A 72,089-nucleotide genomic window follows, 5' to 3' on the forward strand; every position below is an offset into this window, starting at 1 on the left:
TCTATAGGCATCACGTCCGAAACAAGTAGACCGATACTTTCTACATCTACTACTATTACTCCACACGTCGAACGCTATCCAGCATGCATCTAGTGTATTAAGTCCATAAGAACAGAGTAACGCCTTAAGCATGATGACATGATGTAGAGGGATAATCTCAAACCAATGATAAAAACCCCATCTTTTTACCCTTGATGGAAACTGCTTGATGTGTGCCTTGCTGCCCCTACTGTCACTGGGAAAGGTCACCACATGGCAGAACCCAAAACCAAGCACTTCTCCCATTGCAAGAATCATAGATCTAGTTGGCCAAACAAAACCCAAGACTCGGAGAGACTTACAAGGATATCAAATCATGCATCTAAGAAATCAGCAAAGACTCAAATATATAACATAGATAATCTGATCACAAGTCCACAATTCATCGGATCTCGACAAACACGCCGCCAAAGAAGATTACATCGGATAGATCTCCATGAAGATCATGGAGAACTTTGTATTGAAGATCCAACACACAAAAGAAGCCATCTAGCTACTAACTACGGACCCGTAGGTCTGAAGTGAACTACTCACGAGTCATTGGAGGGGCGATGATGACGATGAAGAAGCCCTCCACCTCCAAAGTCCCCTCCGACAGGGTGCCGGTAAGGGTCTCCAGATGAGATCTCGCGGAAACGGAAGCTTGCGGCGGCGGAAAAGTATTTTCGAGGCTCCCCTGATTTTTTGCGGAATATTTGGGAATATATAGGCGCAAGATCTAGGTCAAGGGGCGGCCAGGGTGGCCACAAGCTTGCCCACCGCCACCTCCCCCCTCGTGTCGTGGTGGGAGCTTGTGGGCTCCCTGGGGCCCACCTGGCTTGGCCCAAAGGCTCCCTGGTCTTCTTTCGTTCGGGAAAAAATCATTTCGGGGTTTTTATTCCGTTTGGACTCCGTTCCAAAATCAGATCTGAAAAGAGTCAAAAACACGGAAAAAACAGGAACTGGCACTTGGCACTGAATTAATAAGTTAGTCCCAAAAAGATATAAAAAGGTACATAAAACATACAAAGAAGGCAAGATAACAGCGTGAAACCATCAAAAATTATAGATACGTTTGAGACGTATCAGATCGCATCTTGGGCGTTACACCTTCCCACCACCCTCTCCTTTTTTTCTTTGGTTTTCTTTTCCTAGCGCCATAACCCACTTGGGCTGCCCTCACCAGACCACTAAGGGCTGGTGCGCCACCCTTGGGCTATTAGGCTCACTCCTGGGTGGGTGGGCCCCTCCCGATGAAAACCCGGAACCCATTCGCCACTTCCGGTACACTGTCGGTGATGCCCGAAATCTTCCCGGTGACCAAATGAAACAATCCTATATATCAATCTTCGTGTCCGGACCATTATGGAAACCCTCGTGACGTCCGTGATCTCATCCGAGACTCCGAACAACCTTCGGTCACCAACACCTATAACTCAACTATACCGAAACGTCACCGAACCTGAAGTGTGCAGACCCTGCGGGTTCGAGAACTATGCACACATGACCTGAGACACTCCCCGGTCAATATCCAATAACGGGACCTGGATGTCCATATTGGATCGTACATATTCTACGAAGATCTTATCGGTTGAACCTCTGTGTCAAGGATTCATATAATCCTATATAACATTCCCTTTGTCCTTCGGTACGTTACTTGCCCGAGATTTGATCGTCGGTATCCCTATACCTATTTCAATCTCGTTACCGGCAAGTCTCTTTACTAATTCTGTAATACAAGATCCCGTGACTAACACTTGAGTCACATTGCTTGCAAGGCTTATTTGTGATGTTGTATTATCGAGTGGGCCCCGAGATACCTCTCTGTCACACGGAGTGACAAATCCCAGTCTTGATCCATGCCAACTCAACGGACACCTTTAGAGATAACTGTAGAGCACCTTTATAGTCACCCAGTAACATTGTGACATTTGATACACACAAGGTATTCCTCCGGTGTCAGTGAGTTGCATGATCTCATGGTCATAGGAATGAATACTTGACACGTAGAAAACAATAGCAACAAAATTACACGATCACATGCTACGTTCGTAGTTTGGGTCTTGTCCATCACATCATTCTCCCAATGATGTGATCTCGTTATCAAGTGACAACACTTGCCTATGGCCAGGAAACCTTGACCATCTTTGATCAACGAGCTAGTCAACTAGAGGCTCACTAGGGACAGTGTGTTGTCTATGTATCCACACATGTATTTGTGTTTCCAATCAATACAATTCTAGCATGGATAATAAACGATTATTATGAACAAGGAAATATAATAATAACCAATCTGTTATTGCTTGTAGGGCATATTTCCAACAGTCTCCCACTTGCACTAGAGTTAATAATCTAGTTCACATCACTATGTGATTGTAATGAATCTATACCCCATACAGTTCTGGGGTTCGATCATGTCTTGCTTGTGAGAGCGGTTTTAGTCAACGGTTTTGAGCCTTTCAGATCCGTGTGTGCTTTACAAACTTTTATGTCATCCTATAGATGCTGCTACTAGGTGCCATTTGGAAATATTCCAAATGATTGCTCTACTATACGAACCCGGTTTACTACTCATAGTTATTCGGATTAGCGTCAAAGCTTGCATCGACGTAACCCTTTACGACGAACTCTTTAATCACCTCCATAATCGAGAAAATTCCTTAGTCCACTACTTACTAAGGATAACTTTGACTGTTGTTCAGTGATTCAATCCTGGATCACTCTTTGTACCCCTTGACAGACTCATGGCAAGGCACACATCAGGTGCGGTACACAACATGGCATACTTTAGAGCCTACGGCTAAGGCATAGGGGACGACCTTCGTCCTTTCTCTTTCTTCTGCCGTGGTCGGGCTTTGAGTCTTACTCAAATTCACACCTTACAACACAACCAAGAACTCCTTCTTTGCTGATCTATTTTGAACTCCAAAAACTTGTCAAGGCATGCATTTCATTGAAAGTTCTATTAAGCGTTTTGATCTATATCTATTGATTTTGATGCTTAATGTTCAAGTAGCTCTATCCAGGGTTTCCTTTGAAAAAACTCCTTTCAAACAACCCTTTATGCTTTACAGAATCTCTACATTACTTCCGATCAACAATATGTCAACCACATATACTTATCAGAAATTCGATAGTGCTCCCACTCACTTCTTTGGAAATACAAGTTTCTCATAAACCTTGTATAAACCTAAAAGCTTTGATCATCTCATCAAAGCGTATATTCCAACTCCAAGATGCTTGCACCAGACCATAGAAGGATCGCTGGAGCTTGCATACTTGTTAGCATCCTTAGGATCGACAAAACCTTTTGGCTGTATCACATACAACCTTTACTCAAGGAAATCGTCGAGGAAACAATGTTTTGACATTCTATGTGCAATATTTCATAAACAATGCAGCAACTGCTAACATAATTTCAACAGACTATGGTGTTCTAGGTGGCATGAATTGCGAAACAATTTCCACTTGTCTTAATTGTGTACCAAAACTCGCAACTCAGATATTCATCTCTATGATCATATCGTAGACAGTTTATCCTCTTGTCATGACGATCTTCACTCTGAAATAGATTTGCACTTTTCAATACTTCAGACTTGTGATTCATCAAGTAAATACTCTTGTATCTACTCAAATCGTCAGTGAAATAAGAACATAACGATATCCACTGCATGCCTCAGCACTCATTGGACTGCACACATCAAAAATGTATTACTTCCAACAAGTTACTTTCTTGTTCCATCTCACTGGAAAACGAGGCCTTCAGTCATCTTGCCCATGTGGTATGATTTGCATGTCTCAAGTGATTTATAATCAAGTGAGTCCAAACGATCCATCTGTATGGAGTTTCTTCATGCGTTAATACCAATAGGTATGGTTTGCATGTTTCAAACGTTTCAAAAATGAGTGAGTACAAAGATCCATCACTATGGAGCTTCTTCATGCATTTTTATACCGACATGACTCAAGCGGTAGTGCCACAAGTGAGTCGTACTATCATTACTACTTTGTATCTTTTGGCATCAATATTATGAACATGTGTAACACTACGATCGAGATTCAATAAACCATTGAAGGTAATTATTCAAGCAAATAGAATAACCATTATTCTCTTTAAATGAATAATCGTATTGCAATAAACACGGTCCAATCATGTTCATGCTCAACGCAAACACCAAATAACAATTATTTAGGTTTAACACCAATCCCGATGGTAGAGGGAGCGTGCGATGTTTGATCACATCAACATTAGAATTACTTCCAACACACACCGTCACCTCACCCTTGCTAGTATCCTTTTAATCTGTAGCCATAACTTTGAGTTACTAACACTTAGCAACTGAATCGGTATCTAATACCCTGGTGCTACTAGTAATACTAGTAAGGTACACATCAATATCATGTATATCCAATATAATTTTAGTCGACTTTGCCAACCTTCTCATCTACCAAGTATCTAGGGTAGTTCTGCCTCAGTGACCGTTCCCCTCATAACAGAAGCACTTAGTCTCGGGTTTGGGTTCAACCTTGGGTTTCTTCATTTGAGCAGCAACTGGTTTGCCGTTTCATGAGGTATCCCTTCTATCCCTTGCCCTTCTTGAAACTGGTGGTTTTACTAACCATCAACAATTGATGCTCCTACTTGATTTCTACTTTCGTAGTGTCAAACATTGCGAATTGCTCAAGGATCATCATATCTATCCTTGATATGTTATAGTTCATCACGAAGCTCTAGCAGCTTGGTGGCAGTGACTTTGGAGAACCATCACTATCTCATCTGGAAGATCAACTCCTACTTGATTCAAGCGACTGTTGCACTTAGACAATCTGAGCACATGCTCAATGATTGAGCTTTTCTCCTTTTAATTTGTAGACAAAGAATCTTGTCGGAGGTCTCATACCTTTCAACAAGGGCACGAGCATGAAATCCCAATTTCATCTCTTAGAACATCTCATATGTTCCGTGATGTGACACCCTCGGTTTAATCGTACGCTAATCATACACGCAAATGCGTACGATCAAACCCAAGGACTCACGGGAAGATACCACAACACAACTCTAGACGCAAATAAAATAACATCAGCTTCATATTACAAGCCAGGGGCCTCGAGGGCTAGAATACAGAAGCTCGATAAACACACGAGTCAGCGGAAGCAACAATATCTGAGTACAGACATAAAACATGGGGGTGCCTTAGAGAAGGCTAGCACAAAAGAAAACACGATCAAACGAGGCGAGGCCTCCTGCCTGGGAACCTCCTAACTACTCCTGATCATCAGCGGCCTCCACGAAGAAGACACCATCGGGACGGCAGGCGTCGGCAGGAAACTCCACTCCTGGGCTCCATCATCTGGTCGCAGCAAACAGATCAAGGGGACAAGGGGGGAGCAAAGCAGCGGTGAGTACTCATCCAAAGTACTCGCAAGACTTACATCAGAACTATGCTAGATATGCACCAGTATCAAAGAAGGAGGGTTATATGTGGACTGACTGCAGCAATGCGAGAATACACAGAGAAGGCCTAGTCCTATCGAAGACTAGCATCTTCAGGGTCTTGCAGCAATAGACGAGAATAGAACAGGGGTAACACATTAATAATCATATTGTTGTAGCAATATTAAAGTGAGGTCACGCCTAAAGATCCTCCCTCGACTCCCTGCGAGGAAGCAATCCCGAGGCAAACTAATTCCAGTTAAGTAACAATTGTAGTTTTATAAGATCGGGGCACAACTCCAAGTCGTCCTGTAACCGTGGACACGGCTATCCGAATAGTTAATTTTCATCCCTGCAGGGGTGCACCACATATCCCGTCACGCTCGATAACACTCTGGACGGACATACTTTTCTGGGTCCTGCCAGGCCTCGGAATATCGACACGTCGCAGCCCCACCTAAGACTAATCAGAGAGGTCAGCCCGCCGGTCTAAATCCTAAGCGCAAAGGGTTCATGGGCCCAGTTCCCCTCCGTGCTCCTGCACGATGCGAGGGCAGCCGACGTCAGTCCTAGCATCCGTTAATCACAAGCGCAATGCATCTCGGGACCACTCGGGCGCGCGCCACTACGATTGCTGACATCTGAAAAGCTTCGGCTGATACCGCGACGCCGAGTACCCATAATTCTTCCCGCGTAGCCGGTTAGTGCGAAAAGGTCTCCGACCAACCCAGATCAAATACCCAAATCCATTAACATTTTAATTAGGCCAACAACACAGTCTCACGGGAATCCACCCGTCTTACAACTAATCACCAAAGATCCCAGTAACATGGTCGAGTAACTGTGTGGTTATAACATCGGGGGGAATCCGAGGTATCACCCTCGTTGGATTCCGGACGATGTATCCGTCAAGGTGGGCTTAGAGGAATCACCCTCGGGGGTCCCACACTTGAGGCGTTGTACGACAGAGGCATCGTCGGGAATGGTGAAAGAGGAATCACCCTCGATAACCACGACCGACTAGCTATACTACAGAGATATCATCAGGAGTACTTAGCGAGGTGTCACCCTTGGTACCCAATAGTATCTCTGTAGCTCGTACAACGAAGGGGGTGTATGTGCTGTGTCGGGTCTGGCTCGTCGATCAGAGATCGAGATTTGAAAACAAGCGGGGCAACTGGACTACTGGGTCAGAGGGGATGACTGCTCCACCTATACTAAGCAGATTTAAAACACAGGACTAAAAGTAGTAGTTCATCAAAAATAGGCTATGCATCACATAGAGGAGCTAACAACAACAGTAGCAAAATACTAATGCAAGCAGTAGGAAGAAAGACATAGGCGATATAGGAATGATCAAGGGGGGTTTGCTTGCCTTGCTGCTCTGCGGCAAAGGACTGATCGGTAGGGTTGTGGATGTACCCGGCAGCAGCGTCAGTCTCGGGGTCTACCGGTAAGAAGAGGGGGAAGAAACAATAAATAATAGCAATGGTGCAACACAAAGCATGACATGGCAAGAAGTAGGCTAGACATGAGCTAACGCAGCAACATCCGTCATAGACGAGTCGGAAGAATATCTGACGATATTTTCCGGGTCTCGGGCTACTACCGGTCATACTGGAAACGATGGAAAAGTTCCATGATTGCTATGCTAGGGACGCGTGACAGACGAACGGGCCGTGTATCCGGGTTTGTCTCGTTCTGCTGATCAACTTTCATGTTGAAAATATTTTGATCTGACTTATGGATTATTTAATAATAATTAGGAATTAAAAACAGATTTAAATAATTTAATAAAAAGCTATTATGATATCAGCATGATGTCATGCTGACATCAACATTTGACTGGTCAACTGACCAGCGGGTCCCGAACGTCATAGGCACAAGTTTTAATATAGATTAAATATTGATTAATCAGATTAATTTAATGGGGGGCCCACGTGACATACTCTAATTATTCTAATTATCCAATTAATTAATTTAACTAATATATCTGTTTATTTATTTAATAAAAACATTCTTTTATATTTATATTTATGTTTTCACTTAACTTGAAGAGAGGGTGTGGGGCCTCCCTGTCATAGACAGCGGGGGGCGTTGGCCCCACCGATAAGTGGCTTTAAGCCAAATACTCGGTTTTATTCACAGATACATAATCATGCAAATATCGTATTCCTCCACATACCTATATACGCAAATACATACATAAATACGGGCATCAAATACATACATACATACGGAATACATCACTTGTTTTTATTTCTTTCTCACATCTCACATCTCTCTCTCAACTCTCTCTATTAACAAAGAGAAGTCTCTCTGCTAACACAACATGGAAGAACCGCATGTTCAAACCTTCCCATCGGTCACTACCGTCGACGGATCGGAGTCCCGTTTGCCGGAACGGAACCGGGACGGTGAGGGGAACGCGATGGTGGGAGGAGCCTGAGGAGGGGCTCACCAACGTTGATGAGACAGCCCGGTGAAGCCGGAGTTCGCGGTAAGGCGGAGGTGACGGAGAGGAGGAAGATGATGCGGTGCCGGTGGTGGCGCGGTGGTGGTGATGTCGGTCGCCGGAGAGGACAGTCGCTGGCAAGGAGAGTCGCCGAGAGGGGCCCCGGTGAGGAGGGGCCCCCGGGGATGAAGGGCCGCGGGAGGGGCTCCCGGGGCCGCGGTGGGGCGGTGCACGGGAGGGAGGCCGACGGGGCTTGCAAGGGAGGGCCGGTCGGCGTGGCTCCTGGCGAATCTGGAGTGGGACGTAGGGGCTCTCTCTCTCTCGTCTCTCGCGGGGAAGGGGCTCGGTCCCGGTGGGAGACTGAGGGAGGGGCTGCCGTGGGGGAGTTGCCCTGGGGGAGGGAGTGGCCGAGGAGGGTTGGGGCCGATGGGGGGATCTCGGGGTCGCGGGTGAGGGAGAGGGACGATGCGTGGGTGTTGCCGCCGAGAGAGAGAGAGGAGGGGTTCAGTGCAGGGGGGAAAGGAAGTGTCGGTGGGGGTGGATTGGGCTGGGACGAGGGAGGGTTCGTGGGGGGAGGGTTCCCTCGGTCGAGAGAGCAGGTGGGGGGGTCAGGCGAGCAGGATTAGGTGGGGAGGGGCCCCGCCTCTCGTGAGGGTTAGTGTGGGGATCGGGGGAAGGGAGCCCCTGGCGGCGGCGGCTGGGGGAAACGGGAGAGCGGGGGGGAGAGCCAGGGGAGCGCGCTCGCTAGGGTTTGCCCTGCGCGGGAGCTGTGGCCTGGCCGGCTGGGCCTCTAGGCCCAGTTGGGCCAGGGGGTTGGGGTTCCTTTTCCTTTTTTTTGTTTTGATTTTCTTCTTTTCTTTATTATTACTTCTAATTCCTTTTAGTACCTAATCTTATTTACTATCTTCTATAATTTATTATATATACTTTTACTTCTTTCTTTTATTTATTTATTTTACATTTACTATATTTCCCTTTACTTATGTTGTCTAAAGCTGCACTTCTAAATATATTGGGCTTACCAATATTTCCAAAAGTGCCTGATTCATTTTTATACTTCGCTAGGTAAACTTTATAACTCCCCTGATGTTATCATTTGAACAACCGAATCTTTTCACGTTTGACTTAATCTAAAAGTTTCGAATTTCCATTCGGTTTCAACCAACATGACAACATTGATATAATTAACGATGACGTGGCATCATTAACGCGGGATCACTGTCGCTTAATTACAATCATCACTGTAGCAAAAGTCGAGGATGTCACACGGGACGTTTAAAAATGTTTTCAATGCCTCAATTTTAAGTCGTTAAGTATTACACACTGAACTATCACGTAGTCCTCAAAAACGTGTATGTCAGATGTTCGCAACATCCACACACGACGCTCGAGGTGCAGCACACCGAGCGGTGCATTAAGGACATAAGCCTTATGTGCAGCAATGAGGACAATCCTCAATTTACGGATTGAGTCCGCAAAATTGCTACTATCATCCTTCAACTAAATTTTCTCTAGGAACATATAAAAACAGTAGAGCTACATCACAAGCTACAACATAATTTGCAAAGACCTTTTGACTATGTTCATGATAATTAGTTCAATTAATCATATTACTTAAGATCTCCCACTCAAATAGACATCCCTCTTGTCGTTCGAGTGGCGCATGATCCAAATCCGATCATCACGTGAGTTGAGTATAGTTTCAGTGGTGAACATCTCCATGTTGATCATATCAACTATATGATTCATGCTCGACATTTTGGTCTCCTGTGTTCCCAGGCCATGTTTGTACATGCTAGGCTCGTCAAGTTTAACCTGAGTGTTCCGTGTGTGCAACTGTTTTGCACCCGTTGTATGTGAATGTTGAGTCTATCACACCCGATCATCACATGGTGTCTCGAAACGACGAACTGTCGCAATGGTGCACGGTCGGGGAGAACACAATTTTATCTTGAAATTTTAGTGAGGGATCACCTTATAATGCTACCGTCGTTCTAAGCAAGACAAGGTGCATAAAAGGATTAACATCACATGCAATTCATAAGTGACATGATATGGCCATGATCTTGTGCTTCTTGATCTCCATCACCAAAGCACTAGCATGATCTTCATCATCACTCGCACCACACCATGATCTCCATCATCGTGCCTCCATCAAGGTTGTCGTGCTATCTATGCTATTACTACTAAAGCTACAACCTAGCAATATAGTAAACGCATCTGCAACCACAAACGTTAGTTTAAAGACAACCCTGTGGGTCCTGCCGGTTGTCGTAGCATCGACGTGCAAGTTGATATTAACTATTACAACATGATCATATCATACATCCAATATATCACATCATGTCTTTGGCCATATCACATCACAAGAATAGCCTGCAAAAACAAGTTAGACGTCCTCTAATATGTTGTTGCATGTTTTATGTGGCTGCTATGGGTATCTAGTATGATCGCATCTTACTTACGCAAAAGCCACAATGGATATGTGCAAATTGCTATTTAACCTCTCTCCAAGGACCGGCTTGGTCAAATCCAATTCAACTAAAGTTGAAAAACCGACACCCGCGAGTCATCTTTATGCAACGAGTTGCATGTTGGTCGATGAAATCGTTCTCTCGTAAGCGTACGAGTAATGTTGGTCCGGGCCGCTTCAATCCAACAATACAGTCGAATCGAGAAAATACTAAGGAGGGCAGAAAATCAAACATCAACGCCCACAAAAACTTTTGTGTTCTACTCGAGATTACATCTATGCATGAACCTAGCTCAAGATGCCACTCTTGGGGAACGTTGCATGGGAAGCAAAAAAATTCCTACGTACACGAAGACCTATCATGGTGATGTTCATCTACGAGTGGGAGATTGGATCCACATATCCTTGTATATCGCTAAGCGGAAGCGTTAATAAACGCGGTTGATGTAGTGGTACGTCTTCATGATCCGTCCCACGAACCGTCCCACGATCCGTCCCACGAACCATCTCGCGATCCGTTTCGATCAAGTGCCGAACAGACGGCACCTCCGCGTTTCGCACACATACAACTCAATGACAATCTCCGCCTTCTTGATCGAGCAAGAGATACGGGGAAGTAGATGAGTTCTCCGGCAGCGTGATGGCGCGTCGGTGATGGTGATGATCTATTCCTGCACGGCTCCGCCCAAGCTTCGCGGAAATCCGATCTAGAGGAAGAACTACGAGGTATAGGTTTGAGTTGCATGTGGCAAAGTTTTGTCTCAAAAACCCTAAAACCTCTAGTATATATAGGAGGAGGGGAGGGGCTAGCCTTGAGGCTCAAGGGAGCCTCAAGGGTGCCGGCCAAGAGAGGAGGAGGTGGACTCCAACCCCAATTCGGTTTGGGGAAGGAGGAGTCCCCTCCTTCCTTCCCACCTCCCTCTCCTTTTTTTTATTTTCTTTGGTTTTCTTTTCCTAGCGCCATCACCCACTTGGGATGCCCTCACCAGCCCATTAAGAGCTGGTGCGCCACCCTTGGGCTATTAGGCTCACTCCCGGGTGGGTGGGCCCCTCCCGATGAAAACCCGGAACCCATTCGCCACTTCCGGTACACTGTCGGTAATGCCCGAAATCTTCCCGGTGACCAAATGAAACAATCCTATATATCAATCTTCGTTTCCGGACCATTATGGAAACCCTCGTGACGTCCGTGATCTCATCCGGGACTCCGAACAACCTTCGGTCACCAACACCTATAACTCAACTATACCGAAACGTCACCGAACCTTAAGTGTGCAGACCCTACGGGTTCGAGAACTATGCAGACATGACGTGAGACACTCCCCGGTCAATATCTAATAGCGGGACCTGGATGTCCATATTGTATCCTACATATTCTACGAAGATCTTATCGGTTGAACCTTTGTGCCAAGGATTCATATAATCCCGTATATCATTCCCTTTGTCCGTCGGTATGTTACTTGCCCGAGATTTGATCGTCGGTATCCCTATACCTATTTCAATCTCGTTACCGGCAAGTCTCTTTACTCGTTCCTTAATACAAGATCCCGTGACTAACACTTGAATCACATTGCTTGCAAGGCTTATTTGTGATGTTGTATTACCGAGTGGGCCCCGAGATACCTCTTCGTCACACGGAGTGACAAATCTCAGTCTTGATCCATGCTAACTCAATAGACACCTTCGGAGATACCTGTAGATCACCTTTATAGTCACCCAGTAATGTTGTGTCGTTTGATACACACAAGGTATTCCTCCGGTGTTAGTGAGTTACATGATCCCATGGTCATAGGAATGAATACTTGACACGTAGAAAACAATAGCAACAAAATGACACGATCACATGCTACGTTCATAGTTTGGGTCTTGTCCATCACATCATTCTCCCAATGATGTGTTCCCGTTATCAAGTGACAACACTTGCCTATGGCCTGGAAACCTTGACCATCTTTGATCAACGAGCTAGTCAACTAGAGGCTCACTAGGCACAGTGAGTTGTCTATGTATCCACACATGTATTTGAGTTTCCAATCAATAAAATTCTAGCATGGATAATAAACAATTATTATGAACAAGGAAAGGTAATAATAACCAATTAATTATTGCCTCTAGGGCATATTTCCAACATTTGGTGCTTTGGTTCACTCAAATGATGATGCTTGAATGTTACCAAAAAGTTCTAGATGATGATGCGTTGGAGTAGTCGTATTTATAACTATGTAGAAGAATGAGTCATGAAAAGTAATAAATTTCCCAAAACTTAAATACAGGATCTTGTTAATTGGCTCATGCGAATGCACGAGTTTGTTGACAATTTTTCCAATAACATACAAGGAGGAAATCCTTCCAATGTTCCATCACCCCTCACCCCTCATGAGCCATGTCAACCTTGGCGTGTCATGACAACCATGATATTAAGGAGAAACAATGGAACTATTACTTTTGCAGTATATAGGTTATTGTTCCACTGCAATGACGCCCTTGAAGTGGAAATGCTTGCGTGCATGGCTCTTGCCATCTAACACACGGATCTTCCTGTCATTGTTCAGCGATGGTACCCTAGACTAGGGGGTCCCGGTCTAGCCTTCCTAGTGTGTGGGCAAGACTGACTACTCATTAAGGAAGAAGGAATCTGGAGGCCTCTAACCTGTGGCGTGAGCATATCGGGTTCAATCAAAGGACATGGCGTGTACTCCATGTATGTCTATTAGATTCGGCATGTAATTCCTAGATGAAAATCGATCATGTGTAACCCTAGATACCCCTAGTTCCTATATAAGCCAGAGGGTTTAGTCCCTCGGGGGGGGGGGGAGTTCATTCGTTCATCATCACCCCTAGGATTTATTCCACAACTTACGATCTCGAGGTAGTTCAACTCTCCACTTTGATACACTCATAATATAAGCAATGAAAAGACATATGGTTTTACTTCCTTCAAGAGGACCTAAACCTGGGTACAAGCATCATGTCCCCTCTCTCTTATTACCCATCGATCCAATCTCACAATTCAGGGCCCCTACCTAGGTCTACCGGTTTTGACACCGACATTCAGTTTCACTCGTCGCAGGCCCTACCTATTTTTGGTGGCGACTCTCTGGATCGTTCTGCATATGGTCACTTGGCTTTGGAGATTAAAGCCTTACATGTTGATCGGGAGTTTATTCCACAAAGGTTCCACAGAGACAAGAATTGAGTAGCAGATTGTTTGGATACAGCCGTACATAATGTACCACACTCGTGTGGATACATACACGGACCCATGTATTGAGGAAATCTTGCATCACGATTTTAATCATATCATTATGGAATAAACTCATGTTTAGCCCGCAAAAAACATGAAATTATGTTAATTAGATCACAGTAGATTAAGAAGTTTTACCATGCCGAGTTAAAATTCTTTAATCACTTGTGTAGTTCTTGTAATATGCTTGTCTATAACTATCCAGTATGACTTGCTTTTTTACCATGCATATAAATAAGTAGCATGAGAAGTGTCAAACATATTATGTGGTCGCATTCCAGAATTTGTTTCTCTCGTTGCATTGCACAAGAGATGCCATATAAGAAAAAATGAAGAAATAATCCATATCACCTCTCTTATCATTACACTTCCAATATTTTTTCATGCATTTGTAGAAAAAAATTGTATATCTTATTGGAGGATATCGTGTTCCTATCCCTTATGCATATATGCAAGCTTACGGAAGAAACAACAATGCGGAGGCAGGAAGCTGAATCTTACAAAGTCTCATAGAAAGCAAAGTTAATGGAACATCCCTTCTTTTCACGTTTTCAAGCTCACGGGCATATGTTGCATTGTCTTGCTTTCTTCCAAATCATCAATTGCATGTGTACCTCAGAAAATTGTATCCACTTCTTGGTACTAGTTCTTTTGACTCAATTCTGAAGAATTACTGCTCGGAAAATTACAATAGAAAAAGAACTCATTTCTTTCCAAGGAATCATCTGAGAATTGCCAGAATGAGTAGTGCATTTCAGAATTGTGGGAACCTAGAAATTCTTCTAACCAGCCCCTTAGAACAAAACCTTCCGTTTTGAACTTCTACCCCTATTGGACAACCAAATTACGTCTAAATTGCCACTCTTCCCGGACTGCTACACAGGCAAAACGAGCTTCCTCCACTCGTATTCCCCCTGCCCACGCTCGTGCTCGTCCCACCCCCAGTGCTCGAGAAAGGGTTGCAGCCGTCAGCCGTTAGATCCGTCGATGGGAGGCTCCTGCACTGCCGCCCCAGACCGACCGCCCCTTCTCCTCCTCTCCTTCACATCGGGCCGCCACTTCTCGATGGCGGCGGCCACCCTATTCCGCCGCCCCAGACCCCGGTCTCGGCCTCGTCAGAACCGCCGACGGGAGGCTCATGCGTCGTCGCCCCAGACCGACCGCCCCTTCTCCTCCTCTCCTTCCCATTGGGTCACCACTTCCAGGGTTTGCAGCTCATTTTTTGTTCTCATATTAGTCATAAACTATTAGAAATAATCCAGTGTTTGCAGTTGATCAATCATTTCAATCTAGGGGTGTTTGATACATTTCAACAAACAACTAATCATAAAAAAGAACTGGACACACAATTCTGTGGCGAGACGATTCTGTGGGCAGTTTCTCAGAATTATGATTTTGAAGGATTATGAGGTGAAAAGAACTGGCCTTTATTCTTGATAGAGGTGAAGTTGTCCCTGTCTTTTGATGAGATGGTGGTTATCATTTTTGGTAGAGTAGACTTTAACGACCCGACTACGAACCTGTGAGGACATCACGCCTTAGCGATCGCTTAACGAACTCCGAGAGGTTATTGACCACGCCAGAGCACAATCAACCTGACCACGAGGATATGTTTCCCGCATGCAAACTAAAAACAAGCAAGAAACTAAGATTGCAATCTGGATATTGCGAATATAAGGGGAAAGCTTTATTGACGAAAGTGGGGTTCTTTGATGCCTTTGTGTGGTCATGGAACACAAACGAAGAAGGCGAAGTTGCAGCTATGGAGAACTTGTAATCTATACAAAATCCAAGTCTAAAAAACACCCTAAGGGCTGTATATATGGGGGAACAAAAGGAGGAATTTTGTGACCCCTTGGAGGAGGGGTCCGAAACATACCCTAATTCAGTTTCCCCACACACACGGACTCTAAAAATAGCCTATAATATGGTATTTCAAAATAACATGGGCGTCGCCCAAAAATAAGGTGTTGCGGCACCTATAATAGCCTATGGATGAAATTTATTAAGTGGCGTATTGAATATTTCATCCAAGCCTTCATGCTCCCCTTACGGTGGCTTCAAAGTGCAAAAATTACGAGTGGAAGCTCCATTGTTCTTTGCTGCACGCGCACCTTCTTCTCCATGCTTGATCCTGCTCCAACGGATATCCTTCTTGTCCATGCTAGATCTTTCGTTCATAAGTACAACAAAAGTATCTAACTTAGGCAGCATCATATGTTCATGAACATTTGAAGGATTTCCAAGAAACGAAAGTACCTGGTAATTCAATTGGCGTGCACGAGCTCTAGTAACTGGTCCAGTATGCATAGCAGTTGGGGCTGTGGGTGTAACAATGGTATTGATGTCCTCATCATCCTCCCCTTCTTGAACTGAAGTCGTCCTCGACAGAAGCTCATCTTCCTCACCCAAATATGGCTTCAAAGCTGCAATGTTAAAAGTGGGACTAACCACAAAATCTCTAGGCAGCTCAAGTCTATATGCATTATCGTTAATTTTCTCTAATACCTTGAAAGGACCATCAACACGTGTCATTAGCTTTGACTTGCACAAATCAGGAAACCTATCCTTACGCAAATGCAACCAAACAAGATCTCCACGTGCAAAGACAACATGTTTTCTACCCTTATCTCCAACAAGTTTATATTTAGCATTCATACGCTCAATGTTTTCCTTAGTTAACTCATGCATCTTTAATATCAAATCAGCACGTTCTTTAGCATCAAAATTAACCTTCTCCGTAGATGGAAGAGGTAACAAATCAATAGGTGCACGAGGTAAGAAACCACACACAACTTCAAAAGGGCACATATTAGTTGTAGAATGCAGCAAATGATTATAAGCAAATTCAATATGAGGCAAGCCTTCTTCCCACATTTTCAGGTTTTCTTCAAAACAACCGTAAGCATAGTACACAATGATCTATTGACTACTACAGTTTGTCCATCAGTTTGGGGGTGACATGTAGTACTAAAAACCAGTTCTATCCCCAACTTAGCCCATAAACGTCTCCAAAAGTGGCTAAGAAATTTAGCATCACGATCTGGAACAATCGTATTTGGCACAACATGCAAGCGAATAATATCACGAAAGAACAAATCAGCCACATTAGGAGCATCATCACTTTTATGACATGGTATAAAGTGTGCCATTTTTGAAAATCTGCCCACGACAACACATATGCTATCTCTCCCCTTCTTTTTTCGAGATAAACCTAAAATAAAGTCCATAGATATATCCTCCCAAGGAACACTAGGTACAGACAAAGGCATACATAAACCATGAGGATTGAGTTGTGACTTAGCTTTCTGACATGTCGTGCAGCGAGCAGCAAAACGCTCAACATCCCATCGCATCTTTGGCCAAAATAAATGTGTAGCAAGTACGTCATCCGTATTATTTATGCCAAAGTGTCCCATAAATCCTCCTCCATGCGCCTCATGTAACAACAAAAGACGAACAGAGCTAGCTGGAATGCATAACTTGTTAGCACAGAACATAACTCCATAATTAATGATGAACTTGTTCCATGTTCTCCCTTCTTTACAATTGTCCAACACACCTTTAAAATCAGCATCATGCACATATTGATCTTTGATGGTCTCCAAACCAAATATTTTAAAGTCAAGTTGTGAAAGCATAGTATAACGACGAGACAATGCATTAGCAATAACATTTTTCTTTACCCTTCTTGTGTTTATTGTCGTATGGGAAAGTCTCAAAGAATTCAACCCATTTAGCATGTCTACTATTCAGTTTTGCTTGACTTTTAATATGTTTCAATGATTCATGATTAGAATGCATGACAAATTCTTTGGGCCATAAATAATGTTGCCATGTTTCCAAAGTCCGAACAAGAGCATATAATTCCTTATCATAAGTAGTATAATTCAGACTAGGCCCACCCATTTTTTTTAGAAAAGTATGCAACAGGTTTACCATCTTGTAATAACACACCTCCTAATTCAATTCCACTAGCATCACATTCAAGCTCAAAAGTATTATTAAAATCAGGAAGTTGGAGTAAAGGAGCATGTGTTAACTTATGTTTCAAAACCGTGAAGGCTTCTTCTTGTGCATTACCCCAAGCATAAGGCACATCCTTCTTTGTAAGTTCATTGAGAGGCGCAACAATGGTGCTGAAATCTCTCACAAAATGCCTATAAAGCTCGACGAGTCTAAGAAAACTCCTCCCATGTGTGACCATTTTGGGTTGCGGCCAACTCTCAATAGCTTCAATCTTGGCTTTATCAACTTCAATTCCCTCTCGAGTAACAACATAGCCAAGAAAAGATACTCGGTCGGTGCAAAAGGTCCACTTCCCAAGGTTACCAAACAAACGTGCATCACGTAAAGCAAGAAAAACAACATGCAAATGATCTACTATAAATCAGTATATCATCAAAGTAGACTACCACAAATCGTCCAATGAAAGCACGTAAAACCTCATTCATTAATCTCATGAAAGTGCTAGGTGCATTAGTTAACCCAAAAGGCATAACTAACCACTCATATAATCCAAACTTAGTTTTAAATGTTGTTTTCTATTCATCTCCCAACTTCATGTGAATTTGATGGTATCCACTACGCAAATCAACTTTGGAGAAAATTGTAGAGCCACTTAATTCATCAAGCATATCATCTAGCCTGGGAATAGGATGACAATAACGAATGGTAATATTATTAATGCATCTACAATCAACACACATATGTGATGTACCATCCTTTTTTGCACTATAATAATAGGAACAACACAAGGACTAAGAGATTCGCATATATAACCTTTGTCGAGCAGCTCATGTACTTGACGCATAATCTCCTTCGTCTCCTATGGATTGTTGCGGTATGGTGCACGGTTGGGTAGCGATGCACCGGGAATTAAGTCAATCTGATGCTCAATCCCTCTAATAGGTGGTAATCCCGGTGGCACGTCTTGTGGAAAGACGTCAGTAAACTCCTGTAAAAGGTTAATGACAGTAGGAGTCACTAATAGTCAGTAATAGTGACTAACTCAGCTTCATGCCTATGATTTCTCTCTCTAGTTTGCCTATCCACATTGAGGTCGGGAATGTAAAAGAAACCCTCACCCTTAGCTCGAAAAGCATACATCATAGGCATGAATTCCCAAGGAATTAATTATGCGCACATCATAGATAGGTGCCCTTTTTTCTTGCATCTATCACATAAAGCTTGCGGGCATCTAGAAGTAGCATGCCCAGAGGTGTTGCGGATTTGGCACGGAGCAGGGGGTGATGTTACCAGTTTTAGCGGGTAGCTCCCCTTGCTTGGTTGGGGTAGGGTTCCTCCCCGCCGTGCGAGGGGCGTCATCGATGTCAGTTTCCTCCCGCCTCTCCTGGCGAGGAGGGGCATCATGCACGTCCGCAGCAGCTCCATCAACATGGTGGGTAGAGGATCCACCATCGCCCCCTCCGTCCCAGTGTTCCTAGCGTGTAGGAGCACATTGCTTCCTCCGTGACTGCCTCCTCCCACTTTTCGAAGCCCGAATTGTCAGATCCAGAGGCCCTCGTCGACGAGGAAGCCATAGTATCTGCCTTGCGCTTCCACACGTTGGAGTCGAATCTTCGCCCACTACGGCGGTCAAAGCGACCGGCACCGCGGGCATGACGCCCCGCACCGAATCCACCCCCTCGCATCTAGAAGTTCCTCGCATGTTTGGGTGGAAGAGGAGGAGGTGGAGATGTGGTCACTTGAGCATACGAACGCGGATCGCCATGGATTTTTCCCTTCCACCACTCAAAGCTCTGGCTAACCCTAGATTTGGCGCCGCTCAGGGCATTCCAAAAGTGTGAGAGGCTCTCCGCAAGATCGAAAATGGGGGAGGGGGACGGTTGCACGATTTATACCAGTGACGCCCGCCGAAACCCTAGCCTCGCCCTCTCCATGGCGGTCCGATCTCCTCGACTCCACGTGTCAAACATCAGTTTTGATGTCCCCTGGTACACGCCCGAGCAACCCCGACTCATCTGTCAGTGGCGGAAACCGACGCTGCGGGCCAGCTCCATGGGCACGTCCCTGTGTACCGCGGCATGTACCGCCACGGGACCGTCGTCGTTGGACTTGTCTTCGTCGGCGGGGGGGGGGGGTCTCCGGTGATCGGAATCCTGTCATGAACCCTGGCAAAATGACAGGGGAACAAAACAATATCACCGATGTCGATCCTCTCTCCCGCCCGTAAGAATCGGGCATCCACCATGACCCCTCTCTCGTCGAGGAGTATGATCCTGAGCGCATCTCGCCGGAGCCACAGGATGTTATCGTTGAACCGGACCTGATGAACGGCGATGAGGTCCGCCGCGTACGAGATGCGCCAGCGTGCGTCGCACGACATCCTGTCCTTAAGTATGTTTCTGTTGTCCATGCCTTTGCTCAGCTGTAATTCGAATGTATAATACTTCAGACGCCACTAGATGTGTCGTAAACAAACCCAATCTATGGTCAACGAGGGGAGTATGAACAGCTAAGATGTTTTTCACTATGATTTTGCTAAAACATATCTACATGTGAGATAAGTATTGCACATTTAAGTTTTATATCATTCATCTTACGTGGAGATTCATGTGATTTTTTTATGATTGATTTAGTCATTTAAATATACAATAACGATGTCACATCTAGATGTGCCATATACATCGAAAAAGCCTTATGGAGGACGAGCACCTCATAGGATTTTATCACAGTCGTTCGCATGAAAGTAGAGATTCACATTGTGCCGGTATTCCCGGTGGCTGCCCCCCCCCCCCCCCCCACACACACATTGAACACACATGTCTTGTACTCAGGCTCGGAGATGTTGCTTTCAGTAAGGAATCTAGCTGACAAAAGCTACTTCTCATAACTTGGATTTTTTTCACGATTTTGATCCATGGGGTGAAAGTATTGCACGGAATGAACTCTGATTGAAACCGTTTCACGATCTGACTTTTTTGAAACGCAGAGTCTGTGGCGTTGCAGATGCACATAGAAACGCCAGTCTAATGTGGCGTTGCAGACCCACTCAAACGTCAGTCTAATGTGGCGTTGCAGACCCACTCAAACGCTAGTCTAATGTGGCGTTGCAGGCCACGCGTGAAACGCCATGGTGCATGGCATTTCAGCACTACACATGTTGCTGGCAGCATGTCGTGGGCTGGCTGGATGTCGTCGCTGCGTTCCATAGTGGGTCTGCAACGCCAGCACTGTTGGCGTTTCACAATGGGCCTGCAACGCCACATTAGACTGGTGTTGCAAGAAAGAAAAACGTCACGGTAGACAGGCGTGTCACTGTTGGGCAGCAACGCCAGCACTCTTGGCGTTTCACAGTGGGTCCGCAACGCCACTTTAGATTGGCGTTGCAAAAAGAAAAAACGTCACGGTAGACAGGCATGTCACTGTACGGCAGCAACGTCATGGTAGACAGGCGTTGCATAGTGGGGCAGCAACGCCACGGCTTGTGGCGTTTCTAAAAGGGTCACATCATGAAATGCTTTCAAATCTGGTTCATTTTGTGTTCATGTTTAGAAAAAAGGTTAAAACAGTGAAAAAATACTCATAACTTATCTAGTGTACCTTACATGTGCTGCTGACTAGTACTAAGTGTTGGTTTTTTATTACTACTCCCTCCCTTTCTAAATATAAGTCTTTTTTAAAGATTTCACTAAATAACTACATACGGAATAAAATGAATAAATGTATATTATAAACTATGTCTATATACATCCGTATGTAGTGTTTTAATGAAATATTTTCAAAGACTAAAATTTAGGAAGAGAGGGAATAGTACTGCATGGTGCGATACATGATGATTAGATTAGTTTAGCCACTGAACGTTTGCGTGTGATGATTTTTTTTGTTCTACCCGAGTTATCTGGATAAACACTCACAGATAAAACTTGATTTCCATGATAATTAGTGGATTTATTTGTTGTTGTTAACCTATTATATACTAGTAGCACAATACATGTCAAAAATAATGAAAAGATAAATACATACAAAAAATAGTGTCATTTTTTGACTGGATATTAAAGTCTCATTCTATATACTACAAGCACAATACCATTGTATAGCTCACGATCTATACACTTGTTGGCGAAATAAGAAATCAACCGTTTTCTCCAAAAAAGAAACTAAAGACGATAAAAAATAATCTGTGCATGATTATATTTTATCTTTGACAATATTTCCACTGGATATGGTACCATGCCATTTCTTTCTTTTTGTGTGGGATGGAACCATGCCATTTCTAATCGTATACTTATTCAAAAAAGTAATTGTACTTTTATTCAATTTTCTCTATTACTTTTGTATTTTAAATTTAGAGAAAAATTGAAAATACATTGGTATGAACGAGTATTTCTTTTACATAATCTTTGTAGAAGGAGTACCATTGTAATTTGCAGAAGTAATAGAGATATTAATGAGGTTGATCGTGCATTTATGGACCTAGCAAGTTTCATCTAAACGATGAACCATGCATGGTAATTAATGCTTTTAGTCCACGAACCTTGCACCATGATTTGAGCAAGTACAATAAGATGCAATCAGCAGGCTGTAAGGATTAAAATACTATATTTTTGCTAAGTTGGATGAGAGAGAAGAGAAGAGAGAAGGGAAGCGGGTTCTGTCAGTTATTGCAAGTGGGCTCCGTAAACATCAAAGGGTTACCTGACCATGGACCATGAAGTAGTACTCTTGTGTGAGTGTAAGTATATGCCTACCATACCTAATGCCTACACCTATCAGGCATGTGGGGGGACAAGTCGCTCACAAAAACTCATCATCAGGAGGGTCATTTGAACATTTAAGATAAAGAGGGTGTTTGGATACGTTTTAGTCCCATGACTAAAAGTAGTGAAACTAAAACTTACGAGCCTCATCCATGCTTGGATCCAAATAATAAAGAGACTAAAATCAAGTTAATGAGCATTTATTATCCTGCAAACCCTCCAATCCAGAACTCGTCTGAGGAGTTAAACGAGGAGAGAGATGACTAATGCACATTTTAGTAGGGGTATCCCTAACTAAAAATTTTTAGCCTCAAGACTAGTTTTAGCCTCTCTTTAGTGAGGGGTGCTTGGAACTTTAGCCTATTAAAGAGACTAGTTTTAGTCCTTTGGATTCAAACACCCTCAAAGTCCGCCGCCATACGCTTAAACTTCACACTCCCTATACACACCATTTTCACTCTCTACAGTTATAATATTGGTGAACTTTTTTTTCTTGTTTGAATCTCCTAATGTTCATCCGAATCAGAAGACACACGATTTTCTGGCCAAATTACAACTAGTACCACCATTCTAGGCAACTCATACACCCATTCATTCCTCATGGAACTGCGTTCTACAGTACTTCTATTGTCCAGAACCATGGTAAACTCTACTGAAGTTGAGAGGCAGTTGGCCTCCACGTCTCCACGGAGGCTGCTGCCCCCTCGATCCTCTGCTCGAATGACTCACTGATCTCCGACGCCGGCGTCCCCTCCGGCGAAGAGCCAGCGTTCATCTCCGAGCTGATGTCCACGCTCAGCGGGCTCGCCGCTCCCATGCCGTGTTCCTCCCCACCATCCCTCGGCGTCAGGCCCGCGTCGCCGCCGGTCCATCTCGGCGTCCTGCCCGCGTAGTCGCTGCCGTTCCTCACGGAGTCGTCGTTCCAAGTCTTGAAGGTGGGGGACTTGGGGTCCCTCTTGTCATAGTGCCGCAGCCACGCGCGCAGCCTCCGCACCGACGCGCTCTCGGAGCGGGCCTCGGCCTCGGCCTCGGCTTTGGCCTTGGCCTCCGCCTCCCGGAGCTCATCGCGCTCCCGGTAGGCGAAGATGGCGACGTAGAGCAGCAGCATGAGGCTGGAGACGACACCGGTGATGAGGAACAGCCCGCCGAAGCTCCGGAAGCTGAGGTTCGACGAGCCGCCGCCGATGTCGCCCAGCGCGTTCCGGCACGTGCCGGGCTCGCCGAACCACGCCTTCTCGATCCGCGCCATCTGGTCGCCCTCCGCCAGCCTCAGGATCTCCCGCGACACGTCCGCCACCATCGGCGACCCTCTCGGGAACACGAACCCGAAGCCGTCCGTCTTGTACACGGGCCCCACCTGCATGTACCCGTCGCAGTACTGCGAGAGGAACAGCTTCAGGTAGGGGATCTCGTCGAACACCGCCTCGACGCCGCCGTTCGCCGAGCCCTTGGACAGCGCCTCGGCGTACTGCTCCGCCGAACTGTATTTCTTCATCTTCCTCTCGTCGAAGCCCATCTTCGTGAGGAAGGGCTCGATGAAGCTCCCCTCCTGGTACCCGATGTATTGGCCGCGCCTCTGGAGCTCCTTCACGTCGGTCACCGTCGGCTGGAGCTGCTGCACCGTCAGCATCGACGTCAGGCTCGCCGTGTAGCTCGACGTCAGGATCAGCACCACGAACACCCATATGATCACCACGAACCTCGACAGGTTGCTCTCCAGCTTCTCCTCTGAAAATTAAAACATCAAGATCGATTAGGTGATCTATATCCTCCATGAAATTTGCATAATTGAGATGATGAGATGGCAGTAAGGGATTTACTGTGTGCGAAGACGAGGGTGGAGAAGGAGAAGTAGAAGATGAGGCCGAACTGCTGCGACGGCGTGCCCCGGAACTCCGGGTTGACACGGTGCTCGATGACCCACACGACGAAGCCGGTGAAGCAGAAGAAGGCGAGGCTGGCGAGCCAGAGGCTGGTGGTGAGCGGCTGCAGGAAGATCCACATGCTGGCGCTCCTGTCCGGCCGCGTCGCCACCACCATCGCCCACCCAGACTCCGTGAACGGCATGGTGAAGTCAGCCTCGTCCATCCTGCTCGCGGTGATCGTCACGTCCCCCACCGCAATATCGTCCTCCCCGCCGCTCACCTGATCCACCAGCTTCTCGTAGGAATCCGGGCTTCTGTGGAATGGCACATACTGGTAGCTCACCGGATAGGGCAGGTTCTTCATCACCGCGTCGAACACGTCGATGCAGTACCCAGTGAACTTCGGCTTCGTCGAGTTCTTCTCCCAGACGACGTCCACGAACTGCTTGAACCCGTTCTTCACCGGCACGGCGACTTTCAGCACCCGCCCGTTCTGCGACGCGGTCCAGCCTTTCGGCTTGGACAGTGTCTCGCCCGGCCAGATGATGTGTTTCAGCTGCCGCTCAACCTTGTCGCCGCCGACGTGCAGGTCCCGCGAGATGCCGGACTCCGGCGTCCAAAACCCCACTGTCCTGGCGCCGTTTCCGATGATGTTCACGACCTCATACGCCGCCACCTGCAGCTGCCCTTCCACAAGCTTGAACCTACCAGCCATCCCGTCGAACGTTGTGTTGAGCAACGCTCTGAGAAGCGCTGCTCCGGTGGCCGACACGCCGAGCCGGTCCAGGTCTGTAAGTGCCCTGCTACGCTGCGGTGTCCGAAATGCCGGGCCGGGGACACTGGCGGCCTCGGCTGCCGTGGCGATCGCCCACGCCGTGTCGTATGACCAGAGCCTCGTCACGGTCGGGTCATTGATCACGTCGTCGTCGGAGTCCGGGTTGTCTCGCCGGAACCTCGCCCTGAACCGCGCCGAGAAGTTCTTGACCTGACTCGTGAACTCGACGTGAGGCCGAAGGCTGACGACGCCCTGCATGGCGTCGAGGTCCTCAGGGCTGAGCCTGTCCGCCAAGCCGCCGAGGCCATCTGTGGTGACCCACGCGTAGCCTTTAGACATCATGCCGGCCTTGTCCGCTCGCCGGAAGAGCCGCACGGCGAGGCGGTAATTGGCGTGCACGAGGAACACGCGCGTCGGCATCGCCTTGAGGCGGTACAGCAGCGCGTCGAGGGCGTCGTCGTGCGCGCCGCTCGGCACGGCCACACGTTCCACGATCACCGCGCTGTCGACGCTCTGGAGCGCGTCGGCGAGCGCCGGGAGGATGCCGGTGCCGTAAGGCGAGTCCTCATGCAGGACGACGGCCGCGCGCCACCCGAAGCTTGCTAGGACAGCGGCAACGGGGGTGGCCTGCAAGGAGTCGTTTGCGGCGGTGCGCACGAAGTAGGGCGTCTGCGCCGGGGAGACGGACGGGGAGGTGGCGGAGTAGGACAGCACGGGGACGTGGGCGCGGCTGCCGAGGTGGGCCACGAACTCTGCCTCCGCTGATGTCTTGGGCCCGATGATGACCTGCACCTGCGCGTTCTTGATCAGGTCCAACGCTGCAACAAAACAACAGCAGCCGCGAAGAGGAGTTTTAGTCCCATGTACTCTTTAAAAAAAATTCTGAGCCACTAGAAACTTTGAAGGAGCCCAAACTAGGAGAGAAAAATGATACTACTGTAGTTTGTTAAACAAAAGGCCAGAAAAATGAGTCAATTTTGAACAGGAAAGTGCATTTCTTTTTAGTTTCTCTCAACAAAATAAAAATTCTTCTTAAAAAAAAAGTAAAATTTGGGTCAGTCAAATTTCACGTGAAAGAACAGCCAAAGGGAATGAAGGAGCTCGACGGAGAAGCATTCTAGGTCTATCTTGGAGCAACTTTACGAGACCCCACATCCCGCCTCGATCCGGAAAATAACCGTTAAAATGCCGCGGGTAGAATACCTGTCCGATCAGACCCCGCATCCCGCCCTGACCCACAAATATTTTTGCGGGGCGCGGCAAAATCTCGGCCCCGACCCGCGTATTCGCGGGTTTTCCCTTCGTCGTTGCGGTGCCCTGCATGTAAGCGGAAGCGGTTGATGGGAGGGACATTTTTTACGGGTCCGTTATGCAGGGTCTGCATCCGCGGTCGTGCGCCGGTCCGTAAAGACGTTTTTCTGCAAACTGCAAACACGTTTTACAGGCCGGACGGATGCGGGGTCTGCTAGAGTTGTTTTTATAATTATAGGCTACGGCGATCTCCAATTTAGAGTGACATCGACCTCATTATCTATCTTATGGGGTGGCGTGGTGTAGGTTTGCTGAAAAAAACGGGTCATCATCTGCAATCTCAATGGTCGTGGATGGCCGGGGATGTTGGACGACGGTCGAAGGGAGGGAGGGGCGGCGGGGCTGGCGTGGGAGCGCCGCCGCCTGCACAGGTGGTGGCTGGCGATTCGGTCGGTGGTACATGGGGCGGATGGAAGAAGAATAATGTGGGTAGCAGTAGGTTGAAGAAGGAATCCTGGTCGCTTGTTTTGCATCAGACGGCTGAAACGAATCTATTAACCCAAATTAGATTTTCAATCGACTTACCCCCAGACCCTAGACATTTTTTTAGGAACAAAAGTAAAGAACATTTTGAGGGAACAAGAGTAAACAATCGGTAAGTGTGAATTAATGAACACCTGATTCTGATCCCACGAAAGATCTATAGAAGCTGGGCACTCACTTTCATCGAACAAATTAACAAGCCATCTACAGTGGTTCGTGTACAGTGTACTTACCAATGCAACTATGCAAGCAATGCAAGGATGACTAGAACTGTACCACAGAACATCTACGGTGGTTCGTGAATTAATGAGCACCCGATTTTCCTGTCGTGGAAGATCCATTAGAAGCTGTGGGGTCACTTTCGTGGTCCAAATTAACAAGCGGCAATCAATCTCTCGGGAGACTTTGACAATGAACTTGAAAGCGAGTCGTCTCTCACGCCAGAGCTACACGCCGCAGATGCTAGCTTGCTTGGACTGCATACATGACCGGCGATGAATCCATGATGAAGAAGAATGCATGCATGACTGGGCATGACAAGTACTATAGCGTATAGTGCGAAATTTTGGACTGGCCGTTCAACGTTGCTGACCCGGCATGGATCCCATGCATGTACTAGGGGAGTGGTTGCGATGCGTTGCAGAACGGATATAGTACGATTTGAGAGGCATCTATCTCTGTCCTTGTCGACTGTCGTGCCCAACCAATCAAGCTTACTACTACTCCCTCTGTTCCATAATATAAGTCTTTTTAGATATTTCACTAAAGGACTACATACGGATGCATACAGACATACTTTAGGGTGTAGATTCACTCATTTTGTTTCGTATGTAGTCTCCTAATGAAATCGCTTAAAAGACTTATATTTAGGAACGGAGGAGTACATATGAAGTGTCTTGTCTTGACCGACTCGCGCAATAGCATGTGCATGCATACGCGGTGAAGAAGAAGAAGAAGAAGAAGCAGACCGGCGCAGACTAATCAGGCCGCACCAGTCCAAGTGTCCAATGATCGACCCCAAGCAGCCAGGATTAGTTAATCTTGTCGCACAGGCTGACAGGCACGCACGCACGCACGTACCAAACCCTGACAGAAGTAGTGGCAAATATCTACACTTTGGAGTCCACCGGTCACGGTTAAAAATGGATTAGTAGTTGAGATTCCAACGCAGTTCGATCGAGATGTGGCTTAGTATACTGTAGTTGTTAATTTGGCCCCGTGCGTCGTCGTCCTTGTGTTGACGATCGAGGAGCTAGCTAGCTGTCCCGGACAAAATGGCGATCGGGCCGGCCACGATCACGATGGATGTCTATGCAAGACGACAATTCTAAAGGCGGGCTGGCGGTCCGGCTGGCCGCCGTGAGAGGCGCCGCATGTGGCGGCGCCACAGAACAGCTAGTGGCTCGTGTACCACAGACGGCGGGAGCTGCACAGCTAGTGGCCCAGTGGGATCGACTAAGACAAAAGATGGTGCTCATCTCGAGATGAACGTGGATTAGGAGCTCAATTACACAAGGCAGCCATGGTGGCGTACGGAGAGAGAGAGAGAGAGAGGGGTTAACTAATTACCACCGGAAGCGGCGACGTCCGGCCAGGCGCGCAGCAGCCGCCGGTGAGCGAGGGACTAAGTAGTCCAGGCTAGAGAGCTAATGTAATGTCGAGACGGCAAGCTTGCATAGAATCATGAAGCGAAAGACCGTAATTAGAGAAGCAACTAGGGAGGGAGGGAGCTTAATTACCGGCGGAAGCGGCGCCGACGACGTCCCCTTTGGAGTCCCGGAAATGGAGCTCCACCCGCGCGGCCGACCCCGGGTGCGCCGCGTAGTAGTCCTCCACCGCCATCTCAATGCCGGTCCGCCGCCTCAGAGACACCGCCGACGACGCCCTGGTCGCCCAGTCCAGGATCACCCCGACGCGGACCGGCACCGGCGGCGCCGCCACGGCCTGCGCCGTCGCCGCCCGCAGCGGCCCCGCCGTGTCCTGCCCGACCAGCGCGGCCGCTACGAGCAGCGGCAGAGCGTAGAAGAAGAACGAGGAGGAAGACGAGAGCGCGCGCACCACCATGGCTGGTCTCGCAGCTCGGGAAGAAGCTATGCGTGAACGACAATCAGTAGCCTCTAGCGGCGCCGGCCGCGGGCGCTTTTATAGGCGACGTGGATGTGGATGGACGGGCCTCGCGCGCGGTGCCGGCGACGGAAGTGGAACACCTCGCGCGGTCGATTTGCGTTTTGCGGTGGCGGTGGCGTACCGCGACGTTGCTCTTGAAAACCACTCGACTCGACTCGACTCTTGACTTTGACTTAATCTGCCCCCGCGCGCGCGCGCGATGAGCGGGAGGTGGGCCACGTACGCGTACGTTCGACAGCTACGTGGCAGCGCAGGAACTGGTCAAGTGCGTACGTACGTCCCTCTGTCTCAAAGCAAATGTCACTGTCTTAGTATAATATTTGTACTAATTTAATATTAAATTTACGACACTTATTTTAAAACGAAGATTGTACGTATCTATGGATGTCGACGAGGATGGACCCATGGTGAAAAACAGAGTGAAAAGCTCAGAGCTCTCGTCTTCTTTTAATCCCTCTCATTTGATCTAGGGCTTAATTGTCTGCTGGTCGATTGACTCTGCCCCTCCCGTGCATGATTTTCTTTACCAGGTTCAAAGAGGAATCGTGTTCTTCGCTGTTGAAAATATGTACCATATATAGAGATTTTTAACAAAAAATGGGATGACCGCGGTGTACATCTACGTAGTGTGTACAGGGGACGTAGGGAAAGCACCGACCATTGCCACGACTTTGTTGGGGTGCATTCCTGCCCCGTTCAAGACGTTTGTCCAATTGCACGGGGTCAACTTTTAAGAGCAGCTGCTGTATATAGGGAATCTTCTGCTACAGAATAATTTTTGTATATGTATCATGGTTTGTCAAGCCCTGGATTTTGGAACGGTAGCAGCTTGTTCTGTTATTTGGCCCGTCTTGTTGGATAGGAGTACTTAACAGTATACAATATACCATGAAATCACCTACCTCTAAGACTTCATCCAGAAAAACCTACGCTCTAGGAGTATAGACTATCTTAAATCTGAGAATCTTAGGTCACTGCCTAGCTTGCTTCACGTCACTTGTTGAGCGGTACGCTTTCTATACTCGATCGAAGAACGACGACATGCGAAATTTCCCAGAGTATTCCAGCGTCAGTCCGTCCATCTACACCCAAGAATGTCACCCGCAGAAGAAATAATATATAAAAGAAAACACATATGAATGTCAAACTTCGTCCCGTAATTTCCAATTCGAATCCTGACCTACTACTCGCTAGCTTCTTCAGAAAGTCTACGGGCTGCATGAAAGAGATGCGCAAGGTTCAAAGTGGAGATTTCTTCAAAGTGTGCCTGCCTAGATATCATGGTTGTGTAGACCTTTTAGAGAAAAAAGTGCAGAACTTTTCCTAACGCCTCAGCTCAAGCGTCATGGACGGCGACGCTACAAGTAGAAAATGTACCGGGCGATGGTGCCACGTACATTATATTCGATGGGTACGTAGAGCAAAGATATATAATTTTCTATGCAAAAAAGTCAACTTGGAGAAGATATGTGGTGTACTGGTGTAAGGGCATTTTCAAGATGGACCTGCAAATCGGCCACATACGTGTGGACCGCGCTGAGCAGACTACGGGAGTCATACAATGCGGACATGTATCGGTCATGGGTGGTCCAAAAACGATTTCTTCCGCAAAACGAAGACAAAAATGAAAAGGTTTGCGGGAATTCGAATACAAAAACGTCGCTATCCCACACCCATGGCCCATCCAAAACCCTTCCCGACCCTACGACTCCATCATCTTCATTTTGTCTCCTTTCGTCTTCCTCTCTTGCCTTCGTCGTCAGGCCACCATCCCGGCCAACACGCCACACCCCTGCCGAAATTCCTCGTCTCTGTCACCTCCGGCGCTCCAACAGGATCCCCGCCGCTTCTCCTCCGTCTACATTCAAACCATGTCCTTCGACCGTCCCGTTAGGTACCATCCTCTATTGTTATTCACATCATACCCGGCAACTGTTTGATAAATCGTTGGAGTTCTGCAGGCCCGTTTTGCAGTTCTTCGTGGACCTGTGAACAATGGGATTCGAAGACTTTGTGGGACGTGGTGACATGTTGTGTGATCATGCATGATATGATCAGCAAGGATGAAGGTGACGATGTTGCCGCAACTCTGGAATTTGAGAACATGGATGATCATATCCAACTTTTAAAACAGAATCCGGACACATTTAAAGAGTTTGTTCAAATACATCAATAAATTCGGCATCGATCAACTCATGAGGGGCGAAAGGAAGATCCGATTGAGCATCAATGGCCCGTGAAAGGGGACAACAATGTTGGGATGTAATATTTGAACTATTTTAACATATGAACCGTTTGCACGCGGCTATTTAATCGTATGAACTTAAAAAAAATTAAGAAAGGCTGGATGTATGCGACTATAATTGAAGACATCGTCCCGCAGCTGTGTCCGTGGACCAATCTCCGCTGTCCGTGAACGAACGTAAAAAAAAAAATACGGGTTACCGTTGAAGAAGTCCCTATGCTGTGACATATCGCTCAATGTGCTCAACATTTTGAAATTTATTACTGTAGATGAAAGTGAAATACAGTAGTAGATAATCCAATCAACTGGTAGATCCTCCGTGGAAGTGAATCAGCCCAAGTTGGCCGGTGAGCCGTCACTGCTGCAGTCTACTAGGCAACAGGCCAACGCGGCGAAAATTAGGGAAGACGAAAGAAGCCAAGGGGCAAAATAGCCCCGTACGTGCTTATTCGGAGCTGTGCCGAAGCAGGAGCATGCAAGCGACGTCGATTTCGTAGCTCGACGTTCTCGATTTTTAATTAGAAAAGAAATGTCGATTCAGTGGTAGACGGCATAGATTCTCCTGCTCACAGGACTCCGTGCGGAGATTTCCGTGGAGTTTCCTGCTGATCAGCATGCGTGCCGCCGGTTAACATCACGGACGATCTTTATGGATTTGGCAGCGCGTAAAGAAATTATCTGCCTTTCAAGTCGGAATCCAGTACGGTACTGTCTGTCTGTCTGTCTGTCTGTCTGTAGGTTTCACTGTCTCTGTGTCTGTCTGCGTGGCAAATCCACATGATGGACGCTGAATGTGTCGCGATGGACGCTGAAGTTGCGTGGCAAATCCACATGGATGGACGTCTTGTGAATAAGCTTCGGCGTGGATGGTTCTGAACGAACGATGAATGACGCGTGCATCGTAGACACTGTTCGAGGAGAACTTGTAATTCAGATTGGGGTCTAGTTTGAACGTCGGAAAATGACTTGACTGAAGAAGATCACGATCGTGTGCGCATGTGCGTTGGTGACCGACCGGCTTGCTGGGATTTGGGCGCTCCAAGCGGGCTGGTTTTGTTGACCGATGCTGCACACACGGTACGAGTACGTTCGTTCAATGCAGAGAGAAGACTGGAAGAACATTCCAGATTTGTCGACTGAAAATTACAGTTTTTGGTACTCTAAATCTCTCGCGCACAACGATTTGGTCTCACAATTCGAGAAATACTACAATATGATCTTTATGCACGCGAATACAAAACACTATGGTATAAGGTATCATTACGGTCCCCTCGACGGTAGAGTGCCCACGTGTTGCCCCATGGCGCTGCGTTTTTTTGAAAAACCCACTCATTTTTTTTCCAGAAACAACACACGCTCCTCTTTGGCATCACACACAAGGGTCACATCGTGGGCCCACTTGTCGATCACACACACACCAAGTAATCAAATCGCCAAGCATATTTAATCTACGCCTACTCCACCACTCCTCTCTCGTCTTTCTTCGTCTCGTCGCCTCCCTCCTTGTCGAGAAGCCCTCATCTCTCTCTCTCTCTCTTTCTCTCTTAAATCCCTAAACAACCAACCAACCGCCGCCTACCGTCGTCGTCAATAGCGAAGACCAATGAGTGGGAGAGGATGTTTGACGATTGGGCCGACACCGACCGCTCATGTTCTACATCGCCCACGAGATCGGTGTCAGGTTCAAGAGTGTGCCATTACTCGTGAATCACGCGCGGGGCTTGGTCAATCAGTTGAGCGAGGATGAGAGGGGCTCGTGTGTTTCAGGATGGCAAGGGTGTGCCCGTGAATGCCATTATAAGCTTATGCATGCTCGAGGCGCGGTCCGACGATGTTGCATAGCGCGCTCGTTGAGCCATGTACTGTCCATGCAGTCGAGCAGCCTGCACTCGCTCCTGCCGAATCCAGAGGCAAAGTGTGTCGAGCACGTTTAAGTTGTTGTGCCACATCGCACCGACTCTAACTACCTCGCCATCGCCTGCAAGAAGTCGCCATTGGGTATGCATGTGGTTGTCCTTGACGATGACGAGCCGCGGGATGTTTCGTCTCATGCGCCGGTCACCACTCAGACACTCGAGATCGCACGTGTCGATCTTCCGGTGAAGACTTAGAAGGAGCAAGGGGAGGAGACGGAGACATGAGAGCACGAGGAGGATGTTGGGGAACGTCGCATGGGAAACAAAAAAATTCCTACGCGCACGAAGACCTATCATGGTGATGTCCATCTACGAGAGGAGATGTGTGATCTACGTACCCTTGTAGACCGTACAGCAGAAGCGTTAGTGAACGCGGTTGATGTAGTGGAACGTCCTCACGTCCCTCGATCCGTCCCGCGAACCGTCCCGCGATCAGTCCCACGATCTAGTGCCGAACGGACGGCACCTCCGCGTTCAGCACACGTACAGCTCGACGATGATCTCGGCCTTCTTGATCCAGCAAGAGAGACGGAGAGGTAGAAGAGTTCTCCGGCAGCGTGACGGCGCTCCGGAGGTTGGTGGTGATCTTATCTCAGCAGGGCTCCGCCCGAACTCCGCAGAAACGCGATCTAGAGGAAAAACCGTGGAGGTATGTGGTCGGGCTGCCGTGGAAAAATCGTCTCAAATCAGCCCTAAAACCTCCGTATATATAGGGGGAAGAGGGGGAGCCTTGCCTTGGGGTCCAAGGACCCTCAAGGGCTTCGGCCGAGCCAAGGGGGGCAACCCTCCCCTTCCAAACCGAGTCCAACTAGGTTTGGAAGAAGGAGTCCTTCCCCCTTTTCCCACCTCCTCTTTTTTTTCTCTTTGATTTTCTCCCTATGGCGCATAGGGCCTTCTTGGGCTGTCCCACCAGCCCACTAAGGGCTGGTGCGCCACCCCCAAGGCCTATGGGCTTCCCCGGGGTGGGTTGCCCCCCCCGGTGAACTCCCGAAACCCATTCGTCATTCCCGGTACATTCCCGGTAACTCCGAAAACCTTCCGGTAATCAAATGAGGTCATCCTATATATCAATCTTCGTTTCCGGACCATTCCGGAAACCCTCGTGACGTCCGTGATCTCATCCGGGACTCCGAACAACATTCGGTAACCAACCATATAACTCAAATACGCATAAAACAACGTCGAACCTTAAGTGTGCAGACCCTGCGGGTTCGAGAACTATGTAGACATGACCCGAGAGACTCCTCGGTCAATATCCAATAGCGGGACCTGGATGCCCATATTGGATCCTACATATTCTACGAAGATCTTATCGTTTGAACCTCAGTGTCAAGGATTCATTTAATCCCGTATGTCATTCCCTTTGTCCTTCGGTATGTTACTTGCCCGAGATTCGATCGTCAGTATCCGCATACCTATTTCAATCTTGTTTACCGGCAAGTCTCTTTACTCGTTACGTAATACAAGATCCCGCAACTTACACTAAGTCACATTGCTTGCAAGGCTTGTGTGTGATGTTGTATTACCGAGTGGGCCCCGAGATACCTCTCCGTCACACGGAGTGACAAATCCCAGTCTCGACCATACTAACTCAACGAACACCTTCGGAGATACCTATAGAGCATCTTTATAGTCACCCAGTTACGTTGCGACGTTTGATACACACAAAGTATTCCTTCGGTGTCAGTGAGTTATATGATCTCATGGTCATAGGAACAAATACTTGACACGCAGAAAACAGTAGCAACAAAATGACACGATCAACATGCTACGTCTATTAGTTTGGGTCTAGTCCATCACGTGATTCTTCTAATGACGTGATCCAGTTATCAAGCAACAACACCTTGTTCATAATCAGAAGACACTAACTATCTTTGATCAACCGGCTAGCCAACTAGAGGCTTGCTAGGGACAGTGTTTTGTCTATGTATCCACACATGTATATAAGTCTTCATTCAATACAGTTATAGCATGGATAATAAACGATTATCTTGATACAGGAATTATAATAATAACTATATTTATTATTGCCTCTAGGGCATAATTCCAACAGTCTCCCACTTGCACTAGAGTCAATAATCTAGCCCTCACATCATCATGTGAATTACATTGTAATAAATCTAACACCCATACAGTTCTGGTGTTGATCATGCTTTGCCCGTGGAAGAGGTTTAGTCAGCGGGTCTGCTACATTCAGATCCGTGTGCACTTTGCATATATTTACGTCCTCCCCTTCGACGTAGTCGCGGATGAGGTGTAAGCGTCGTTTGATGTGTCTGGACTTCTTGTGAAACCGTGGTTCCTTTGCTAAGGCAATGGCACCCGTGTTGTCACAGAACAAGGTTATTGGATTCAGTGCGCTTGGCACCACTCCAAGATCCGTCATGAACTGCTTCATCCAGACACCCTCCTTAGCCGCCTCCGAGGCAGCCATGTACTCCGCTTCACATGTAGAATCTGCTACGACGCTTTGCTTGGAACTGCACCAGCTTACCGCACCCCCTTTAAGAATAAATACGTATCCGGTCTGCGACTTAGAGTCGTCCGGATCTGTGTCAAAGCTTGCATCGACGTAACCCTTTACGGCGAGCTCTTCGTTACCTCCATACACGAGAAACATCTCCTTAGTCCTTTTTAGGTACTTCAGGATATTCTTGACCGCCGTCCAGTGATCCACTCCTGGATTACTCTGGAACCTGCCTGCCATACTTATGGCCAGGCTAACGTCCGGTCTAGTGCACATCATTGCATACATGATAGAACCTATGGCTGAAGCATAGGGGACGGTGCTCATATGCTCTCTATCCTCATCAGTTGCTGGGCACTGAGTCTTACTCAATCTCGTACCTTGTAAAACTGGCAAGAACCCTTTCTTGGACTGTTCGATTTTGAACCTCTTCAAAACTTAATCAAGGTATGTGCTTTGTGAAAGTCCTATCAGGCGTTTCGATCTATCCCTGTAGATCTTAATGCCTAGAATATAAGCAGCTTCTCCTAGGTCCTTCATAGAGAAACTTTTATTCAAGTAATCCTTTATGCTCTCCAAAAACTCTACGTTGTTTCCAATCAGCAATATGTCATCCACATATAATATTAGAAACGCCACAGAGCTCCCACTCACTTTCTTGTAAATACAAGATTCTCCAACCACTTGTATAAACCCAAATGCTTTGATCACCTCATCAAAGCGTTTGTTCCAACTTCGAGATGCTTGCACCAGTCCATAAATGGATCGCTGGAGCTTGCACACCTAGTTAGCATTCTTAGGATCGACAAAACCTTCGGGTTGCATCATATACAACTCTTCCTTAAGGAAACCGTTAAGGAACGCCGTTTTGACATCCATCTGCCAGATTTCATAATCGATAAATGCAGCTATTGCTAACATGATTCTGACGGACTTAAGCATCGCTACAGGTGAGAATGTCTCATCATAGTCAACTCCTTGAACTTGTGAAAAACCCTTTGCCACAAGTCGAGCTTTATAAACGGTCACATTGCCGTCAGCGTCCGTCTTCCTCTTAAAGATCCATTTGTTCTGAATAGCCTTGCGGCCCTCAGGTAGTACTTCCAAAGTCCACACTTTGTTCTCATACATGGATCCTATCTCGGACTTCATGGCTTCTAGCCATTTGTTGGAATCTGGGCCCACCATTGCTTCTTCATAATTTGCAGGTTCATTGTTGTCTAACAACATGATTGACAAGACGGGATTACCGTACCACTCTGGAGCAGCACGTGGTCTCGTCGACCTGCGTGGTTCGACAGAAACTTGAACCGGAGTTTCATGATCATCATCACTAACTTCCTCCTCAACCGGCGTCGCAACGACAGAGGTTTCCCCTTGCCCTGCGCCACCATCCATAGGGATGAGAGGTTCGACAACCTCATCAAGTTCTATCTTCCTCCCACTCAATTGTCTCGAGAGAAACTCCTTCTCGAGAAAAGCTCCGTTTTTAGCAACAAACACTTTGCCCTCGGATTTGAGATAGAAGGTGTACCCAACTGTCTCTTTTGGGTAACCTATGAAGATGCACTTTTCCGCTTTGGGTTCTAGCTTTTCAGGCTGAAGCTTTTTGACATAAGCATCACATCCCCAAACTATAAGAAACGACAACTTTGGCCTTTTGCCATACCACAGTTCGTATGGTGTCGTCTCAACGGATTTTGATGGTGCCCTATTTAAAGTGAATGCAACTGTTTCTAATGCACAGCCCCAAAACGATAACGGCAAATCGGTAAGAGACATCATAGATCGCACCATCTCTAATAAAGTACGATTACGACGTTCGGACACACCATTACACTGTGGTGTTCTAGGCGGTGTCAACTCTGAAACAATTCCACATTGTCTTAAGTGAGCACCAAACTCGAAACTCAGATATTCACCCCCACGATCAGACCGTAGGAACTTGATCTTCTTGTTACGATGATTTTCAACTTCGCTCCGAAATTGCTTGAACTTTTCAAATGTTTCATACTTGTGCTTCATTAAGTAGACATAACCATATCTACTCAAATCGTAAGTGAAGGTGAGAAAATAACGATATCCGCCACGTGCCTCTACGCTCATCGGACCACACACATCGGTATGTATGATTTCCAACAAGTCACTTGCACGCTCCATTGTTTCGGAGAACGGAGTTTTAGTCATCTTGCCCATGAGGCATGGTTCGCACGTGTCAAGTGAATCAAAGTCAAGTGACTCCAAAAGTCCATCGGCATGGAGTTTCTTCATGCACTTTACACCAATATGACCTAAGCGGCAGTGCCACAAAAATATGGCGCTATCATTGTTAACTCTAACTCTATTGGTCTCAATGTCATGTATGTGTGTATCACTATCAAGATTCAATATGAACAATCCTCTCACATTGGGTGCATGACCATAAAAGATGTTACTCATAGAAATAGAACAACCATTATTCTCTGACTTAAAAGAGTAACCGTCTCGCAATAAACAAGATCCAGATATAATGTTCATGCTCAACGCAGTCACTAAATAACAATGATTCAAGTTCATAACTAATCCTGATGGTAACTGAAGTGAAACTGTGCCGACGGCGATTGCATCAACCTTGGAACCATTTCCTACGCGCATCGTCACTTCATCTTTCGCCAACCTTCGTCTATTCCGCAGTTCCTGTTTCGAGTTGCAAATATGAGCAACAGAACCAGTATCGAATACCCAGGCACTACTACGAGAGCCGGTTAAGTACACATCAATAACATGTATATCAAATATACCTGATTTTTCTTTGGCCGCCTTCTTATCAGCCAGATACTTGGGGCAATTGCGCTTCCGGTGACCCATACCCTTGCAATAGTAACACTTTGTTTCAGGCTTAGGTCCAGCTTTGGGTTTCTTCGTCGGATTGGCAACAGGCTTGCCGCTCTTCTTCGAATTACCGTTCTTGCCTTTGCCGTTTCTCTTGAAACTAGTGGTCTTATTCACCATCAACACTTGATGCTCTTTACGGAGTTCAGACTCTGCGACTTTCAGCATTGCAAACAACTCGCCGGGAGACTTGTTCATCCCTTGCATGTTGTAGTTCAACACAAAGCCTTTATAGCTTGGCGGCAGTGATTGAAGGATTCTCTCAGTGATAGCTTATTGCGGGAGTTCAATCCCCAACTCAGCTAGACGGTTTGAGTACCCAGACATTTTGAGCACATGTTCACTGACAGACGAGTTCTCCTCCATCTTGCAAGCATAGAATTTATCGGAGGTCTCATACCTCTCGATCCGGGCGTTCTTCTGAAAGATAAACTTCAACTCCTGGAACATCTCAAATGCTCCATGACGCTCAAAGCGACGTTGAAGTCCCGGTTCTAAGCCATACAAGACTGCACATTGAACTACTGAGTAGTCCTCCTTACGTGCTAACAAAGCGTTCTTAACATCCTGATCAGCCGTAGCTGGTGGTTCATCTCCTAGCGCAGCATTAAGGACATAATCCTTCTTCCCAGCTTGTAAGATTAGCTTAAGATTACGAGCCCAGTCTACAAAGTTGCTTCCATCATCTTTCAACTTAGCTTTCTCTAGGAACGTATTAAAATTGAGGGTGACTGTCGCGTGAGCCATGATCTACAACACAAATATATTCAAAGTGGACTTAGACTATGTTCAAGATAATTAGAGTTTAACTTAATCAAATTACTCGCTAAACTCCCACTCAAAAAGTACATCTCTCTAGTCATTTGAGTGGTTCATGATCCACTTACACTAGCTCAAGTCCGATCATCACGTGAGTTGAGCATAGTTTCAGTGGTAAGCATCCCTATGCTAATCATACCATCTATATGATTCATGATCGACCTTTCGGTCTCATGTGTTCCGAGGCCATGTCTACACATGCTAGGCTCGTCAAGCTTAACCTGAGTGTTCCGCGTGCGCAATTGTTTTGCACCCGTTGTATGTGAACTTTGAGTCTATCACACCCGATCATCACGTGGTGTCTCGAAACGACGAACTGTAGCAACGGTGCACAGTCGGGGAGAACACAATTTCGTGTTGAAATTTTAGTGAGAGATCACCTCATAATGCTACCGTCGTTCTAAGCAAAATAAGGTGCATAAAAGGATTAACATCACATGCAATTCATAAGTGACATGATATGGCCATCATCACGTGCTCCTTGATCTCCATCACCAAAGCACCGGCACGATCTTCTTGTCACCGGCGCCACACCATGATCTCCATCAACGTGTCGCCATCGGGGTTGTCGTGCTACTCATGCTATTACTACTAAAGCTACATCCTAGCAAAATAGTAAACGCATCTGCAAGCACAAACATTAGTATAAAGACAACCCTATGGCTCCTGCCGGTTGCCGTACCATCGACGTGCAAGTCGATATTATCTATTACAACATGATCATCTCATACATCCAATATATCACATCACATCGTTGGCCATATCACATCACAAGCATACCCTGCAAAAACAAGTTAGACGTCCTCTAATTTTGTTGTTGCATGTTTTACGTGGTGACCATGGGTATCTAGTAGGATCGCATCTTACTTACGCAAACACCAAAACGGAGATATATGAGTTGCTATTTAACCTCATCCAAGGACCTCCTCGGTCAAATCCGATTCAACTAAAGTTGGAGAAACTGACACCCGCCAGTCATCTTTGAGCAACGGAGTTACTCGTAGCGATGAAACCAGTCTCTCGTAAGCGTACGAGTAATGTCGGTCCGAGCCGCTTCGATCCAACAATACCGCGGAATCAAGAAAAGACTAAGGAGGGCAGCAAAACGCACATCACCGCCCACAAAACTTTTGTGTTCTACTCGAGAAGACATCTACGCATGAACCTAGCTCATGATGCCACTGTTGGGGAACGTCGCATGGGAAACAAAAATTTTCCTACGCGCACGAAGACCTATCATGGTGATGTCCATCTACGAGAGGGGATGTGTGATCTACGTACCCTTGTAGACCGTACAGCAGAAGCGTTAGTGAACGCGGTTGATGTAGTGGAACGTCCTCACGTCCCTCGATCCGGACCGCGAACCGTCCCGCGATCAGTCCCACGATCTAGTGCCAAACGGACGGCACCTCCGCGTTCAGCACACGTACAGCTCGACGATGATCTCGGCCTTCTTGATCCAGCAAGAGAGACGGAGAGGTAGAAGAGTTCTCCGGCAGCGTGATGGCGCTCCGGAGGTTGGTGGTGATCTTATCTCAGCAGGGCTCCGCCCGAGCTCCGCGGAAACGCGATCTAGAGGAAAAACCGTGGAGGTATGTGGTCGGGCTGCCATGGAAAAATTGTCTCAAATCAGCCCTAAAACCTCCGTATATATAGGGGGAAGAGGGGGAGCCTTGCCTTGGGGTCCAAGGACCCTCAAGGGCTTCGGCCGAGCCAAGGGGGGCAACCCTCCCCTTCCAAACCGAGTCCAACTAGGTTTGGAAGGAGGAGTCCTTCCCCCTTTTCCCACCTCCTCTTTTTTTTCTCTTTGATTTTCTTCCTATGGCGCATAGGGCCTTCTTGGGCTATCCCACCAGCCCACTAAGGGCTGGTGCGCCACCCCCAAGGCTTATGGGCTTCCCCGGGGTGGGTTGCCCCCCCGTTGAACTCCCGGAACCCATTCGTCATTCCCGGTACATTCCCGCTAACTCCGAAAACCTTCCGGTAATCAAATGAGGTCATCCTATATATCAATCTTTGTTTCCGGACCATTCTGGAAACCCTCGTAACGTCCGTGATCTCATCTGGGACTCCGAACAACATTCGGTAACCAACCATATAACTCAAATACGCATAAAACAACGTCGAACCTTAAGTGTGCAGACCCTGCGGGTTCGAGAACTATGTAGACATGACCCGAGAGACTCCTCGGTCAATATCCAATAGCGGGACCTGGATGCCCATATTGGATCCTACATATTCTACGAAGATCTTATCGTTTGAACCTCAGTGTCAAGGATTAATTTAATCCCGTATGTCATTTCCTTTGTCCTTCGGTATGTTACTTGCCCGAGATTCGATCGTCAATATCCGCATACCTATTTCAATCTCGTTTACCGGCAAGTCTCTTTACTCGTTCCGTAATACAAGATCCCGCAACTTACACTAAGTCACATTGCTTGCAAGGCTTGTGTGTGATGTTGTATTACCGAGTGGGCCCCAAGATACCTCTCCGTCACACGGAGTGACAAATCCCAGTCTCGATCCATACTAACTCAACGAACACCTTCGAAGATACCTGTAGAGCATCTTTATAGTCACCCAGTTACGTTGCGACGTTTGATACACACAAAGTATTCTTCCGGTGTCAGTGAGTTATATGATCTCATGGTCATAGGAACAAATACTTGACACGCAGAAAACAGTAGCAACAAAATGACACGATCAACATGCTACGTCTATTAGTTTGGGTCTAGTCCATCACGTGATTCTCCTAATGACGTGATCCAGTTATCAAGCAACAACACCTTGTTCATAATCAGAAGACACTGACTATCTTTGATCAACTGGCTAGCCAACTAGAGGCTTGCTAGGGACAGTGTTTTGTCTATGTATCCACACATGTATATAAGTCTTCATTCAATACAATTATAGCATGGATAATAAACGATTATCTTGATACAGGAATTATAATAATAACTATATTTATTATTGCCTCTAGGGCATAATTCCAACAGAGGAGCCATGGGAGGAGGTGCGAAGGCGGCGAAGAAGAAGAAGAAGAGGGCGGACAACATGCATGCTCAGTGCCCCTCTGCAAGCCTCAGTGGCACACTGTACTAAGATCCTGTTTGGAACCACAATAAATTATGATAATCTGGATTATGAATAGATTATATAATCTGGTTTATAAAAATAATCTAAGTGGGCATGTTTGGAGACCAGATTATATAAACTGTAATCCAGGTTTAACATTGCATAATGACCCGTTTGCCCTCTGTTTTTTTTAAGAGGAGGGTGGCGGTGGCAGAAATGTAATTATCTCCAACTTTTCAAGAGTAATTGGCCATTAGCAATTCATAATCTAATTTTAGCTGGGGTAGAATAGACTGTGAGTTTTTAATAATCTGTCCATCTAGTTTTTATAATCTACACCATAATTTGTCATGTTTGAAGACATAATAGATTATAAAAACTCGATTATATAATCTGAGTAGTTCCAAACAAGGCCTGAAGAAGTTATGTTGGTTTACTGAATAAAAAAAATGCAAAATGCGGTTATTAATAGAAGTTAGTAGTAGTATTTCAATTATATTTCTTACGTAAGTTTGGACTACTTATGATGTTAGCAATAGCAATTGGTAGGAACATGAACTACCTATTTTAACTTGTTTAACAAGCAGTGGCAATTATGAGCGAACTAGCACTGTTTTAGCAGATCTCCTGTAACAACTTATCTTTGTCTTTGTCTCAATTTTGGCAACATGTTAGTAGCCGTTAGGACCCAATTTTGACAAAATTTATGTTTGTCACTTTGGACATTATTTTGGCAACTCATTTCGTGTTTCGGTGACACTTATCCCCCATTTTTTACAACACTTGTTGGGCGATGTTGGCAACACATTCAAATCCATTTTCGGCAACATCCATATTGGTAAAAATGCATTGGGATGTTGCCACATTCAGATCCACTGATAATGCCACACAACATAAATGAAGAGGAAATGAATTTAAACAGGACATCAATGAAGAGGAAATGAATTTAAACATAACATAAATGAAGAGAAACGAATCTAAACATAATATAAATTCATCAGGTGCATAACATAACATAACATGACACTTCAATTCTTGAGGTGCAGTGCATAACATTAGCACACTGTTTTAACTTAAGTAGCGTCATTACACACACCAAAATATGCGTCCATACTAGTCCTTCCAAGGTTTGTTATATATAGAGGCCTTATCTTTACTTAACCAACTTAGCCTTCATCATCTTCATGACTCGGGGATCGCCTTGATTTGCTATAGCTTCTCCTTGCTCCCGTACCTAGCATTCAGCAGGCCAGCAACAACCTTCTCAAGCTCCTTTTTTTACTTATGCAAGTTGGACCATGCCCACCTTGATCTCATGCACGACCTTCCTTGTGTTCTGAATTATATGTGCGTGAGTATTCATGATACACCTTTGCTCCTTTGCAGGCCTAAGATTCTCCATATTGAGCTCCATCTTCCTTCTTATTCATCATCTTCATTTGGTAGTCCACCTTCTCGACACCATCCTGCAAATCAAACATCTTGCTTACACCATCCACCATTTTTTGGTACTCACTATACATGTGATCATAGTGTTTCTTCATCATGTCTAGATTTTTTTCATATGCCACTTTATCATCTACCCTGTCACAATTTTTGCTCATGAAATATGCCCCATAACTTGTTCAAGGAGTTCTTAGTATGATAGGCCATGGAGCATCAACCCACTGCACTGCTCCAGAGTTTGCACCCCATGTCAAAGTTAACAAATTTAAGACATGGTGACATTGAAACCAATCCAAAATTTGTGATCAGTGAGCAAATGTGCAGTGTGTAAAGCATATGAAATGCTATGTTGCTACTAATTGACCTTAATGATCAGTGAGCAAATGTGCAATTTGTGTTGAATATGAAATGCTTTATCACTACAAAATTATGTAATTTAAACCTAATTCATTGAATCTGAAATGCTTTATCACTACTAATCTACCTTAATTCACCTTGATGATTAGTGATCATTGAAAAAAATACAATTGACACCTATCTAACTGCAATTAAATTGGAATGTGAATTACCAACCTAATGACCAGTGAGAAAATGTGCGTTCAGGTGATCAAATGTGTTGTCAACTAAACTGGATTATGAATTACCAACCAAATTTCTGCTACTCCACTCTCACATTGACCAACTAAGTAGCAAGATAAACGGATTAACAGAGTGTCCATTCGGTCCCTTACCCTACTATCATATTTGAGTGCAATAAGATAAACTACTCACCTTCACAAGGCAGCCAAGGAACCTTCTTCAAGTATGTGTTCCTTCTAAAGTAACATATTTCTCCGGCCTAAGCTTGTGCAGCATACGCTTGAGCACATCATCACTGCGGATTCGTAGTACATGACCTTGGGTATGGTCTCCGGGGTCTCCTACATGCATAACCCTGCTACTGCAACAAAAGACCTTCCAACGGCGCGAGAAACAAGCGTGCTGACGGGAGACTATTCTTATCTTGATACTCCTCAGCAACGGCACCAGGAATCCTTCTGCTACGGCTACGCCTTTAGGGACTTCCTTGGCAAATATGCAAAGGATTTCCCCGTGGCCTTGGAGCCTTGCGTTGGTGTTCCCTCGAAGCGAAAAGGGTGATGTAGCACAGCGGCGGTAAGTATTTCCCTCAGTTTTGAGAACCAAGGTATCGATCCAGTGAAGGAATATCACAAGTACCTGCACAAACACAAGAGCTTGCACCCAACGCTATGAAGGGGTTGTCAATCCCTTATAGATTGTTTGCCAAGTGAGAACTGAAAGCAACAAAGTAACAAAGCAAAGTAAAAGCGAAGGTGGAAACGATAGGTGTGAATAGACCCGGGTGCCATAGTGTTCACTAGTGGCTTCTCTCATGAAAGCAAGTAGACGGTGGATGAACAAATTACTGTCGAGCAATTGATAGAACCGCACAAAGTCGTGACGTCATCTATGGCAATGATTATATCTATAGGCATCACGTCCAAAACAAGTAGACCGATACTTTGTGCATCTACTGCTATTACTCCACATGTCGACCGCTATCCAGCATGCATCTAGTGTATTAAGTACAAAAGAACAGAGTAACGCCTTAAGCAAGATGACATGATGTAGATGGACAATCTCATATCTACGATAAAAGCCCATCTTGTTACCCTTGATGGCAACAACACGATGTGTGCCTTGCTGCCCTTTCTGTCACTGGGAAAGGTCACCATACGGTATGAACCCAAAACCAAGCACTTCTCCCATTGCAAGAATCATAGATCTAGTTGGCCAAACAAAACCCAAGACTCAGAGAGACTTACAAGGATATCAAATCATGCATATAAGAAATCAGTAAAGACTCAAATATATATCATAGATAATCTGATCACAAATCCACAATTCATCGGATCTCGACAAACACACCGCCAAAGAGGATTACATCGGATAGATCTCCATGAAGATCATGGAGAACTTTGTATTGAAGATCCAAGAGAGAGAAGAAGCCATCTAGCTACTAACTACGGACCCGTATGTCTGAAGTGAACTACTCATGAGTCATTGGAGGGGCGATGATGTTGATGAAGAAGCCCTCCAACTCCAAAGTCCCCTCCTGCAGGGCACCGGGAAGGGTCTCCAGATGAGATCTCGCGGAAACGGAAGCTCGCGGCGGCGGAAAAGTGTTTTCGTGGATGCCCTGATTTTTTCTGGATTTTTAGGGAATTTATAGGCCAAAGACCTAGGGCAGGGGAGCTCCAGGGGGCACAAGCTTGGTTGTCGCGGCCTCCCCCCTGGCCATGGCAACAGGGCTTGTGGGCCCACTTGCTTGGCCCTCAAGCCTCCCGATCTTCTTCCGTTCTGGAAAAATTTATTTCGAGGATTTTATTCCGTTTGGACTCCGTTCCAAAATCAGATATGAAAAGAGTCAAAAACATAGAAAAAACAGGAACTAGCACTTGGCATTGAGTTAATAAGTTAGTCCCAAAAAAGATATAAAAGGTAAACAAAACATCCAAAGTTGACAAGATAACAACTTGAAACCATCAAAAATTATAGATATGTTTGAGACGTATCAAACCCCTTAGATCAAAAATATATTTTATGAATCGGTGTAGAAAAGCTCAAACAAATCCCCAAATGCAAGAAACCTACCCTAACTAAACAAATGAGAGGAGGAAACTTATAAAGTATTCAATTCCATGAAGTCGTCACCAATGTTGATGTTGTCGTCACTACTCTCTTCGCCATCCCTCCATGACGGCATGGTCATCAGTGACGTGTACTGTGTCGGTGGCTCAGTATTAGAGGAGATCGAGCTCGGACAGGAAGTGAGTGAGTGGGGAGAGGAGTGAGCTCGTTTTTGAACGTGCAACTAATTCTCGGGTGGTCTTGATAATTAATAACAACATATACATCATTGAACAAATAATCATTCAAAGAACATTTCATGGAAGTTCGATTAGGTATGGCAATGAATGTGAATGTCGGCCCCTCAAAATGCAAAGGATCTGGATTGGCAAAGGCTTCAAGACTCTACATTTTTGGGTAACTGATCCAAGATAACATTAAGTCCATAGAAAAGTCAATACTATTAAAAGGGGATGCATTTTTTATCATGAGTCATTTGCTCAAGTGCTTGAAGGTATTGCTCCAAAATCCTCAACCACACCCTCTAAATCCTATCTGTCCAAAATCCTAAAGCCTATCTCGGTCCCACCGAGACACATACACCCGGCCCACCGAGATACACTTGATAGATCCACTGCCTAAGCCCTCGCAAATCGGATGCACTGAGATGACCCTTTGGTCCCACCGAAGTGATCGTGTCAACCTTCTGTTACTGATCTACTTCATCTCAGAATTTTTGAGTGAGCCGATTGGTTACACCGAAGTGCACTTACCAACCTTCTATCTTTACCTAATAATAAAGAGGCTATCGCTTCTGTCGGAATTTCCGCCGAGGCATTTTTACAAAAAGGCCATTCTGTAATGGAAACCGTAGTCTGCACCACCGCCCGCAGCTCATCCTGCCCGAGCTCCCCTTACGCCCGCAAGACGCCTCACCGGTGACCCCACATCGCCGCCATGCCCCGTCGGACCTCCGGCCGCTCCCTTCTCCTCGCCCCTCTCCCTTCTCCTCCTTCCTCTCAATCTTCTCGCATCTCTCCCTCTTTCTTGTTGAACACGGACCTCCAGTAGGGCCATGGCCCCATCGGCCCCCAATCTCGGCGGATCTGGCAGCGTGCACGCCAAATCCATCAAAAATGGATCCACCCCGGCCAGATCCGATCGGGCCCTGCCGTCGTCACCATAGGGCCGTCCATGTCGAGGTGGTCTTTCAGATCCCGACACTGGAGGGAGCCGAGAGCTTCGATCCCAACTGGCTGCTTAACCCGCAGAGTCTGTGTGGCGAGAAGGGCGCGTCGGTGTCGGGCAGCGTCGGCCCGCTCGGGCTGCTCGTCATGGCCTCCGGCGACATGCGGAAGCACACCGACGTCTTCTTCAGGGTGTTCAAGCAGAACGACAAGTACAAGGTGCTCATGTGCACGGACCTCTCGAAGTCGAGCACCAGAGACGGTGTGTACAAGCCGTCGTACGGTGCCTTCGTGGACATGGACATCGAGGCGCAAGGGGGGAGCATCTCGCTCAGAACACTGGTAAATTCCTCAAATCTTTTGCTCTGTTTCAGGTAGCACGAAGTGTAAAAATCGAGCACTAATTACAGCTTGTGATTTCGATGAACAGGTTGACCACTTGGTGGTGGAGAGCTTCGGCGGCGGCGGCAGGAGGTCACGGCGAGGGTGTGCCCGGACCACGTCGTGAACGGCAACAGCCACATGTACGTGTTCAACAACGGCACCGACGTCGTTAAGGTATCCAGCCTCAACGTGTGGGAGATGGCGACAGCGACCGTGAACGTCCTCCCCGACGGGCTGATCGCGGCGAGCTCGGTGAGCAGAGCTCAAGCCTATTAGGATGCGGGAGCTGGGTTTTCTCTTGGTGGATGGATGGATGGCCATTGTGAATTTCTACGGCCGATTGGATTTGCCTGCCCAATTGTGGCTCAGGTGTACAAATGGAGGCTCCCTCATTGTTTGCCGAAACAACTAGGATGCTGCAAAGGATAAAGATTGTAGGAAGATTTCTGTCTAGGACTCTAGGTGTTGAAGTTTTTGATACTGTTAATAACAGTACTGTAGTATACAGTAAGTAGCACGCATGCCCTGCATGTTGGGTATTGGCATCAATTTAGAGTATTAAAAAATGGTCACGATTTCAAAAATTCTTCATGATTTCCTGAAATTAGGAGTGATAGTGTATGTCGATGATACAACAAAATATGGTCGTGACCATTTAAAATTATGTTTTTTCCCGTTGCAACGCACGGGCCCTTTTGCTAGTTACTTATCATTTTTGTTTCAGAATCTCCGAGTGAAATCGGTCAGTCTCACAGAAGTGTGGAAAGTGCTTAGGTCATCACCCATCGGTCCCTCCGAGTTGTTTCACTTGGTCTCACCGAAAAGCTTAAAGTTCAAACCTTTTGCACTAGTCACTCTCACCGACTAGTTTCATTCGATCCCAACAAGTTGTGCATAAAGGTGTGTGACGATTAGATTTTGGTGATGCCTATATATACCCCCACCCACTCCACCAGCTAAAAGAGAGCAACCATAACGAAACTACCACTTCCCATATCCATTTTCAGAGAGAGAACCCCCTGCACTTGTGTTGACATCAAGGGATTTCACTCCAACCATTTGATCCTTGATTTCTAGCCTCCCCAAATTGCTTTCCACTCAAATCCATCTCCCACCACCATGCCAAATCTGTGAGAGAATGATTGAGTGTTTGAGGAGACTATCTTTTGAAGCACAAGAGTAAGGGGTTCATCATAAAAAAGACAACATCTATTATCTTTTGGAGAGTGGTGTCTCCTAAATTTGTTAAATGTCACTTGGAGATCCAAATCTTGTGGGGTTGAACCAAAGAGTTTGTAAGGGCAAAGAGACCACCTACTTCATGAAGATCTATCCCCGAGTGAGGCTAGTCTTTCCTGGACGAAGCCATGATGGCATAGACAAGGTTGCTTCTTCGTGGGCCCTTTGTGGGTGTAGCCCTTCCTGGACTCGCACAGCTATTACCCTCTGTGGGTTGAAGTCTCCGTTAATACAGTGACCTTCACGTCTTCAACATTCTTTGTTGGATTCTCATATTCCATATGTTGTACCTTTCCATCTTACCAATAAAAAAGTTTGCCAACTTCTTCAACCAAATCACTGTATTGCTTGCACGGGAACTCATTCTCTTTCTCAAGCTTGGCTATTTTTTTGATCATTAAATGTCTATCCAACACCCTTCCATCGTTTTGCTCATGAAACAAGTCCCACAGTTTTTTCACGCACCTCTGAAGTATGACATGCCAGGGATCATCAACCCATTGAACCACTCCACGGTCAATACCTCCCTCAAATAATGTACAATTTAGCTAACAGTACTAAATTCAGTCAACAATACTAAATTCAGCTAACTACTACTAAGTTTAGTTAACTACTACTCCCTCCGTCTCAAAATAGGTGTCGTAAATTTAATAATAAGTTAGTACAAATTTAGTACGAAAGCAGCAACACTTATTTTGGGACGGAAGAAGTACTAAGTTCATTTAACTACTAGTAATATTTAGTTAATAGTAGTAGTTCAGTTAACTACCACTAACATTCAATTAAAATGAATTCAGTAAACTATTTAATACCAACCTAAAAGATTCAGTAAATTGCACAAGAGGACATTGAATTGCATAGCAGGTTCAGTTACAGTGCAGCTTCATTTACAGGGCAAATTCAGTTAGCTTAAACAAGAAGGTCATAAAAAACTACCTGCTTACCACATCCATAAAATCTTCTACCTGTGTTCATGCCGTTGAATGCAACACACTTCTTGGATCTAAACTGGTGAATCTTGCATTTCATCTATGGATTAGTGTTGACCGACAGAAGGAAGCATCAATAGTGGTCTCTATGATTTTCCTACATTGACAAAAAGTATTAATCACAGAGGAGAGGCAGAGAAGGGAGGATCTCAAATGCTAGTGCAAATACCAATATCCAAACCCTAACCCTAACCAATACCAGTGGAGAATATATACTACTTACCCATAAATCCACGTCCATGTCGGTGTAGGTCAACTCCTCCTCGTTGTTGTCATCTAGATTTCTCCAAGGCCATTGCGGCGGGGGCGACACAAAGGGGGGCGACAATGAAAGCGAGCGAGCAAGTGGAGTAAGTGAGAGTGAGGAGCACTGTTTTCTTTAGGGGAACTTCCGACCAGCTGTTAACGGCTGTTACTCCTGCGGCGTCTCCGACTCGCTGCACGGCCGATTTGCCACGTCAAAACAAGCTTAAATTTTTGCTCAGTGTTTTTTAGAATTTTTATTCGATAAAAAATGTCATGAATCATAATGTGGTGGTTTTTTGCTATCATGACACGAATGTGGTGGTTCCGTGTATTTAACTCGTACAAAGTGCTTCACTAGTGTGTCCATCAGTCTTGCTTACTTGTCGCCTTGTCGGTCATGCATGTGTACATAATTGTTCCTCAAGGAAAAACCCAGCTCAGGGTCACAAATGTTGATAGGTGATGCAAAGCAATAATTTTAGATGTACAGAGGTTTACGGGGCTGTTACGGGAAAGACATTTGTCATTCGTCAATAAACTCTTCCCCCTGATTTTCAGGTGGGGGGCCATCCCGCTATTAGCAGGGTAAGAAGAGATTTATTTTACAGACCAGAGGGAGAGGGGCTATCTAAATCCTAAAGTAAAGGCGCGCGATCGAAGTAGAAGTAGAAGTACCAATGGCTCAGTGTCATGAACCTTCTCCATCTGATTTAATAAGGGGGAATTAGCCTCCTTGTCAAATGGCTATCCTTGACAAAGGGTACCATTTTATACCATAATATACAATGTAGCGGAGTTTAGTGGTAAAAGTGTGATTCGTTCTATTAATAACTGAATTTGAAATGATATACTTAAGGCATCCTTAAGTTTTTTTTATATTCCGATGAAAACTTTAATTCTACTAATAGCATGCCTCCAAATCACCTCCTCCATAATCTTTTATAAAAGGAGTCCGTATATGTAGCATTACTGGATGCAAAGAAATAAACTTTTAAATGGAAAGTCAACCTGGAGAGGATAATGCACACACATTTCTAGCTCGAAACTTGCAGGCCAAGTTCAGATCAGCCTTGGTCGCTTGTCGCTTTTGTGTACACAACTGAAATTTATGCCGCCAAAATTTACAACGAAATAAGGGAATGCAAATGAGGCTGCCACTGCTTGCAACCGTAGCTGTTTTGTGCATGAAGCATGCCGTTAGATAACACAAAATAATCCTATTGATCTTCCATCATGCGAAAATTTCCATAGCATTTAACATCGTCACGATACTGGATATTTCTTCTCCCGTGATTAAGCAACTCCATTTGCAAAAGTCTGAATCTAGCAAGTACGTCTCGCTGTGTTTTCCCTTACCTGAATGAGGACCGTGGAAGGATTAAGCTACAGAACCCGCGCAACACTCCACATGGACACGATCTTCTCCATGGAGATTTCTGAATTATAACGCGTGCATCATACCACAAAATACTCAATGGGCTAGCAAAACTACCTTGCCTGGCGCTGGCAAAATTAAAGAATGTTTGTGCAGGACTAGATAAACTAAAATAGACTCCTTGAACGTCAGAAATATGACTTGACTGAAGAAGTATGCGGTGACTAACTTGTTCAGACTTGGATACTTGAAGTGGCTGATTTTATTTATTTATTTTTTGCTGACCGTCTGGAATGTAAGAAGTTTTTGATTCGTCGGTCTCTAATTCATGAATTTGGTCAATCTTACCCAACTCCAACTTCCATGCTCGTTTTATTCAGATCAACAGGGGAAAACCATCAAATTCTCCTCATTTGTCACATCCATCTATTATATATAAATATTAATTAATGGGTTAGCCAGAAAAGGAGGAATTAGTAGACTAGAAAATCCCATAAAAATCAGTAACTTATGGCCGTTGATTTGGTAAATTAGCAAACCACGTCCAATAGATCTTCGACATCGAACATAATGTCGTGCCAAATAAGATATTCTTTTGAACAACCATGGGGGGGGTCCCCACCTGAATATATTACTCAAATGCTCGAAGACGAGTTGCACATTACATTAAGGGTTACATCAAGAGGAGAGGTACAAGCGGCAAGACATGGCAGCCTCCCTACTAACTGAGTCCTTAAATCTAAATGTCCAAAGTGTAAAATCCGAGATGATATTCCTAATAGTATCTAGAGGGAGTGCATCTCGTTACGGAAAACACGAGCGTTCCTGGAGTCCCACAGCTTCGGGAGGATGGAGAGGACGACGGTAGGCCAAATGTTGAGGTCGATGCCAATTGGAGTCGGAGTATCCTAGATTAGGTCGATGGCGAAAGGGACCTGGAGGCCCAGGCGCGACCAGACCTGAGCCGCACATGGGCATAGGAGGACGATGTGTGTCACATCCTCGAGAGAAATGCCGCAACGAGGGCAAGACGAGCCTGTAGTGATGGTCTTGCGATGTAAGTTCGCCATCGTGCTGAGCATGTCACGACATAGGAGCCAACCGAAGATCTTGACCTTGACAGGTGCCTTGGAACCCCAGATGTACCCAGCGTTGACGTCGATCTCTTAGTCGGAGGAAAGCAGTGAGTAGGCGCTCCTCGAGGTGAACGAGGAGCCATGGGTGAGGAACCTATCATCGGGCTCATCGCCAATGGTAACATCCCGCAACAAAGACAAAACAGACGCAAGCTCGGCAGAAGCCACATTGGTTAGGTGGTTCCGACGAGTAGCGGGCAAACCATTATGCATGGCATGAGATACCAGGAAGAGGGCCAAGTGTTGTGCGAGAAGATATGGGGGTAGGTTTTCGCGAGCGGGGTTGACAGGAGCCAAGCGTAAAGCCAGAAGAAGGTTGACGTGCCAAATAAGATTTTGATGAGTCAGATACCAACGACCAGAGCCAGTGTGGTGACGATGAAGACTTGGATGACGATGATGCAAATCATAAAGTTATTTTCATGTAAAAGCATGCCCGTATAGTTCTTCAGACAACTGGGCAGAGGATTGATACGTCTCCAATGTATCTATAATTTTTGATGGTTCCATGCTATTATCTTGTCAACTTTGGATGTTTTATATGCATGAATATGCTATTTTATATCTTTTTTTGGGACTAACCTATTAACTCAGTGCCAAGTGCCAGTTTCTATTTTTTTTTCGTGTTTTTGGCCCATTTTCAGACGGAGTCCAAATGGAATGAAACTTTACAATGATTTTTTTGGACCAAAAGAGACCACGAAGCTTTGGGAGAAGGCCAGATGGGCCACGAGGGAGTCACAAGCCCTCACGCCGCCACCAATCCCCCCCGGTGGTGGCGAGCAGGCTTGTGACCTCCTCGTGGGCCCAACTGACGCAATTCCACTGCCATAAATTCCTATAAATTCACAAAACCCCCAAAAAGAAACCTAGATCGGGAGTTCCGCCGCCGCAAGCCTCTGTAGCCACCAAAAACCAATCTGGAGCCCGTTCTGGCACCCTGCCAGAGGGGGAATCCATCTCCGGTGGCCATCTTCATCATCCCGGCGATCTCCATGACGAGGAGGGAGTAGTTCTCCCTCGGGGATGAGGGTATGTACCAGTAGCTATGTGTTTGATCTCTCTCTCTCTCTCGTGTTCTTGAGATGTCTTGATCTCGATGTACCGTGGGCTTGGCTACTATAGTTGGATCTTATGATGTTCTTCCCCCTCTCCCTTCTTGTAATGAATTGAGTTTCCCCTTTGAAGTTATCTTATCGAATTGAGTCTTTGAGAACACTTGATGTATGTCTTGCACATGTCTATCTGCTGTGATCAACTTGCGGGTTTGTGACATTTGGAATCTATGCATAGGGGTTGGCACACGTTTGATTCATGTGAGTACTCGATGTATGTTTTGGTGATCAACTTGCGGGTTCATGACATTGGGAACCTATGCAGAGGGGTTGGCACACGTTTTGACTCTCCGGTAGAAACTTTGGGGCACTCTTTGAAGTTCTATGTGTTGGTTGAATAGATGATTCTAAGATTATGTGATGCATATCGCATAATCATGCCCACGGATACTTGAGGTGACAATGGAGTATCTAGGTGACATTAGGGTCTTGGTTGATATGTATCTTAAGGTGTTATTCTAGTACGAACTCTATGATGGATCGAACAGAAATAATAGCTTCGTGTTATTTTACTACGGATTCTTGAATAGATCGATCAGAAAGAATAACTTTGTGGTGGTTTCGTACCCGACAATAATCTCTTCGTTTGTTCCCCGCTATTAGTGACTTTGGAGTGACTCTTTGTTGCATGTTGAGGGCTAGTTATATGATCCAATTACGTTATCATTGTTGAGAGAACTTCACTAGTGAAAGTATGAACCCTAGGCCTTGTTTCCACGCATTGCAATACCGTTCGTGCTCATTTTTACCGTTTGTTACCTTGCTGTTTTTGTAATTTCAGATTACAAAAACCTATATCTACCATCCATATTGCACTTGTATGACCATCTCTTCGCCGAACTAGTGCACCTATACAACTTACCATTGTATTAGGTGTGTTGGGGACACAAGAGACTCTTTGTTATTTGGTTGCAGGGTTGCTTGAGAGAGACCATCTTCATCCTACGCCTCCCGCGGATTGATAAACCTTAGGTCACCCACTTGAGGGAAAATTGCTACTGTCCTACAACCCTCTGCACTTGGAGGCCCAACAACGTCTACAAGGAGAAGGTTGCGTAATAGACATCAAGCTCTTTTCTGGCGCCGTTGCCGGGGAGGTTAGCGCTTGAAGGTATATCTTTAGATCTTGCAATCGAATCTTTTTGTTTCTTGTTCTTTCGCTAGAAAACTACAAAAAAATGGAATTGAGGATGCCTCATATACTCCATCTTTTCAATATCTTTCGTGAGCATGATGGGAAGGAAAATTGTGCTCAAGTGCTGAAAGAAGAATTACATAGAATGCTTGGCATAGAATATGTGAATGATGAGCATGATTGCAATGTTCTTAGCATGAATTCTTTGAATACCCATGATGCTAATGATATGCAAAGCCACAAGCTTGGGGATGCTATATTTGATGAAGATGATCTTTTTAGTTCTTCCACTTTGAATGATCAAAATCATTTTGATGAAAGCATGCCCTCTATCTATGATGATTATTGTGAGGATACTTATGCTTTGAAGAAGAGGCATGATAAAACTTGTCATACTTTCGAAAACCCCTTTGCTAAACCTTGTTTTTTCATTGTGGACACAATTTGTAGTGCTCAAGTCTTTTACGATACTCCCACTACTACTCTTGAGAATAGATTTCCTTATGTGGAGAGTAGTAAAATTTCTATGCTTGTAGATCATGAAAAGAATGCTTTAGGTGCCGGTTATATTGTTGAATTCATTCATGATGCTACTAAAAATTACTATGAGAGAGGATCATATGCTTCTACTTATTGCAATAGTATCAAGCTTCCTCTCCATATGTTGAAATTTTTGAAGCTATGCTTGTTTTGCCTTCCTATGCTACTATGAAAGAGGACACAAGAGACTCTTTGTTATTTGGTTGCAGAGTTTCTTGAGAGAGACCATCTTCATCCTATGCCTCCCACGGATTGATAAACCTTAGGTCACCCACTTGAGGGAAAATTGCTACTGTCCTACAACCCTCTGCACTTGGAGGCCCAACAACGTCTACAAGGAGAAGGTTGCGTAGTAGACATCAAGGATGTAGCTTTGATTAGTGGATATAGACGCCCCTCACACAGGGTAGTGGAGTAGCAAATGATGAAGGCATGCATGTCCGTGCGGGCGATGAACATGTTATTGACTCCCAGATTATGCTGATTGCGACTTCTCATATGCCATCGGAAGATTCGGGGATGACATGCTTAGCCAGCAAGATATGACAGACAGGAAGGTTGAGGCGGCCACATAATCTAATGTCAAAAGATATGGTGCTCATCTTGTGAATACTTTTGCTTACCAGAGGAGTAAGAAATTGAACCTACCATCTCCGTCCTATCCAGTTCACCAATTGAGCATACCCTACCATCAGAGGCAAATATTCATCTATCTATCATGAAAATCTTTACCCAAAAGCTTAGTATTCGTGTGGCTGACAAGGGTATGAAAACAAGGTGTATGCGGTTCTCGCGTACCTCAACCGAGGCGCCCTGCACATCTATTTATATCCATGAAGAAATAGAGTACATATCGATCTTAAACAATTGCAACATCATATCTACTATAGCTACTAAGATGTTACAATCTTAGTTCCCAAACATGGTGTACAAGAAATACATATCGGTTGTTTAACAAAGGCACGGGTAATATGATTCCACCCCCGCTTGGACGAAGCAAGATCCACGCAGGTGATATATTTTTTAATTCTTCCTTATTAGTATTTTTTTGTCATTTTTACATGGTTATGGTAGTGGATACTTCATGCCTTCATGGCAAGTTTAGTTGTTGTTGTATTGTAATTTGAGTGGTATACATTGGTAACTTGTACCTATATCCTTTACCCCCCTTTCCCCTAAAGTTTGCTCCAAATACTTCTTTGACTACTTTTTTCACGCGGGGCACCTGCCAAACAAGTTGATACGCCTAGGCGCCAACAAATATCTCAGGAACAACTTATTTCTATTTTCTAAGGTTTTAAGTTTTCCTTCTCTATTTACGTATAAAAAGCTTTCCAATTTGGTTATTCCTTTTTTAGCTTCCAATCTTTTATTTTTGATTGCAATAAGCCTCACGTTAGCACCGTAATGAACGAGAAATCGTGTGATACAACATTGAGGTGATTCTCGTGTTCTCAGCTCTCGTGCTAGTTCTTCATTCAACATATATGTGATAGCCCGATGCCGATGTTCGCATCATCATCGCATCATGAGCATCATCAGCATTGCATCGGCATCTCCATTGCCGCCAGTTTTCAAAACATGCATCCGTTGTTAGTTGCCGGTTCACGTCGTTGTCTGTTCTGAGCCCGACCGCACATGCACGCGCCCGCGGCACCGTCGAAACCCTGTTTTTAAAGTGCGTTTAAAACTTTCTCTGATCGGGGTGAAACTTGGCATGCGGTCGTAATTAGTTATAGCCAGGCCGCCTGTTGAATTTCGTCGCGTTCGGAGTTCGTCTGGTACCCGAACGGTCGACCGTAGCGGCACCGTATTCGGTCTACCGTCGAACGTTTGTCGGTGTTTTAAAATCTGTAGCCGCGCCGCCCGTTCTCCCTCTCATCTCCAGATATCCCCTCTACACAGCCACTCGCCCGTTCCCGCATTCGGAATCGTCCGAATCCGACCGCACGGTTGGATCCGGAACGGAATTCCGGGTAACCTAGCCCCCTCATTTGTTATAAATAGACCCATCCTCCTATTTTTAGGAAGCCACCCCCTTTGCCTCGAAATCCGTGCAGCCCCCGAAACAATAACCCTCAGCCTCTCTTCCTCCTCCAGCCACCAGCCCATGCGGCCCGATCTGAGCCCGCCCGAGCCCATCTGGGCCCGAGCAACCGCCGCCGCATTGCCCGAGCCACGAGCCGGAGCCGTCCCTGCTCTGCTGCTCCTCCCGAGGTCGCTGGCACCTCCTCCTTATTCGCCGGCTGCTGCCAGGGAGTCGTCGCCGCCTGCTCGCCTTGCCGCCGCCGCCTCCCTCCGAGCACCGGCCGGAGTTCCCCGGAGGTCCTCGCCGGTCCCTGCCTTGCTGCATGCCCCGCGCACGCGAGCTCCAACGCCGCCTCCTGAGTCCCGTCCACTGCGGGAACGGCTTCCCGGGGGCCAGACCCGCCCGGATCCGGCGAGCCCCCACCGGTTCCAGCCACCCTGCGTCCGCCGGCCTCGCCGAGTCCTCCTGTAGCGCCGCCATGGCTCCTGTTTGCGAGCTGCTCGCGCGAGACTCCCGTGTCGCGCGCCAGGCTGGGCCGATCTGCCCCGTCCGGCCCAGGCGCTGGCCTAGGCCTAGCTCCAGCAGGCCAGCGGCGGCCCAGAGCGCCCCAGCAGCCCAGGTCGGCCTCCTCCCGCCTCGTCCCAGCTTCTCCTCTCCACCAGACCGACCCCAAGGCCCACCTCCACACCGGCCCAAGCTAGATGAGCTAATTCCCCCCTGAGCCCTCTATTTGACGCTCGTGCGCGTTTTAGCTAATCTGCATCCATGCCTCTGTAGCCCATTAGTAAATAGATTAGGCCCGATAGTTTTTTTTTCTTTTTAGGGATTTTTCGAAATTATATAAATTCCAGAAAATATACGTATATTAGAACGACCGTATCTTTTATTCCGTTAGTCGGAACGAAGCGAGTAATATATGGTTTTGGTGTAGAATTTCGCGTAGAATCCGTTTATAAAACTTGCATAATTATTTGACGTTGTTTGATGTGTCGAATGCATAGATTAGCGTGCTGTCTAGATAGGATAGACGCCGTATTTATTTTTCTCACAAGACCGTATAGCCCGAATGCCGTATTAGAAATGCCCATGTTTTAGGAACCTATTTTCCATGTATTTTAGAGCGGTCATTTGTATTTTTGCGTGTAGGGATTGCGCTAGTTTATTTTTCTGTGTCTAGGTTACTTTTCTTGCATTTTCGTGTGGCATTATGTTGTTGTGCAACCCCACGTATTTTATATGTTTTCGGGGTAGAAAAATCCATGGGATTTTTCTGTGCAATTAGTTTTAGCTTTTGAGTAAGTTAGTTCGCGCGATATTTTACCGTGTTGCCCTCTTGTCATTTTCGTAGGATTTATTATGTACTTCGTTTGATTAAGTTGTCAACTAGGTAGTTGTTCTTGGATGTTTTGTCTAGCCCCTAGTATTTTTGGTTGCAATAGAAATGCATGTTTAGGTGTGGTTTGATTGCCCTCAAGTTGCTAGAAATAGTGTTGATTTGGACGTGCTGAAATATTTCTAAGTCTGAAATATGTTATATTTTATTGTTGTCTTGTCTTGCTTGTGTCTTTTGCTCTGTAGCTCTTTTGAGGTTGGTCTAATGGAGTTAGTTGTACCCCTTGTGTTTCTCTAGCATGCTGTAAATTTTCATGCCATTTGGAGTCCTGTAGCTATAGGTTTTGCTGCTGCCAATATTGCTTCAGATCGAAAACTGCACTTTCATGAGGTGTAATTTTCACTAAGTCTGAAATAGTGTGTGAGATGCCATTTTGTGACTTCTTTTCCTAGTGATCCATGATGCCGTGATAGTTGTTGGTAGTAGTTTGTAGTAGTGCTTCTTGCCCTCTTTCGTGTCATGCCTTGCTTGAGTTTATCGGAGTAGTGTAGCCCGTAGTTGTGGGGCGTAGAAAATGCTATGTGGCTGATTTTGGCAGATTGTAGTGATTTCTCGTTTTGCTCATAGATGTTGATCCGTAGCTCCGTTGTGATCGAGTCCTACATGAAACTTGCTTAGAATCCTGTGTAGTTTTATTTTCTCTTGGTGGTTGTATGTTTTGAAGTGCTCGTGACCGTCGTTGCACGCATATTGCATTCATGCCATCATATCTTGCGGTGCTTGTATCTTTTGATCTGTAGCTCCGTTGGAGATGATCTCTATGTGTAAATTGCTTGCCATGAAGCGTAGAATCACGTGAACCTATTTGTTTTGCTGTTTAAGAACTAATTAAATGTGTTAGTTCAGATCTGGACAGAATTGTAAATTAACACGTGAGGTCGTCTCGGAGGTGCTATATGTCATTTCCGACCTCATTTAAAATGCCTAGATAGGTAGTTTAATTACGCTTCACCTCTTGCCATGTTAACCCACATTTAATATTTCCGTGTACCTAATTGGGATAGAACTAAATAATAAACGTGGAGTTTCGTCAATATGCAACTCGTTGCATATTGAACTTCACTTAATGTGTAGTTTTGATTGTGTGAATTTGTCATGTCGTGACTTGCATGTATTCAGCTGCTCATGCATCATTTGTGTTGTGCATCGTGTGATGAATTTCGTGTGTTGATTTGTGTTTCCGGTTAGGTACTCGAGGAGTAATTTCACATAATACAGGAAGGGCCAGTGCTGATGGTGCTAGTCCAAAACAGAGCAGTGTGCGGGGCCACCGCGAGGAAACTCGAGGTTTGGTACTCGTACACTTCGCTTATCCGTCGTGTCCTGAGAACGAGATACGCGGCTCCTATCGGGATCGTCGACATGCCGGGCGGCCTTGCTGGATTAGTTTTACCTTTGACGAGATATCTTGTGCATCGGGATTCCGGTGATGCTTTGGGTAATCTCCAAGTTGAGGTTTTCCACTAGTGTTGGGGATATTACCTGTTAATAACCCGCCCTAGTTGGGCCGGGTCACCAATCAAGCGATTCACCTAAACAGTGATTTGGGCCTTGGCCTGGCCGGATCAAGATCGTATGGCGGTTTATGATTTCTGGAAGGTCTCCAAGCTTTGAAAGACGGCCACCTAGAGACCACAGGGGTCACGATTTATAGGAAGGGAAGTATCCTTGTAAACCCTAAGGGTTCGACCTGTATATAAAGGCGAGTCCCAGGGAAGGAGAGGGCAGGTTAGAATTCATCGAGTGCTAGGTCTGGTGACTTACGCCTTCCTTGTAATCGAAACCACATCTATACAAACCAAAGCAGGACGTAGGCCTTTACCTCTTCACGAGGGGCTGAACCTGGGTAAATTGCCGTGTCTCTCCCGCTTAACCCCTTTGAGTCGCCACCAAGGTGCGATGGCTCCAGTATTAAGTCCTTTCACGAGGACATCTGCCGTGACAAAACCACGACAGTTGGCGCCCACCGTGGGGCCTGCGCACAGTGGAGTTGAGTTCTCAAAGGGAGCCCTACCAGGGTTTGGGAGTTACGCGACGGGGCTCACGACCCGGAGCCGCCGCGGAAAAACCTACATCGGCAACCAGCGATGGGGGCCCGAAGCAGATTCGATTGAATCTGGTTAGAGGGTCCCCTTCGGCAAGATCAACGCCTTCATTGGCATGATCGGATCATCCGTGCCTGAGCCGGACATCTACACCGACATCGTCGAGCCGGCCAGGTACGTCCGCCCAGTAATAACACCAAATCTGACTCGCCCGGTCTTTGTGGGGTTCACGCAGGGATCGGAGGAGCCAGAGTGCTCGGCGACTCAGGAAACTACACCGGTCAACTCTGATGACGAATCATCCATGGGCGATTCAGATTCAATCCGATCTCTACATGGGGATTGTCTTGGGGGCTTGTCGCTGGCCATGGACCCCGAAGTCCTTGACCGAACCCGCCGTCAGATCGCCATTTACATGGCGGGGGCGACTCAACCCACACAAAACCCCACTGGAGGCGATGGAGCCGGCGAGACGTCCAGAAGCCCGGCCGCAGTCCTGGTGGATTTAGCGGCAGAAATCACAAGGCTGATGGCGACTCCCCTTACACCAGAAAACCAGGAGGAGATAAACGCGGAGCTGGCGAAACTCAGAGAGGCAGTGGAAAAGGCTCATCGGGATGCCGAGGTGGAGTCCGCAAGGATCGAGACTCGGCAAGCTCAAATTGCGGCCGAAAGGATGCGTTTAAACACTGACAACTGGCGGCTCGAAAGACAACAACGCGCATCTGACGCCGTCCATCAAGGGAGACACCAGAGTCGCCTGCCCCATGATCTCAACCCGACCCGCCTGTTCGACACTCCGCGAACCCCTGGGGTGGGAGCCGCCCCGGGGGGAGGGCCGGGTCGCCCGCCTAACCCGCCGGGTCAGCCGGCTGAGCATCGCATTCCCCGATTCCGGACGCCTCAAGGCCACTTTTCCAACCTGGTGGACAACGTCCTTGCCGCAACTCGCCATCTGGAATCCCTTCCGATTCACGGCAACACTCCCGCCGAGATAGAAGCAAGGAATGCCATCGAGATGTTGAAGACGGCGGTGGTTCAAAACGCCCAGTTCTCACACAGCCTCGAGAGGTTGCATTCCACTCCCCAGGCAAGCTACACCAGGAACCGGACAGAGGATCAGCCCGCCGTAAACAGCGGACCGCGACACGTCCCACAGGACAACCCGCCTGATTGGAACCCGCCGGGCCGGGATCTCCCGAACACCCAAGACGCCCCGGCCCCCCTCGCCGGGGGCGGAGGGCGAGTTGGGGTGCCATGTTTGGCCCTCGCCCTTCGTAACGAAAGGATGCCCAAAGATTTTAAGGGACCAAGAAAGGTGCCTAATTACACCCCGGACCTTGAGCCGACATCGTGGATCGAGAGTTATGAAATCGCCATGGACATGCTCGACGTAAACGAGGCAGTTTGCGCCAGATACTTCACGATGATGCTCGAGGGGTCAGCACGTACTTGGTTGAAAAACTTACCTCCCAACTCCATCCAGACCTGGGCCGAGTTAAAAGAGCGTTTCATCAAAAACTTCTGAGGAACTTGCAAACGTCCGATGACGATCGTCGATCTACAACACTGTGTTCAGCGCACGGATGAGTCGGCTCACCATTGGTCACGGCGGGTTGCATAAATTATCCATTCGTCAGATGGTATTACAGCGGCTCAAGCTGTGCTGATCCTCGAGCAGAATTGCCATTACGAACCCTTGGTGCAAAAATTGGGGCGACTCAAGCGAAAGGTCCAAGACATGGGAGAGCTGATGGACACCCTCACTAGGTACGCTGAGGCAGATGACACCAAAGATCCTGGTGAGGACGGTAAGGCTAATTCGCCCCAAAAGGGCGAGTCATCCAAAAACCATACCCGGTTCCAGGGACGCAACCGCCACAATCAAGGGGCCAATAGCAAGCAAAGACCGCAAGAGGAGCCCTCGGACTTAGTCGCCAATACCAATGCCAACAATGGCAACCAACGCCAGAAGAAAAACAGGGGGTTTAGTGGGAAGAGGCCGCGTAACTATGAAGAGCTACTCAAAGGCCCTTGCTCGCATCATGCCACGGCAGACGGTCCGGCGACTCACTCCTGGGAGAATTGCTTCGTAATGCGGGAGTTTCGGGCGGAGGCGATCAAGAAAAGTCAAAACGATGACCCGGACCAGCGCCAGGAGCAGTTCACCGCACCCAACCAACGACAGAACCCCTTCGGCAGCTTTCTTGAACAGGGGGCTAAGGGAGGCCCACAGTCAGGCGGCGACCAATACCCGGTGCGCCACCAGCAGCGGTATAACCCACCAGGAGCCTTTCAACAACCACCCCCACAGGGGGCTCCGCAGGGTCAGGATGATAACGGGGGTTTCCGCAGCAACCCCAAACAGTTAAGTAGTGGGCAGTATCATGTTTTCACCACCAATGCTTGCAGGCATGATAAGAAGGTGAGTCACCGGGCGTACAGTGTATCTGAACCGGCGCTTCCCAGATACCTCCATTGGTCTGAGCAGACCATAACATGGAGCAGGGAGGATCACCCGCCAAGAGTTGACAACCCAGGCGATTTAGCGTTGGTCGTGGCTCCCCAAGTTGGGGGTTACACCCTGTCCAAAGTGCTAATGGATGGTGGCAGCAGCATTAATATCTTATATTTTGACACTTTCCAAAGGATGAACCTATTGGAAAAGGACCTGATGCCTTCAACCACGGTTTTTCACGGAATCGTCTCGGGCAAGTCGGCCTATCCCATAGGCCGGGTCAGGCTCACAGTGGCGTTTGGAACTGCGCAAAACTACAGGTCGGAGTCACTGATTTTCGAGGTGGTCAAATTAAAAAGCCCCTACCATGCGTTGTTTGGGCGGACGGCTTACACCCGTTTCATGGCTCGCCCGTGCTATGTTTACCTCAAGCTCAAAATGCTTGGTCCCAAAGGACCTATCACGGTTGATGGAGATAGAAGGATTGCAAAGGAATGTGAAGAAGGGGACGCGGCTTATGCGGAAGTCGTCTGCGCTGCAGAAGAGCTCAAACACCATCGGGCCAATGTTGACCCGGCGGACATGTCACCCCTAAAGAAGCCGACTACAGATTCTGAGTCGCCCCTCAATTTCAAGCCAACGGATGACACTAAGACAGTCAATTTCGTTCCTGGCGATTCATCCAAGCAGTTCACCATTGGCACGGGTCTGGACCCCAAATAGGAAAGCGCGCCCATCGAATTCATCCGTGAGAATCGGGACATCTTCGCATGGAAACCTTCTGACATGCCTGGTGTGCCGAGAGAATTCGCTCAGCACCATCTTAATGTTGACCCAAGTGCCAAACCCATCCAGCAGTACCTTCGCAGATTTAACGAGGAGCGACGCAAGGCGATTGGGGAAGAGGTTGCCCGTCTTTTAGCCGCCGGATTCATCGTGGAAGTTTTTCACCCCAAATGGCTGGCTAACCCGGTTTTTGGTACTCAAGAAGAATGGTACCTTTTGTATGTGCATTGACTACACAGACCTCAACAGAGCTTGTCCAAAAGATCCCTTCGCTCTTCCCCGCATCGACCAGATCATTGACTCGGTGGCGGGATGCGAAAGATTGTGCTTCTTGGACGCCTACTCAGGATATCACCAAATCAAGATGGCCATGGAGGATCAAGAGAAAACAGCCTTTATAACCCCCTTCGGGGCTTTTTGTTATGTGTCCATGCCTTTTGGACTCAAGAGTGCGGGGGCGACGTATCAGCGCTGCATCCAGAATTTCCTTCGCAACCAAATTGGTCGCAACGTCCATGCCTATGTCGATGATATTGTGATCAAAATCCGCCAGGGGGAGACACTACTGGAGGATCTCAAGGAAACGTTCGATAATCTACGGGTATATCAGATGAAGCTAAATCCCACCAAATGTGTTTTTGGTGTGCCTGCAGGGAAATTGCTGGGCTTCCTGGTATCGGAGCGCGACATTGAAGCTAACCCGGACAAGATCGAAGCACTTACGTCCCTTGGAAAGCCGGCGAACGTTAATCAAGTTCAACGATTGGCGGGTCGCATTGCGGCCCTAAGTCGTTTCGTAAGTCGCCTGGGTGAGAAGGCGATCCCTCTTTATCAGTTATTAAGGAAATCTGATCGGTTTGTTTGGACAAATGAGGCAGACGAGGCGCTCGAAGCCCTGAAATGCCAATTGGTTAACCCGCCGGTCCTGGCCGCCCCGACTGAAAAAGAGCCCATGCTTCTGTATATCACGGCAAATTCCAAAGCAGTAAGTGTGGCAGTGGTCGTTGAAAGAAAGGAGGAAGGGAAGGAATACCCAGTTCAACGCCCGGTATATTTTATCAGCGAGGTGCTAACCCTTTCCAAGCAGCGGTACCCACACTGGCAGAAGTTGGTATATGGGGTGTTTATGGCGAGTCGGAAACTTAAGCATTACTTCCAAGAACACCCTATCACAGTGGTTAGCTCTGCCCCCCTTGGGGACATCATCCAGAATCGGGAGGCAACAGGGCGGATTTCCAAGTGGGCAACTAAACTTGGGCCGCACCACATACAGTATACCCCCCGCACAACCATCAAGTCTCAGGCTTTAGTTGATTTCGTCAACGACTGGACGGAGTTGCAGGCTCCGGAAGACAGGCCTGATCTCACTTATTGGACTATTTATTTTGATTGATCTAGGCAGCTGGAAGGCTCGGGGGCTGGTGTGGTGTTGGTATCCCCTCAAGGAGATAAATTCTGCTACGTTCTCCGACTCATGTTTCCATGCACTAACAATGCGGCGGAGTACGAAGCTTTGCTTCACGGCTTGCGACTCGCCAAGGAGATGAATTTGACGCGAGTCAGATGCTTTGGCGACTCTGATTTGGTGGCGCAGCAAGTTTCGGGTACCTGGGATTCTCGGGACCCCATGATGGCGGCTTACAGAAGAGCTGTGTCTGATGTGGCGGGTCATTTTCATGGTTATCAGGTGGACCACATTGATCGGCGCCTCAACGAGGCAGCTGACGCCCTCTCACGACTTGGTTCCCAGCGAAAGCCAGTTCCTCCCAATGTTTTTCTGGATATTTTACATAAACCATCCGTGATTTTACCATCAGAGGAGGAGTTGGCAATACCAGATCCTGAGTCTCAGCTCGTGGCGGCTCTCCACGTCACGGTAGATTGGGTTCTCCCTTATCTGGCTTATCTCGCCAGGGGCAAGTTACCAACAGACGAAGTTTCGGCTCGTCAAATCGTTCGCCGCAACAAATCCATGGTCATCATCAATGGCGAGTTATATAAGCGGAGTGCCTCTGGAGTTTTTCAGCGATGTGTTTCCTCCGAAGAAGGATGCATAATCTTAAATGACATTCATTCTGGAGACTGTGGGCATCATGCCGGGTCACGCTCTTTGGTGTCAAAGGCTTTTCGTCATGGTTTCTTTTGGCTGACGGCTCATGCAGATGCAGAAGATATAGTACGTCGGTGCGAAGGATGCCAGCGTTATGGTCGATAGGCTCATGTGCCGGCTCAAGAATTAAGAATGATCCCCATCACTTGGCCTTTTGCGGTCTGGGGGCTGGACATGGTCGGCCCCTTTAAAATGTCCTCTAACAAGAAGACCCATTTGCTGGTAGGAGTTGATAAGTTCACCAAGTGGGTTGAGGCGGAACCTATTGGAGGTTACGATGCGGAGACAACGGTCAAATTCTTGAAAAAACTGATTTTCCGGTTTGGATATCCGCACAGTATCATTACTGATAATGGTACTAACTTGTCCCAAGGAGCGATGCAGGAGTTTTGCCGTCGAGAGCATATCCGGCTTGATGTTTCTGTAGTCGCTCACCCACAATCTAATGGGCAGGCGAAGCGGGCGAATCAGGAGGTTTTGCGAGGGATTAAGCCCCGACTCATGGTTCCCCTGGAGAAAACCCCAGGGTGTTGGCTTGAAGAGTTACCTTCACTACTGTGGAGTATTCGGACTACCCCGAACCGGTCCACAGGTTTCACCCCTTTCTTTCTGGTCTACGGAGCAGAAGCCGTTCTTCCTACTGATATAAGGCATGACTCACCCAGAGTCGCCACATATGTGGAACAAGACAATGAGCTGGCGCGTCAAGACTCTTTGGACGCCTTAGAGGAGGCACGTAACCTGGCTGCGGCCCGTTCAGCTATCTACCAGCAGGATCTACGGCGTTATCACAGCCGCCGGGTTAAGAGTCGGACCTTTCAGGAAGGCGACTTGGTTCTTCGATTGATACAAGATCGTGCTGGCATGCATAAGTTATCACCGCCTTGGGAAGGACCATTCGTCGTCAGCAAGAATCTCTGCAATGGCTCTTACTATCTGGTGGATCTTCGGCCTAACCGGCCAACCACGGAGGCTGAGTCAACTCGCCCCTGGAATATTGCCCACCTGCGGCCTTATTACACTTGAGCTCTTGAGCTCTGCATTTTGTAAGTTTTTCAGTTTCATTATGAAGTAATAAAGTTAAAAATACTCCCCGACTTGGGGGCTTCTTCATTAAAGAACAATTTTGTCATCCTGTTGCGACCTTATGAGCCGACAGAATCAGCATTTTAGGGTGTGTGCTCGAGCTCTCTGACTCGCCCCATCCTGTCGCGACCTTATGAGCCGACGAAACCATCATCTTAGGGTGGTGCTTGAGCTTTCTGACTCGCCCCATCTTGTCGCGTCCTTATGAGCCGACGAAACCATCATCTTAGGGTGGTGCTTGAGCTTTCTGACTCGCCCCATCCTATCGCGACCTTATGAGCCGACAGAATCAGCATTTTAGGGTGTGTGCTCGAGCTTTCTGACTCGCCCCATCCTGTCGCGACCTTATGAGCCGACGAAACCATCATCTTAGGGTGGTGCTTGAGCTTTCTGACTCGCCCCATCCTGTCACGACCTTATGAGCCGACGAAACCATCATCTTAGGGTGGTGCTTGAGCTTTCTGACTCGCCCCATCCTGTCACGACCTTATGAGCCGACGAAATCATCAGCATTTTAGGGTGTGTGCTCGAGCTTTCTGACTCGCCCCATCCTGTCGCGACCTTATGAGCCGACGGAACCATCATCTTAGGGTGGTGCTTGAGCCTTCTGACTCGCCCCATCCTGTCGCGACCTTATGAGCCGACGAAACCATCATCTTAGGGTGGTGCTTGAGCTTTCTGACTCGCCCCATCCTGTTGCGACCTTATGAGCCGACGAAAACATCAGCATTTTAGGGTGGCGCTTGAGCTTTCTAACTCGCCCCATCCTGTCGCGACCTTATGAGCCGACGAAATTATCAGCATTTTAGGGTGGCGCTTGAGCTTTCTGACTCGCCCCATCCTGTCGCGACCTTATGAGCCGACGAAATCATCATCATCTTAGGGTGTGTGCTCGAGCTTTCTGACTCGCCTCATCCTGTCGCGACCTTATGAGCCGACGAAACCAACATTTTAGGGTGTGTGCTCGAGCTTTCTGACTCGCCCCATCCTGTCGCGACCTTATGAGCCGACGAAACCAACATTTTAGGGTGTGTGCTCGAGCTTTCTGACTCGCCCCATCCTGTCGCGACCTTATGAGCCGACGAAACCATCATTTAGGGTGTGTGCTCGAGCTTTCTGACTCGCCCCATCCTGTCGCGACCTTATGAGCCGACGAAACCATCATTTAGGGTGTGTGCTCGAGCTTTCTGACTCGCCCCATCCAGTTGCAACCTTATGAGCCGACGAAACCATCATTTAGGGTGTGCGCTCGAGTTTTCTGACTCGCCCCATCCTGTCGCGACCTTATGAGCCGACGAAATTGCTGTTCTTATTTTCCTTCATGGCATGACCACGAGGGTTTCAAAATCTTTTTCCTGATTCATCTTGAAAATATTTGTTATCATTTTTTGGTTTCACGTATGTTGTTTTCAAAACCTAAGTCAGGTTGATGATCAGAGCCACTTCATCCATGGTGGATTAAGCATTTTAAAGGATTCTCAAATGGCGGATCAAGCATTTTAAAGGATTCTCAAATGGCGGATCAAATATTTCAAATCGCCTTAAGGGCGACATAAAGATTCTTTCGAGAGTATCACAAAAGTAGTACCGACTTATGAAAAAGATCTATTACATGGCTCTTAGGCCAAATCAATGAAGTTTACTCAGTTGGCGCCTTCGGATCGTTTTGCTGTGAGCTTTGGCCAACCTCAATTTGCAAGTCGCCCAGTACCGAGTTACACTTGGCCAGAGCTGCGAAGTCATCTTCATCGGTCAGGATTGATGCCAGATCTGCTTCCAAGTCAAAAGGGTTCTTGGGTCGCCGAGGAGTTAAACTGGTCGTCACAAAGGTTGGCGGGCTGACCTTCTTGTTCTTGCTGTCATAAGCAGCGTGATACTTTGATAAATCCAGACTTGCTGCGAGTTGGGTTGACGCCAGCCGAGAGTCCTTGACAACACGTTGATAATCCTCTTCGACGAATTCTGTCCCATCATCTTTCAGTTGAGGAAAGCCTGCCGCTACCTCTTCCGGGTTGATCTCTGGAGCATACGCCAAACAGTGACTCAAGGCAGTCAGAATCCCCTTCCGAGCGGCTGACCGAGTTAACTCGCCAATCTGAGGGGGAAGCATGGATAGGCAGCCAAGCATCTTCTTTATGGAAGTTATAGGCTCTTTGGCACCCATCACAGCTTTGACAGTTAAAACACTGCGGGTGTATAGTTGCTCTGTCAGCGTGTAAACCGCCTTCAGCATCAGCACGCAATCATCCTGAAGGTTGGCAGCTCTCGGACCTGTGTAAGGGGTCATGATAAATCGGCGACTTACAATAAGAGTTATTGATAAAAAAGGGAGAAAAAGATCAAAAGTTTGAAGTAAGTTTACCAAAGATGGCTTGCGTCATGTTTGAGATATGACGCTTCAAGCCGGACAATTCTTGTTGCACAGTAGCCAGCCTGGCTTCAGCCTTCTCTGCTCTTTTTGTGGCAGCATCTTGGTCAGTTTGAGCTCTTTTCAAATCGGCTTTGAGTTTTTCTAGCTCAGCCAGGACCAATTTATACTTTTCCTCCGACTTAGCTCGGGCATCTTGCTGACCAGATAAGTTTTTCTTTAAATCGCCAAGCGCCGATTCAGTCTGAGCAAGAGTTTCCTGTTGAAAGTACAAAATAAGCGGCAAGTCTCAGAACTATTGCAAGCAATATCCCTGACACCTGGGGGCTAATGTATAATTTTTTCTTTTCAGATGAAATTATACAATATCAAGACCCGACTCATCTTTTTACTGATGACCCGGCCCTTGGGGGTTACTGGTCGAAAGTTTTTTCTAAATTTATCAAGACCCGGCTCATCTTTTTACTGATGACCCGGCCCTTGGGGGTTACTGGTCGAAAGTTTTTTCTAAATTTATCAAGACCCGGCTCATCTTTTTACTGATGACCCGACCCTTGGGGGTTAATGGGAGTAATACAATATAACAAAGCTTACCTCATGTTTGTTTTTTAGCATCCGCAGCAGGTTTTTCTCCATCTCATGACTCGCCTCCAGGCGACTTGCAAAACCAGAGCAGAGTTCCTTGAACTCTAGATTTTCATATTCAGAAAGCCTGGCCTTGGGGACTCCAGACTCAGGAATGGTTTGAGAGGAAGATGCCACATGCTTTGACAAAACCGTTGCCGCCGGTTTGGAGAAGCCGGTACCAGTAATAACTACAGCATCTGGGTCTTCTGCTGTCATCAATGGATTTGGCGGCTTAGGGGCATCCATTGTTTCCTTGGGCGAGTTTGGAAGATCCATTTGATTTTCGGGCTCGCCTTGATCCGGGTTATCTTGGATCTGCACTGATTCTTTGATGGGCTCTGAAATTATGACAGGAGTTGGTCCGCTAGTTTTCCTTTTCTTGGCCTGTGCCCTAAAATAGGGGAGAAGCGCATTAAAGAACTGAAAGTTTATTACCTTCAGATTGAAAGTAAGATTATCAAAAGACTTACCCAGGGACTCGAATCATTGGCGGAAGTGTCGACATCACTGAGTCGCCAGATGTAGGAGGAGAGTTCTGCAAGAATTATACGTCAAAAATATAGGCGGGTTACAGACATGATCCAAAGAAACATGAAGAATTGTTATTCATGAGTACCTCATTTGTTTTCCTCTTGTTTGTGGCTGGTAAGCCGGACACCAGATCACCGGAATGACTTCGGGTCTTCCGATTTGAAGTATGTTGTGCTTTCTTCAGTAGGAAATTTGGGTCCAAACAAGCATTTGGGTGTGAGAAGGGAACTTTCCCACAAATTCGCCTGGCCGGCTTAGGTGGAGAAGGAGATGAATCAGAGGAAACAGAAATTACCTCAACAGAGTCCTCCTGGCTTTTGTTGTCTTCATTCTATTCAAGAGAAGCAGAGATATAAATACAAAAGTTAACAGTAGTGGATGGCGAGTGAAAAGAGGATAGGTTTTTACCTCCGAAAGTGCATCGCCGACTTGAGACTCATCGACTTCGGATGGCTCAGCCGTAGCAGCTTTGCCCTTGCCCTTGGTTTCCTTTGGGGGCGGCCTAGCGTCCTTCATGGCTGGCCTTTTGGGTTTCTTGGACCAAAATTTATCACCTTTCTGAAATAGCATATGTTACAAAGGCCACGATACAAGTGAAACATAAGAAGTAAAGACAAAAGGCGGGTTAGATTTGTTCACCTTGGGTGCCGGATTAATTTTGCAGAAAGGCTTAAGGCCGATTTGGCCGCATTTTCCCGCAGGCTCGCCCGTCAACTTCTTGATGATGGTGACAATATCCTTTTCTGTTAAAGCCATATGGAAATAACATTGAGGGTGATCTAAAGTGCCATCAAATTCGCACATTAGCCCGTCCCGGCGACTCAGAGGGAGGATGCGCCATTCGACCCAGCAGCGGATCAAGTCAACCCCAGTAAGACCGTTGTTTGTCAAAGATCTTAACTCGGACAATACTGGGATGAAGTCTGATTCCTCCT

The 72,089-nt window shown here is 46.7% G+C and overlaps 1 protein-coding gene and 1 pseudogene across 1 annotated transcript; one reads left to right on the forward strand and one right to left on the reverse strand.

Annotated features, from left to right (window-relative positions):
* Positions 1 to 22,811: 22,811 nt before the first annotated feature.
* On the reverse strand, positions 22,812 to 29,043 carry LOC123405588 (glutamate receptor 2.8-like). The gene is made up of 3 exons (XM_045099224.1): positions 28,518 to 29,043; positions 24,165 to 25,802; positions 22,812 to 24,072 (listed from the first exon to the last, which is right to left on the reverse strand). The coding sequence occupies exons 1-3, from the start codon at positions 28,840 to 28,842 to the stop codon at positions 22,994 to 22,996; spliced, it is 3,042 nt and encodes a 1,013-aa protein (XP_044955159.1). The 5' UTR covers positions 28,843 to 29,043; the 3' UTR covers positions 22,812 to 22,993.
* An 18,468-nt stretch (positions 29,044 to 47,511) lies between these two features.
* LOC123405780 lies at positions 47,512 to 48,348 on the forward strand (annotated as a pseudogene).
* The last annotated feature ends 23,741 nt before the right edge of the window (positions 48,349 to 72,089 follow it).

Source organism: Hordeum vulgare, chromosome 6H (genome assembly GCF_904849725.1).
Source record: "Hordeum vulgare subsp. vulgare chromosome 6H, MorexV3_pseudomolecules_assembly, whole genome shotgun sequence".
Taxonomy (NCBI): domain Eukaryota; kingdom Viridiplantae; phylum Streptophyta; class Magnoliopsida; order Poales; family Poaceae; genus Hordeum; species Hordeum vulgare.

Excerpts from the sequence above, each read along its gene's own strand:
- LOC123405588 (XM_045099224.1), bottom strand. The coding sequence starts at position 28,842 with ATGGTGGTGCGCGCGCTCTCGTCTTCCTCCTCGTTCTTCTTCTACGCT. Across the intron at positions 25,803-28,517 it reads CGTCGGCGCCGCTTCCGCCG|CGTTGGACCTGATCAAGAAC; the intron begins GTAATTAAGCTC and ends GTTTTGTTGCAG. Across the intron at positions 24,073-24,164 it reads CACCCTCGTCTTCGCACACA|AGGAGAAGCTGGAGAGCAAC; the intron begins GTAAATCCCTTA and ends TTTAATTTTCAG.